This window comes from Sabethes cyaneus, chromosome 3 (genome assembly GCF_943734655.1).
Source record: "Sabethes cyaneus chromosome 3, idSabCyanKW18_F2, whole genome shotgun sequence".
In the NCBI taxonomy this organism is placed as follows: Eukaryota; Metazoa; Arthropoda; class Insecta; order Diptera; family Culicidae; genus Sabethes; species Sabethes cyaneus.
The window spans coordinates 173,187,471-173,258,684 of NC_071355.1; the positions used below are offsets into that span (position 1 = coordinate 173,187,471).

The 71,214-nt window shown below is 39.5% G+C and overlaps 6 protein-coding genes across 10 annotated transcripts in view; 4 read left to right on the forward strand and 2 right to left on the reverse strand.

Moving 5' to 3' along the window:
- The first annotated feature begins 695 nt into the window (after nt 1–695).
- On the forward strand, nt 696–2,599 carry LOC128743766 (intraflagellar transport protein 52 homolog). The gene is made up of 6 exons (XM_053840426.1): nt 696–805; nt 862–964; nt 1,320–1,434; nt 1,491–1,918; nt 1,983–2,231; nt 2,309–2,599. Exons 1-6 carry the CDS (start codon nt 696–698, stop codon nt 2,597–2,599), a joined length of 1,296 nt encoding a protein of 431 aa, XP_053696401.1.
- Nucleotides 2,600–6,270: 3,671 nt separating this feature from the next.
- Nucleotides 6,271–11,458, forward strand: LOC128742624 (cytochrome c oxidase subunit 5B, mitochondrial-like). Its single transcript, XM_053839040.1, has 4 exons — nt 6,271–6,462; nt 6,827–7,000; nt 10,940–10,983; nt 11,053–11,458. The coding sequence occupies exons 1-4, from the start codon at nt 6,384–6,386 to the stop codon at nt 11,113–11,115; spliced, it is 360 nt and encodes a 119-aa protein (XP_053695015.1). The 5' UTR covers nt 6,271–6,383; the 3' UTR covers nt 11,116–11,458.
- A 3,644-nt stretch (nt 11,459–15,102) lies between these two features.
- On the reverse strand, nt 15,103–16,313 carry LOC128743471 (uncharacterized). 2 transcript variants are annotated; one of them, XM_053840062.1, is made up of 3 exons: nt 16,129–16,313; nt 15,843–16,068; nt 15,103–15,778 (listed from the first exon to the last, which is right to left on the reverse strand). In XM_053840062.1, exons 2-3 carry the CDS (start codon nt 16,048–16,050, stop codon nt 15,396–15,398), a joined length of 591 nt encoding a protein of 196 aa, XP_053696037.1. In that variant the 5' UTR covers nt 16,051–16,068; nt 16,129–16,313; the 3' UTR covers nt 15,103–15,395. The 2 variants fall into 2 exon arrangements, with proteins under 2 accessions (XP_053696037.1, XP_053696036.1); XM_053840061.1 differs by having other exon boundaries at nt 15,103–15,784.
- An 8,050-nt stretch (nt 16,314–24,363) lies between these two features.
- Nucleotides 24,364–39,678, reverse strand: LOC128741551 (brefeldin A-inhibited guanine nucleotide-exchange protein 1). Its single transcript, XM_053837457.1, has 3 exons — nt 39,103–39,678; nt 25,990–30,929; nt 24,364–25,913 (listed from the first exon to the last, which is right to left on the reverse strand). The coding sequence occupies exons 1-3, from the start codon at nt 39,266–39,268 to the stop codon at nt 25,761–25,763; spliced, it is 5,259 nt and encodes a 1,752-aa protein (XP_053693432.1). The 5' UTR covers nt 39,269–39,678; the 3' UTR covers nt 24,364–25,760.
- Nucleotides 39,679–42,746: 3,068 nt separating this feature from the next.
- On the forward strand, nt 42,747–49,700 carry LOC128744655 (interferon-inducible double-stranded RNA-dependent protein kinase activator A homolog). 4 transcript variants are annotated; one of them, XM_053841814.1, is made up of 7 exons: nt 42,747–42,891; nt 43,203–43,513; nt 43,571–43,691; nt 43,744–44,041; nt 44,951–45,094; nt 47,775–48,036; nt 48,099–49,700. In XM_053841814.1, the coding sequence occupies exons 2-6, from the start codon at nt 43,216–43,218 to the stop codon at nt 48,021–48,023; spliced, it is 1,110 nt and encodes a 369-aa protein (XP_053697789.1). In that variant the 5' UTR covers nt 42,747–42,891; nt 43,203–43,215; the 3' UTR covers nt 48,024–48,036; nt 48,099–49,700. The 4 variants fall into 4 exon arrangements, with proteins under 4 accessions (XP_053697789.1, XP_053697788.1, XP_053697792.1 ...); XM_053841813.1 differs by having other exon boundaries at nt 43,203–43,691; XM_053841817.1 differs by lacking the exon at nt 44,951–45,094.
- A 10,879-nt stretch (nt 49,701–60,579) lies between these two features.
- The window catches only part of LOC128744457 (mothers against decapentaplegic homolog 3), a 24,227-nt gene continuing 13,592 nt past the window's right edge, over nt 60,580–71,214 (forward strand). Inside the window, exon 1 of the mRNA XM_053841486.1 lies at nt 60,580–61,157. Coding sequence (XP_053697461.1) covers nt 60,958–61,157 — 200 coding nt within the window. The 5' untranslated portion in view covers nt 60,580–60,957. The remainder of the gene's footprint in view (nt 61,158–71,214) is intronic.

Genomic DNA, 71,214 nt, shown 5'->3' on the forward strand with positions numbered 1-71,214 from the left:
CCAGGAGGTCTTGCAGTAAAAACCATCTCAGTAGAAAATACCGGAAAAAATAAAAATGTTTAATTCTCATTCACCAAATAAAATTCATTTTGAAGCTGCCATTCCGAATCAGATGCAACGGTGATGGCCGTAATTTATAATCCAGTATGGTACGAAAAGCGGTCGTATCAGTTTACAATCGTAAATTAAAAATCTAATTTAGGCGCTACTTAAATCGGCTCCGAATTTTTTTACAACCTTGTCGACGCTGTAGCAGCCAGTAACAATTCCCGCCGCCGTCGTCGTCGTCGTCTTCGTCGTCGCACTCCTTCGCCGGCTTTTACCGGTAGGTACTTAGAAAACAGAAAGCAATAGCTCGCGGATAAAATTACACAAAATTCCGGTCAGCAGCGCTTTGAACATTTTAGCACCGTGTTTTGGTTGTACAGTGCAATTCAACAAGCGGTTATTTGGGTGCTGCTCGCAACAAACGAGCGCGCATGCCACGCGACATCACCGTGGCAACGGACGACCCAAAACGTACAACACACAACAAATGATGTCCGATTTCAATATTATTCTGTGTGGATGGTAAAAAAAGTGCAATCAATTTTAATTTGTTCTGAAATTATTTTTTAACAGCTAAAAATTAGTGGAGTTTGTTATCACCGACTATAAATGGGAAACACTAACAATTCAATTATTCGAAGGAAACAATGAACAACGTAACAGTTATCTTCAACATTTCCAAAAATGAACTTTTCAAATTGCCTGACAATTACAAGACACTGCACCGGAAGCTTAAAGTTAGCTATAGGGTTGAAAGGTTTAAATAGAACGAAATGCATTAAAAAGTTTATTACATAAAGCAATTCTTTACAGTAATAAAAACGATATCACACCGGAAATTCTGAAAGGAGCGACTATTTTTGTTTTGGCAGGGCCTCAGGAAAAATTCACCGAGACAGAATTTCAATACCTGAAGGTAGGTTAATAATCAAAACACCAATGAATAGTATTTGTTTGATTTAAATGATTTAATTTGATGTAAAGAAAAAAATACCAGAAATAATCGTTCAAAATTAGAACAATAATTTGGGTAGAAGTTTTGGAAGAATCTGCGTATGAATCTAAATTTTCTATTTAGCAGCAGCAGAACGAAATATGCGAACATTTAATAAAAAAATTAAAAAATATATTTCTTTATTTCTTTACATCCTTTTTTTGGAAGATCAAAATTTATTAAATAAATATTAATTTAAATTTACTAGGTACGCTTAAACTTTAATGATAATGAAAATAGAACAGGTATGACATCCGATTTACTAATTTTGTTCTAGGATTATATTTCCGAAGGAGGTCGTCTGTTACTTCTGCTAGGTGAGGGTGGAGAAGTTAATTTCAACACTAACGTAAACTTCCTTCTGGAGGAATATGGCATGACAATCAATAACGGTTAGTAGCATCATAGCTTACAAAGCGCGGATATAAATTACACCATCTCTCCACAGATTCCGTTGTCCGTCCACAATATTACAAATATTTCCACCCGAAAGAGGCTCTTATTAGCGGAGGCATCGCAAGCGATACTTTAAACAATAATTTACTCGAATATAGTAAAAGCATTTTGACTGCGTTCGATTTCATGGATGATAGGTACAAAGTAGAGTTCGTGTACCCTTTCGGAGCTACAATGAACATAATCCAACCGTCAACTGTTCTGATGACAACCGGTCCTGCCGTGTATCCCTTCAACCGTCCTCTAGCAGGGTACTATCAAAATGAATCCAACGGAAAAATCGTCGCCATCGGGTCCGGGCACATATTTCAGGATAAGTACATTGCAAGCGAGACCAATATGGCAATCTGGGACAGCATATTGGGCATGATTCTCGCGGAAAATTTCAGCTTCAAACCGTCGGACTTTAATGATCTAGAGGTAACCGATGATTTGAAAACCCCAATTGAATAACTCGTATTTAAATTGATTAATTTTAACACAGATCAATGACTATGCGGTAATCCCAGACACGATCTTTCTATCCGAGCAACCAAAGATTTGCCTGATGGACTCTCTCGATTACGATATACCAGCGGACTTCAAGAAGCTGTTCGATATGACCCTGTACTCGATCAATAACGATTTGCTACGCGACGTTATCAATACCTACGGAAAATTGGACGTGCAATACGAAACGCTCAAGATCATCAAGCCGCAGTTCGAGATTCCCCTGCCGCCACTGCAGCTTGCGGTTAGTCCTAGTAAACTTGATATGTATTATAGTGAGCCACAGTCAAACCTTTGGCTGGAATATTCGCTTGTTTTCAGGTTTTTCAGCCTATCTTTAGCGATTTAATGGCGCCACCGTTGGAGCTGTTTGACCTGGATGAAGCATTCAGCTCGGAGAAGGCTCAAATCACCCAGCTGACTAACAAATGTCTGTCGCCGGCTTTGGAAAGTTCTCGAAAAGGTACCGATGAGAAAGAACTGGGCTATTTTATTCAAGAGTGCGGGCGAATTTTAAAGGTATGCCAGGATGACCAGAAAATGTCGGCAAAGGAGATTTTGAACGTGATCAGTGTGAAGATTGCTCATTATAAAAAACTTGACAAGGATTGAGGTATAAACTTTCAAGAAAACGAAAATTGTGTTTCAATTTGAAAAAAAGTTATGCTTGTTCCATTTACATTTATTACATTTGACAGCTCGTAGATCAAATTTAGCATCGCTAACCAAACCACTAATCCAATAACCGAAAAACTACGCAGGTAACCAATAAGGATATAAGCATTAACATAACCAGTAAATCAATCGCTTATTAACATGTCTGGCATTCTTACTGCGCGTTGCTGTATATTAGCATTTTGATAGCATAGCTATTGTAAATTGGGCATACAAAATTCTACTTCTGTCCAGCTTTTTACGAGCCATAATGGCGGACGTGTTCGTAATATTTGAACGGCATTTTTGACATTTCCCTAATACATCGCACGTTTTCTTTCCGCACATTCCTTTAGTTTTACCACAGATAACAGACATCCAAGCTAAGCTTGGACCGTGTGTAAAAACTTGCAACGGTTTTTCGCAAGTGGCAATAAGCAGTATGGTGGCACTGCGATCACCTAAAATGTTCATTCGAAGACATGAGCGCAAAAGCAATTTGAAGCCTGCTCACACTAACACAAAATCCTATATAGCTGGGGGCCCTAGTGTATATTAAAAGAAATCGACTCCCGCTCGCTCATACAGGAAACCCCATAAGGTACACATTCGCGACTACGATGCTACACCCTACACGATCTCTTGTATACCAGCGGGGTGCTATCCCTATCTTAACGAACGGTGTTTGACAGTCGACTTAACGAAGGGCGCTATTTCAAGAAATGCAAGAAATAGCGCCCGTCTGACAGGTAGATTTGCTGCCAACCTTGTCGAGATGTGCTGAGATGTTGGCAACAAAAACATGGCACCCATCGCAAGCCCCTGTTGTATACATATTCGAGACTACGAAGTTGCTGATATTTGTTTGGTTTTTGTAAGAAAAAAAGAGAAGGAAGTATTTTTGCTATTGTTTTCCCACAAGTTTTGATAATTCGGCATGGGTTTTCGTGTAAGTGCGAACAGGCTTGAAAATTTCATTCACTTTTGTAGTCACGAATTCGCGTTGAAAGCAGTAAAAGAGATTTCGTGGCTGCTCGCACTTACAGGAAACCTCGTAACGAACTGTCAACGTGTGAGTAACGAAAAAATCAAAAATATACTTCCCTCTTTTTTTCTCACGCCTGAACAATATCAGCAAAACCGCGAATCATCGATGTTTAGCTTTTTAGCGAGAAAAAAAACAGAAGGAAATATTTTACTTTTGACATCACGCACGCATTGCCAATCCACAATGAGATTTCGTGTGAGTGCGAAAAGAATTGAACATCCTTTTTTAGTTTCGCGGAAGAGCCTGCTCGCACTTGCACGAAATCTTAAACGGGAAGATAAACAAAAGGAAAAAATATTTCCTTCCTTTTTTGTCATGAACAAACCTCAAAATATCAGCAACACTTTGCAGAGCTGCCAGATATTTTTTAAAAGAATTATTCTTTATCGAATTTTAACGCCGAATCACGGAAACAATGATTTTGTGCTTTCTGTTTCATCTATTTGGAATTATATTGATTTCTAATATAAACATATCTTTTAACCATGCCGTATTTATAATATATGTGTACAATATGTGGTAAGCTGAAAAAAGCGGGATATCTGGCAGCTCTGCCCAACACCAGCTGCAGGTATCGCAAGCGGGTGCTTCAATCACTTAAGAGAATGCAAGTGGCAATAAGCAGTTAGATGTCGCTAGAGTCATTTTACACACGGTTTACGAAGCTTTTTGTTCTAGCTTGGATGTCTGTTATCTGTGGTTTTACCGTGAACGCGCCGGAAGAAAACGTGCGATATATTAGAGAAGTGTCAAAAATGCTGTTCAAATATTACGAACACGTCCGCCATTATGGCTCGTAAAAAGCTGGATTCTTCATATCGGTAATCAGCTGCAAATAAGCATTGTCAGCACTATAAGAGGGTTAGCAGTAAAGTAGCCGTATATTTTGCCAAAATAGTTTTTAGATAACTTTTAAGGCAACTTAAATGCTTATTGGCTTGCATTTAAATTGCATTGGCTATGCAAATTTGTTGCCAGGGTAGCTCGACTCTTTTAGCAATACATTTCCAAGCTGATTTGCAAGCGAATTTGCAAGCTGATTGTAAACACGCCCAGTGTCACCACTGGGCCACGCTGCACTCAAAATATTCTGCACATAACTAATGGTAAATTTCCATATGAAATTCCAGATGATTATCATGTGCCACATATAAGCACAATCCGCCCAGAAATACACATAAAAATTATACGCATATGAATAGTGCGTGCAATTATAGACCAAATCAAGGTGACGTCATCTGGCAGATACTGGCGCCCTTGTTTACAAACAGACCGCAGAGTCCAAAAAAGTTTCACCTGTTTAAACGACAAGTTTGTCGTTTGAACCGAGTTTAAACAGCATTGGGACTAAATTTAAAAGCCATTATGCCTGTAAAATGTTAAAAACCACGTTACATTCGCTATAAACGGAAAGGAAAGTTTTCTAAAACGTAAACAAGGGCGTCAGTATCTGTCAATTGACGGTATGATGATTTGGTCTATTGTGTATAGAAAAATTTGTCTAAGAATGTCGATGAGTTTAGGCTTTGCCAACATGTTCAACATGTTCGACATGACTGACAGAAATCGAACAAAAATTCGCCAGAAAAATCTGAGCAAAACCGCGTAAGGTAAAGTTTCTGCTAGAAACGGTTGTTGCCTTGCTGCTTGATTTCACGGGTACCAGCGGGAACATATTTGCCAGAAAGTCTGGAAGAAAAAAGTTTTTGCTGCTAAACATTTGGGTGGATTTCGCATAAGCGGGGTTCAGCGCTCAACTCGAATAACCCTCACCAATCAAGCTCAACATATTCATGTTGGTTACTGTCACACATATAGGGTATAAGGAACGCTGCCAGTGCCTTGGTTGGTGTCGCCTGTCAATATATGGTTTGTATAGAGTGACTATATACAGAGTGGCGACAATGTCAAAATTGGTATGATAATTATCTGTCAGTGTCATTCCAATCGAGCAGACAACCTATCCAACGCGTATGCAGGAAAGAGAAAGAAAAACCTAGGATAAACCGCATTGCATATACATTTGGGATGACTTGGCGCCACTCTGTGTATAGTCACTCTAGGTTTGTATTGAAAATTATCGATACTTATCGATAATATCGATAAAATGACGGGAAATATTGATTGTTATCGAGAACCATTTTTGGCGATAATTGCCATCCCCACAAAAACGCGAAATGCAAAAAACTGCCAGAGAGCATGCAAGTAAAATCCTTGCAAGGAGCTGTCAATTATTCATGTCAATTCATTGCGATTGACACTCGCAACAAAGTTGACATAAATATTTATTAGGTCGCTGCTGAAATTCTACTTGCAAACTATGTTTACAAGATTTCGCATTTTTGATGCAATAATTGCATTGTAATTTGCAATATCATTCTCTGCACCTCGATACAGGCTTTCGCAAGAAAAATTTTTCAAGTCTGAGTGATAACAACTCAACCTATGGCTTACATTTTGCAAGCGTGTAGAGACCGAACGGAAGCATGCTAACGTCAGTTGACGGTCAATTGAAAATTATAACATTCATTTGCTGTCATTTTGTTTTCACTGTCGCTCGCTCAGCTCGCAGTATCTCACAGCACAGCTGTCATAATCGAAGAGTGCCCTGTTAGAAACGCGATTTATTTTTTCGATTCCTCGCAGCCCGAAGTCGCAGGAGAAAGAACACCGATTTCACAAAATTTCTAAACGATGGCGTCTCTGTGCGGAAGATTAGCATTAAACGTAGCAAAGCGTAATGTTTCGTACACGTCGGTGCGATTCTGCAAAAGTAAGTACTCCAGACGTCTGGGACAGTAATGCGGTCTAGATCTCGTGGTTGCACAACCATTTTCGATATACTGACACTCGAAGATTTTCTTCCTTACACCTCCGCTTACGTAATGTAAAGTCTAGATTTTGAAAACGGACTTCGATTTCGGATTATTTCGAATGAGCGTCTAGCAAAAATGTATGAAAGAGGTATTTTTGATTTTTGCTACTAAACGATCATGGCTGGTAGTGAATTATTTTCGGAATCGATCGATAATAATGACCTCTATTTTTGCTGCCGATCATAAACCAGAAAACCTCAATCGTCAATGTTTGCGATGATCACCTATTCGAAAAAATAACGTTACGGCATTCTTTTCCAGTGATGAGCGACCCAATCGAACATGCAACCGGACTGGAAAAGCGTGAACTGCTCGCCAAGCAAGCCGGCAACTCCGACCCCTTCGATATGCGTGTGTTCAAACGCGGTCCGGGCACCAAAGATCAGCCGAACCAGATTCCATCGGCTTTCGAGTCGCGCCTTGTTGGATGCATCTGTAAGTACTCTGTAAAGTTTTTAGATTACCTGTATTAGTGTAATTTATGTTGGGTGTGGAACAAGAAAAAAATGGAAATACCTACATGTTTACATAATGCATCGTCGCAAAATGGTTAAAATTCTAGCTATCCAGCAGCAGGTAGAAAATGAAATTTACTGCCTGTATGTCTTAAAAATGCTGTTGTAATTTACGTATGCTTTACAGGGTGTGTCTTATATTTATAACCCTGTCTCATGCCGAAACAGATGATTCACGATTTCCGAGACAAATTGCAATATAAAACGGGCATTGTGTTCAAAATCATGTTTTCGAATTTGAAAACGTACTCGAAGCAAGATTGCAACATTTGTACATTATTGGTTGACGTTATTTTTATTAGCAATCAATTAACCCCAAAAGTTGTGAATTATATACCTAGCCTTGAGGCACTATTGCACTTTATCAGCCGATGAACAAATCACCTATGTGAGAGACTTTTTAATAGATATTCGATTCTAAATATGATAGGGGTCAACCCCGTTGATAATGGTTAGCATTCACGCCCGAGGACCCTGGTTTAAATCCTAATCCCGCAGAAGTCACGAATTACTCAAGCTATTAAAGTGACTATGATCAATTAAAAACTAGTTAAATACCAGGACTTGACAAATGCACATGCACGTAGTAGGAGTAGAAGTATTTTGTTTTTTTTTTTGTGTAAGGTACTTTTCTTAAATAACATTAAAATTTTAATAATTATTAATAATGCATTCAGCATTCACTGATGCTGATGCACTGATTGTAGTGATTGTTCGCGGTGTTAACACCTTTGGGGAAGTTTACCACAAAACAAAATCAAATTGATAATTTAACTATTTGTTTGTAAAGATATTAGCATCGGACTTACAAACAATAAAATATTGCAAACTAAGAATAAACCTAAATAAAAGAAAATAATCAAAGCTATCTTCCAAAGGTCTTCCAAAAGTCAGTTGTTCTGAAGCATGTATGTTTATTAGAACCAGAATAACCGGACTGTCAATGTTTTTCGTTTACAATTTAGCAACAAACACAACTGTTGAAATATTTTTTATTAGTTTTAACAGTCGACGGAGGAAACTGTAGAAAAAAAGGACAAAGGTATTGTGAAGGTATCTCAAGGGAGACAAAGCGTGGTTCACACCAAGGAAGAATCAGCAAAAGCGTTTCTGATTATTTTCAACCCAGGATAGAACACACTAAAGGGTAGTAAGGCATCCTCTGCAACTTACGTGTCAGGAATCTCCGAATCATCCGTTGTTAAACAGTGAAATTAGCGGGTTCTATGTTACATCCTTGTGGTACGATAAATACTGCGAGTAGAATTGGAAACTCGATCTCCTAGAAACCTCTGGCATTTTTATTCATGTCTAAGGGTAGCTAGATCAAAAGCAGCTGTTCGAAGAAGCAGTTTTTAAAAACTTTTTGAAAACCAAAAAACTGATGACGACTATTTAAAAAATTGAATATTTTTGCAGAATTCGGAAGAACTCAACGAAACTGAACAAAAGTGTTTGTTAAAAACAGCCTTATATTCCTCTATTTGCAATATGGCTCAAAAATTCCATATTAGACAAATACAGTTTTGGGCACCGCTAATTCGCTAACCGATCACACGTGAAGTGCCAGTTAATAAAAACTAAAATTAGTGAAAATTTCGCTAAACGCTAATTACAAATTGATTGACTCAATTTATTATAGAACTAGCAAACTTTAAAGTGTTTTAGCTGTATAGTAGGTTGAACTAATGTTTCATGATTATTATTCATGAAAAGATTTAAATCAAAATGAACTTATACGCAGGGACAAATTACTATGCAAGTTATTGCAAAAATAAACAGTGATTACTAGTAAGTATAGAGCTTGCAATTGGTGATTTACGAAATTTCCAAGATTATCGGTCAAATTGTTCGGCTTCGGTCCTGGTCAAATGCGACAACTTCTGCAACAATTCTTCTGATGACAAGGCCCCGTCACCAGCCGCATTTTTTTCATTCCGCTGCTGATTTCATATCAGAATGTATGTCTATGACTACGAACCAAAATCGGTAATTTTTTCATTGCTCTGACAGAACTTTGATGTAGAACTGGGACCTTAGTGGAAAAGTTGCAAAGGAATCCGACTGACGAGAAGATTAACTCGTAAATCGTAACCAACAGACTTGAACAACATTGAGTAAAAGCCATAGGCATGCTTTGATGTATTCTTTTGTATAGCGTCGACTTAACCTTGCTGTTAGGTAATTACAATAGCCAATGCGGCCTAGTTTGGGAAAACTTCCCAGGTAACCAATAAGCATTAAAATAAGCAGTAAATCAGTCCTTTATTAGCATCCCTGGCGTTTTATACTGCAGGTTGTTGTTTATCAGCTTTTTGACTGCATAACTGTTGCAAATTGGCATCCAAAATTCTATTTAAATTCTTCTTGTTGGTAATTAGCTGCAAATAAGCATTGTCAGCATTATAAGAGGGCTAGCAGTAAAGTAGCCGCATATTTTGCCAAAATAGCATTTAAGTAGCATTTAAGGCAACTTAAATGCTTATTGGCTTGCTTTTAAATTGCATTGGAAACGCTTATTGGTTACCTGGGTTCACAATTCGTTAGTTGCTGGAACTCACAATATGGTGTACTGTTCTTGTTAGATTTTCAACTATTGTTTGATGCTTCAATGCAACAAAGTAGCAGTGTTTTCTACCCAATAAGAGAATCAATAAAAGAATGTTCTCTATATTCGAGAGGGATGATAAACGCAGCTTTGGAAACTACTTCGCAGACTAGCATGAATTTTACCCAAAAGGTCCATACGAATCTCGCTGATTTCTTATTATTCCTGCTGCGTAACGTGACCCAACGAGTACCAATTGATGCGGCAGACGTTCACATCACGTTTTGCTTGCTGGGTTTTAGAATTCAAGAATGTTTTACCGTTCTGTAAGCAGGGATGGTTCGATCACTTTGACTCAATTTTGTTTCATTTGACGGGTCTTAACGGGGTCAAATATGGCAAAGTTATATATGGGACATTTGTAGAACAGGTTATTATCTATAATTTTGCTGAATAAAGTTTTGCTGTATCTTTTGTAGTTACGGCGCTACAATGCTAGTATCTTATTAGTGACTAAATGAACGTTCATTTTGTCACTGATGTGTTACTAGCGTTGTAGCACCGTAACTACATACATACGATGCAGCAAAACTTTGTTCAGAAAAATTATAGATTAGAACTAGTTCTACAAATGTTCCATACATAACATCATATCATATTTGTCATATTTGGCTCGGCTGAGGCGGTACTGTCAAATGAATCAAAATTGAGTCAAAGTGATCGAACCATCCCTGTCTATAAGTGTGCGTCTAACACACCGTAGACAGAGCGTAAAGTTCGGGTTCGAATATTCCGACTCATTCTGCAACATCTTCGACGTACCGCAGGGGAGTAACTTTGGACCACTGCTCTTTTTAAAATGACCTGCCAACTTCCCTCAATCGAGGTTCGAATATACGATGACTGACTTGTTAGACCAGTATCGTATCTTGAAGCTAACTGGACGGCTCAGTTTTTTATGTGGATAAAATGAACAACTCGCGCACAGAACAGAAGTGAATCGTCGAACAAGTTGTAACAAGTTGTCTTACGATGTTGCCTCTTTCTGTGAAAGAGAGGGCTCTGTGAAAATTTCCGCATAAAAATGATAAAGATTTATGTATGAACTGAACGCTTGCTATGTATGCTTTCTTTGGCAAAAATTAGTACCTCCATCGCCAGACCCTTTAGTATCTGTAGAAAAGTGTCAGACAGGTTCCGATTTTAACTTTCATTTTTGTTTTGTGACTTTTGGTAAAATAAAAACGAAAAATAAAGTTAATCTTGAAATACGGCTAGTCTAGTAAAATCACATTTTACTTCTTTTTACAGGTGAGGAAGATCAAACGTACGTACAGTGGATGTGGCTGCATCAGGTAGTTATTCTATATTTTTGAATTGTATTCACAGGCTACCAATAATTCTCTGTCTCTCCAACCTTATAGGGTCAGCCCAAGCGTTGTGAGTGTGGTCACTGGTTCAAGCTGGTTGAAAAGGCACCCATCTAAACCGGAGCGTTTACTAAAGAATTAACTGTAGAGTCAGCACACGATATGTTACGATAAAAAATAAATCCAGAAGGTTAATAAAAAGCAGAAATGTTGAACTTCTACCAAATCGATCATCGATCGTAAGCAAGAGTCCTACATACTTAATAGTATTTTACCGTGTGTTGTGCCCGTTTCATTGATTGTGCTCCCATCAGGAAGCACAGCTAAGACAAAATATTTTGCTCTGATTTTGTTCTACTCTGCTAATTGGAAGAACTACAGTGCGGTTAGTAAATTGGTTTTAGTGTCATAGCCGGATAAACAATAAAGCGAAACTTGAAAATTTTAACCCTTTCGTGTGTGGTTTAGCACGTGCCGCTCAAGGCATGTAATTGAGATGTTTGGAGTGGTTTTAGAAGCTGGTACTATTAAATGAATAGAAAGAAAACCCACTTAGATATTCACTTTTTGTTTTATCGACAAAAACAATTGTCATGTTTGCGAACAATCTACTTAGGAATACATTGTCCAGTATACGTTTAATCACCAAAAATTTGCTAAAGAAGTTTATTAAGTATAAACCAACAAGAACTCACTCTTACGAGCTAACCTGTGGTCACGACCAAACCAAATGACCATGAATTGAAGCTGCCGGCCTAGTACAGCGAAATTAACTCGGTTTGTTTACATGTTGCACTTATACTGTTTTTAATTGTTGGTCTCTAAAAAATCCAACATCATTCACATGCACATTCTAACGTGCTTTCGCTACTTGAAGTCGAAGTGACTTAAGATCGGTATTATCAAGATCTCTCATCTCTACTCCACTCGGTCCTAGGCTGTTTGTCGCCAACTCCTCGAGCGTCTCAGCACTCGCAAGTCGGTTTCGATCTGGACGTGCCATCTAGATCGTCGAGTCCTTCTATTCTCGCTACACTCACGATATCCTCGCCACTTTCACCACGTGTTTACGATGGGAACCTCTCCAAGGAGTTACTGCTACTCGTTGTTCATATTCCGCCACCACTCTCCGCATTTCGTTTGTGTTCTGCAAAAACAATAGTCCACAAAGCCGTGCGTCTTATGGAGGGCAAAGTAGCTCCGATCTTGAGCTCAAATGCATCGTAGAATCTTCTTAAGTATTGTTATCGGTAGTTACCAGAGATTCAGACAAAATCGTCAATCACTTCGAGTTTATCGCCGTCAATAGTCACTGTCCGTGGAAAGCGAACTATGCCCTCTCTTGAACCTCTGCTTTTCGTATTTTTGTTTTTCAATGGATTGCTTCTTAGTCCGATCTTGCAAACCTCCGTTATTAGCAGTGTTGGGCACCGCTAATTCGCTAACCGACTAATCGAGAAAAGCTAGTTATACTTTGTAATTTATACTCAGACTAGCCGAATTGTTGCTGGGCCATGATTCCAAATAAAGTGCCGCTGTTTATTTTAAAATTAATAAACTGTAAAGCATTTTATCCATTATAATAGGTTTTGATCTTAGGTAAATTAAGAAAAGCCATGTAATAAATGTAAATTACAAATAATTTGTACAGCGATAGATTACAATGCAAGTTATTGCGATATGTTTAAAAATAAACAGTAACTGTTAATTTGCAGTTTGCGATTAGTGATTAGCGAAATTTCCACGATTATCGAGCAAATTGTATCGGTTAGCGAATTAGCGGTGCCCAACACTGGTTATTAGTCATGTGTAGATTGCTTCCGCTGCCGCAAAGTTTCTAGCGATTACGTCGAAGCCATCCTTGAAGCCCATCGCCACCCCTGCTAAAGATCGTGCTCCTCACATCCCGTTAAGATTCACGGAATTACGCCCTTAATGGCGATGTTAAACAACGAACAGGACAGTCCATCCATTAGCAGCAGGTTAGTATGTCTGGAATTCCATTCTCGTGTCTAGAAATCCATTCTCTGCGAGACACGAGACGATCGCCAATCGCTTTTCTACATGCGATTTGAAATATTACTAAAATGGCCGTTAATGGCAGCCGATCCGGGTTGTTATTGCCCCTAAGATAAAGTGACCAAATTTCTGGATGAATGCGAGCCAATTGTTTCGTTCGAGCTGTTTTTGCATTTCGTTCGAGCCGTCCGAGCTGCAGTTTTTAAGAACGAAATCAAACTACAAAATTCGAAGTCGAACGAAACATAAATTCGTACGAAATACAATACAATCACTCCTATGATTGAATGGCTTATTTGCCTAATTAATGCTGAAGTAGGTACATACCAAAATTATCTAGAAACAACTTAATGCAAAATTTCAAAAAAAAATTTACGGATTGTACTTGTTTCGTAAATCAAGCTGACCAGACATCCCGGATTTTGCGGGTCGGTCCCGAAATTCGGTCCGGTCAGCCTACACTCAAGCTGTGACTCAAGTACATTTTTCACACGGTTTGTTTGTTCGGTTATTAAGAACGGGGGAACTTGGGGACCATTAATTTATTTCTCAATACATCTGGGAGACGCAGACGTTCTTGAGTTATCGATAAAAACAAACCGTGTAAAAAAAGACTAGTGTAGCCTAAACTGAGTTACCAATAAACCGAGCATATCACTAACATTAGATAGGTAAAGTTTTTACGAAATTAGTTCTAATAACTAGAATAACTACCAACATAGGTAAAAAACACGAATGTACGGTTGATAATTTCAATTTCTCTAATTCCATTTTGATTGTGTGGCCCATACTTACTTTCAGAGTGGGAGTGACTCTTGTTTCAGCACTTCTCTCCATTGTACTCGGTCCTTGGATAGTCGTTGCCAATTCGTTAAGTATCTCGGCACACGCGTGTCGGCTTCAACCTGGTCTAGCCATCTAGCATTTCGAGCCCTTCTATTGCTTCTATAAAGGAGCCCTATTCCTGTTGCCGGAGAGTTTCTTAAAGAGAACACATTTTACTGCACAGTCGTGCGACATTTTGCGACACGGCTGACCCACCGTAGCCTCCTGACTTTCGCCTGGTGCACGCTGAGTATCCTACGTGGTTCATACGCATCCGCCACCCGGTTTGAACTCCACCACAAATACTCCGCAATACTTTTCGTCCAAAAACGGCAAGTGTAACGTACGTCTTTCGTAAGTAAAGTTACAGTTTCAATCGCGTATAGGACTACCGATCTGATTAGCGTTCTGTACACCATCAGCTTTGTGCAGTGGTGTATGCTCCTTGATCGAAGCGCCTTGCGAAGGGAAAAATAGGCCCGACTTCCAGTTTGCATGAGTCGTTGAATCTCCTTCCTCGTATTGTTATCGGTAGTGCCCAGAGATCCCAAATATATATACTCATCAACCACTTACAGTTCATCGCCGTCAATAGTCACGGTCCGCGGGAGACGATCGTAGCCAATACGATAGGTGAATTCTCGAGCGTCGGCTCGGAGCAACAGATATTCTGGACATAATTGCCTAACTGGGCAATGGATCCCAATTGCGACGTGACTTTCGAAACAACATGCCCTTGGTCTTTGAATGTCAGTGAGGAATCTAGAAGTACATAATGTTCTCACGTTCTAAAGCGGTCCCATCAAGAACGTTGTCGTGAAACGTTAGTGGTCGCCAACGTCCAATAATACAACATTAAACAAGCTGCAAAAGTAACTAGTTATTGTTGCACTTAACATGTTGATGACGTAAAAACAGCTTCATGATCCTCAGCGCAAAATTTTTTGTAATAATTCAAGTTGTGATTTGCGTCATTTATTAAATAGACCAAGGTGGCTGCCTTGTGGAACCAACACTCGAATTGATTTGCACCCACATATAAGATCTTAAACTGATGTTTTCTTGCTTCTGTTATTAAGTCATATATTCACAACTGAAGCTAAAAATTGTTAAAATTGCATGCGAGGGTCCGCAATATTGAATGGATTGAATTTGGATAAGACTATGTAAAGATTACTAACATTGTAACTTGTAGCCCACTGGGAAGTTAAGTCATCATAATAAAGGACAATTAATAGTTTCATTTTATAAATTGGTTGTAATGGAAAAATTCTTCAAACAATGATAAATAAAACAAAATACAGGGGAACATATACAAGTACAGAAGAAAAAACTTGACGATAGATGATAAGGGAAAACAAATTACATTTAGAGTACAGATTTGTTTGTTCATTACTTGGTTTGCGTGCGCTAATAACCGAGCTAATTGTGTCTCATTCGATATTGCGATAGACGCTGCAGCTTCTACTGCAAAGCAAGACCATGGAAACTTACTGGAGTAATTTTAGGGTTACAGTCTGTTTGTCTGTCTAATATGTCGTACGGGCCTAATATTAAAAACCAGAATTACTCGAACCCGCTAAGCTAGAGCCCGCCGAAGATGAAGCCGACGAGCCGAAACTTTGCTGTTGTTGCTGTTGCAATAGCTGCTGCCGCTCTCGATCTTTTTTTGCTAGTCTTTCCTTTGCTTCGGCCAAATATTTCATTATTTCTCTCTTAGTTATTTCGGCTGCCTCGTCGCTCATCCGGCTCAGCACTAGCTCTAGATCATCGAAAAATTCTGCATTTTCCGATCGGAATTTAATATCCTGCGTTAGTTTATCGGAAATCATAGCCAAACGGTTGTAAAATATCATTTTGACAGCCCCGCGAGTACGTGGCCGGGATCGAATATCTTTAATAATAGAATTGATGGAACCGTCTTCCTCGTCGGGATCTGTATCTACAATGCGTCGGAATGTGATCAGAAAGAACTACTGCTTATTTTTTGCTCCACTTACCGTTACTAGTGTCCTCCGGAGTATCCTCAATTGGCTCATTTGGCTCCCGTAGACAATATATTAGCTCATCATTTTCGTCGTTAGCAGCACACAGGTGATCCATCAAAGTACGAATGCGAGCTAGACGGACAGTCGTTTCCCAGATTTGAAAAGTATTTGTCGAAATATTGTTAATGCGTTCTCCGGTTCGGAATCGCTGCTGGTCCATCCTCACGTTTTAATAAAGCTATGTCAAACTTCAGTTGAGCATAATCAAAAACACATTAAACAAAAGAAAACCATCCACCTTATTAATGTTTCCCTGTGATCACCTTACAGCAGGAGCAAGGCCGAGGAAAGTTTACTACTGTAGGGCAGATCCTGGTGAAAATTTCGCCTATGTTCAACACGGAAAAATAGTCTAATGCAGTGCAAATTGTTTCTATCACAGTGATAACTAAAACGATATTAAAACTAATTACGCTAAATGCAATTATAATGATTATATTTTGGATATTCTGAGATTATTGAGTGTTCGCAAATCTCAGAAACCAAAAAGTAAACAGTTTATCCAAACGATAACTATGGAACATATCGTGACACATATCTGACATTTTAAAAAAGATCGTTTTCTAGCCATAGATGAACGCAGCCATTTTTTCTATTAAATCACCTCATGAATCGCCCCTTGGATTCATACACGATTGAATGTTTATGCTGAATTATCAGCATGAAATTTCCTATAGAATAAACCCATCAGTGAAAACCTTGGTGAAAACAAAAGGATATTTTAATACGGAAACATGCAATCAAATAAGTAATAGTTGTTAAGATAGTTGAGTTTTTTCACATTCATATCCCCAATCACAGCCGTCTCTGGTGAGGACGTTACTGCGTTCCTTTGACCAGTACACTTAACCACAAACTACTTAACTATACCGTATACCCCCGCTGGAATGACCTTCCTTAATCTGAACATTTTTAATCTGAACCCCGTTGGTATGAATGCGTTCACATTAAAAACTGATCAAGTGTCTGTCGTGTCCGTCGGTTATTTCCAACCGAGCCCTCCGGAATACGGAACAACGTCCGTCAAAGTCTACGTTCGTCCAAAAACTGACTTGTTTAGAGCATGCTATATCATGCCACAGTATGCGTAAGTCTCATATTGAACGATTCATTTCTCTCCTTGTCTCTCATCGTTCGTATGACGGTATTCTTCCTATGCAAGGGGTTTCAGTTACACTCAAGTAAATAATTCAGTTTCATTAGATTTGTTTTACGCTGATTCATCTAACTCGGCTCGTTCCCTACATTTACCCCCTCCTCTACTCTTCTGATTAATTGACCAAAAAAAATCTTATGACCATCATCATTTTTGACATCCGCATCGTTTTAATCATTACCACTATCAATTTCGTCATTACCATTATAATTACCATTACCATCATCATAATTAAAATCGTTAACATAATTAAAATCGTTAACATAATTAAAATCATCAACATCATCAAAACGTTCAAAATCATCATTCACGCCATCGAAATAATTAAAATCAACATCTATATCAACATCTTCATCAAATAGTCATCATTATCTAAACCGTCAACATTATCCACGACTTCAAAATCATCAGCATCATCAAAATGATCAAAATGATTATCATCCAGGTCAACAAAACTAACATCATTGAAATAACCAAATCGTCAATATCGTCTACATATTTTTCGACATTACCATCATCATTTACGTCATTATCACTATCATTTTTATCGTCATCATTTTCTACCCAGATAACACAAAATCGTAATAGAAAGTTTACATTAAATCGTTTTCATGTCAATTTCACATTGGAATTGTATAATGATTAGAGTATGTCAAATTGAAGTGAACAATAAGTTGTTTTGCAGTCGTGTGTGTCTTCATATACAATTCATGACTGTGAATTATAAAGCAGGATAGACAATTGCAATATTTGATTATATCTTAATCATATATTCAGGAGTATTTAGTTGCGTGTTATAAAAACTGCGCAAAATAGAATTACAAATAGTTGTCAAAATTTTCGCACGTATATCGCCTCCACTTTGGTACATATATGTTGTTATATGGCGTGAAATATAACTTTTTCGTTCAGATATGATTTCGTATACCTCAGTTGCAATCGAGATATACAAACCAAATGGTTTACTGGGCTATCATCAATACTATCATTGTCGTCATTACCATTATCATTTTCGTTATTACCCTCATCATTTTCGTCATTACCATTGCTATTTTGGCATTACCATCGTCATTTTCGTTATTAGCATCATCGCTTTCGTTTCGTCTTTACAATCATCTCTTTCATCAGATTCGTCATTGCCATCAACATTTACTTCATTTCTATCTTTATATTCGTCATTACAGCCATCACATACGTCAGATTCGATATTACCATAATCATTTACCTCATTTTCATCATCACTTTAGTCATTATTATAATTATTTTCTTCATTGCAATCCTTACTTTCAATATCACCAGAATCAGTTTTGTCATTACCATAATTATTTCCGTCATTGCAATCATCATTTTCATCATCAGCTCTCAGGGAAACCTTCGCACACAAGCGATTTTCTACAGGCCAGATCAAACTACGTATATCAGCGTGTTTCAGTAAACTATTCTATTTCTACCTTCCTAGAGGCACGCGAATCACACACGAAGCATATGCAAAAAGTAGCCCTCACAGAGGCAGCTAAAAGATATCAGGATCAGATTCGTGTTTTTCGACGAAGCATATGCAAAAAGTAGCCCTCACAGAGGCAGCTAAAAAAATAACCAGATGCATACAAGCATCTTATCAACTTTCTCCGATGAACGTTTACCAGACACCGCTAATACGCCCATACCACCGTATTCTGAAAAGGCAGGCGCACACAAGCGAGTTACTAAAAGTCCCTCTCAGGGGAGCAATCGCATACAAACAAATTTGCACTGTCTTCCCAGAGGCGATCAAACTACGCATACCAGCGTGTTTCAGCACACGAATCACACACAAAGCATATACAAAAAGTCGCTCTTACAGAGGCAGCTAAAAAATAATCAGATGCGCACAAGCATCTTTTCAACTTTCTCAGATGAACTTTGCCAGACGCTACTAATACGCGCACACCAGCGTATTCCAATAAAGTCTGGCGCACACAAGCGAGTTACTAAAAGTCCCTCTCAGGGGAGCTATCGTACACAAATGATTTCGCACAGCCTTCTCAGAGGCGATCAAACAACGCATACCAGCGTGTTTCAGCACGCGAATCACACACAAAGCATATGCAAAAAGTCGCCCTTACAGAGGCAGTTCAAAAACCAGCCAGATGCACACAAGCATCTTTTCAATTTTCTCAAATAGACCTTTGCCAGACGCCACTAATTCGCGCACACCAGCGTATTCCAATAATAGTAAGACGCACACAAGCGAGTTACTAAAAATCCCTCTCAGGGGAGCTATCATACACAAACGATTTCGCACAGCCTTCCGAGAGGCGTTCAAACTACGCATACCAGCGTGTTTCAGTAAACCATTCTGCCTTCCCGGAGGCACGCGAATCATAATCGCAAATCACACGCAAAAAATACGCATGTGCAAAAAGTCGCCCTCACAGCGGCAGTTCAAAAACCAGCCAGATGCGCACAAGCATCTTTTCAATTTTCTCAAATAGACCTTTGCCAGACGCCACTAATTCGCGCACACCAGCGTATTCCAATAATAGTAAGACGCACACAAGCGAGTTACTAAAAATCCCTCTCAGGGGAGCTATCGTACACAAACGATTTCGCACAGCCTTCCCAGAGGCGATCAAACTACGCATACCAGCGTGTTTCAGTAAACCATTCTGCCTTCCCGGAGGCACGCGAATCATAATCGCAAATCACACGCAAAAAATACGCATGTGCAAAAAACAGCCCTCACAGAGGCAGTTCAAAAACCAGCCAGATGCGCACAAGCATCTTTTCAATTTTCTCGAATAGGCGTTTGCCAGACGCCACTATTTGTATTCAACTTAACATACTCACCACTTGGGAGCACTACGCCAATGTCGTGTCCGTCGGTTATTTCCAACCGAGCCCTCCGGAATACGGAACAACGTCCGTCAAAGTCTACGTTCGTCCAAAAACTGACTTGTTTAGAGCATGCTATATCATGCCACAGTATGCGTAAGTCTCATATTGAACGATTCATTTCTCTCCTTGTCTCTCATCGTTCGTATGACGGTATTCTTCCTATGCAAGGGGTTTCAGTTACACTCAAGTAAATAATTCAGTTTCATTAGATTTGTTTTACGCTGATTCATCTAACTCGGCTCGTTCCCTACAGTGTCGTACTCAGTTGACGGTTCCCAAGTAAGATTTTTGTTATATAATAGCTTATTAAACTATTGTACAGCTGATTTCCGTGGAACAAGTGCTTGATAAGTTATTGTAAAACAAAAATGTTACTTGTGTTAAGTTGACCGGGCAAATTGAAAAAAAAAGCAAAAAAAATTATACGTTTCCTCTTGCTCCACAGTTTTGGCTATATCCCAGGTAACCAATAAGCAATAAATCAGTCGTTTATTAGCATCCCTGGCGTTTTAAACTGCAGGTTGCTGTTTATCAGCCTTTCAACTGCATAACTGTTGTAAATGGGCATCCACAATTCTATTTAAATTCTTCTTGTCGGTAACTACTTAGGAGGTGAGCAACGGAATGAAGAAATAGCAGAGCAAAGCCTGGTGCTACATTCCGTTATCGAAACTTGAACTTCTGTTTTTGTACGACAGACTTCGCAGCCAGCTGTTAGAATACAGGACAATTGCAGGGCTAGTTGCTACGATCCTATTGATTCCAACAGCCTCTCCCAGCCGAGATTCGAACATATGACGACTGGCTTATTAGGCCAGCATCATACCTCGAGGCCAACTGGGAGGAAAAGGCGAATGAAAAAATATCAATCATAAGTAGGCTGCGAAGGGGCATTAAAGTCAATAGGATCGTAGAACCCAACCAGACAGAATCACAAATCAACCACGTTCTGATAGATGGTCGGCACTTTTCAGACATTATCGACGTCAGAACCTACCCAGGCGCTAACATTGATTCGAATCACTACCTAGTGATGGTAAGGCTACGTCAAAAACTATCTGTTGTAAACAACATACGATACCGGCGCCCGCCACGGTATAATTTAGCGCAACTGAAGCAACCAAAACTACGCGTTATCTCTCGAAACCGCGCTGCCGGAAGAGGGTGAGCTGGATGAAACCCCTCTTGAGGACTGTTGGAATGCCGTGAAAACAGCTATTAACAGCGTAGCGGAGAACGTCCCAGGCCGTGTGGCACCGAATCGACGTAACGAATGATTTGACGAGGAATGCCAGCAGATATTGGCTGAGAAGAACGCAGCGCGGGTACAAATACTACGTAGAGCCACCCATCAGAATGTGAAGCGATACAAACAAAAGCGGAGGCAGCAAACCCGACTCTTCAAGGAGAAGAAGCGCCACCAAGATGAGAAGGAGTGCGAAGAACTCGAACAGCTGTACCGCTTTCACGACACACGGAAGTTCTATCAGAGACTCAACGGATCTCGCAAAGGTTTCGTCCCGCGGGCCAAAATGTGCAGAGATAAAGATGGAGGTATCTTGACTGACGACCGTGTGGTGATCGAAAGGTGGAAGCAGCACTACGATGAACACCTGAATGGCGTGCAGGCGGAAGACCATGATAGCGGAGGAAGTGACAACATTGGTGTAGCAAGCAACGAAGATGTGCCACTCCCTTCGATAATGGAAGTTAAAGAAACCATCCAGCGTCTGAAGAACAACAAAGCAGCAGGAAAGGATGGCATTGGAGCGGAACTTATCAAAATGGGCCCGGACAAGTTGACCGGCTATTTGCATCAACTGATTGTCAAAATTTGGGATACGAAACGACTACCAGAGGAGTGGAAAGACGGGGTTATCTGCCCTATCTACAAGAAAGATGATAAGCTAGATTGTGAGAACTACCGAGCAATCACTATCCTGAATGCCGCCTACAAAGTGCTGTCCCAAGTCATCTTTCATCGACTATCGTCAATAGCCAATAGATTTGTGGGAAGTTACCAGGTCGGCTTCATGGAGGGTCGGTCTACAACGGACCAAATTTTCACCCTGCGGCAGATCATCCAGAAGTGCCGCGAATTCCGAGTCCCCACGCACCACCTGTTCATTGATTTAAAAGCCGCATATGATAGCGTAAACCGACAAGAAAATTTTGGATGAAAACGGCTTTCCGGGTAAGCTTACTAGACTTATCATGGCTACGATGGATGGGATCCAGTGCTGTGTGAGAATCTCGGGTGGATTGTCGGACCCATTCAAATCTCGCAGGGGACTTCGATAAGGAGATGGTCTTTCCTGCCTGCTATTCAACATTGCGCTTGAAGGTGTTATAAGACGAGCGGCGATCGAAATGCGGGGCACGATTTTCAATAAATCCAGTCAATTTATCTGCTTTGCTGACGACGTGGATGCTGTCGGCAGATCATTTGAGGCGGTAAAAGATCAGTACACCAGACTAAAACGCGAAGCAGAGAAGATTGGATTGAAGATAAATACCTCTAAAACGATGTATATGCTGGCGGGCGGGACCGAGTGCGACGGGGCCCGCTTGCGCAGTACCGTGGTAATCGACGGGGATGAGTTCGAGGTAGTCGACGAGTTCGTATTCCTTGGCTCACTGGCAACTGAGGACGACAATACCATCCGTGAGATTAAAAGACGTATTTTCGGCGGAAGTCGGGCCTACTACGGACTCCACAAACACCTGAGGTCAAACAATTTGAGCCCCCGTACAAAGTGCACACTGTACAAAACGCTAATTAGACCGGTTGTCCTCTACGGGCACGAAACGTGGACACTGCTGGAAGAGGACCTACGAGCACTCGGAGTTTTCGAACGGCGGATGCTAAGAATTATCTTTGGCGGAGTGCAAGAGAACGGTGTATGGAGGCGAAAAATGAACCACGAGCTCGCGCGTCTCTACGGCTAACCAAGAAAGCATTGCACGCAGATGTCAGTGCGTTTTTTTTTCAAACCAGGTTTGACAGTGTTGTGGGGTTTGTTTTGATTACTTATTCGCAAGACCCAGAAGCAAAAAACTGCAAAAATGGCAAAAATATATGTTGTGCAGAACTGCTATCGTTTTTCTACTTCGGAAAAGTCGGACATTTCCGGTTTCCGCAAACAAGTGGTACGAATTACAAATAATAAACCCACTAGCAATAAAATTAGGTTATAAAGGGAATCAAAACAAAACACACAAAAACGTCAAACCAGAGTTGAGGTTAGGCACCGTGCAAAGGTTTAGTATTCAGAAAGTGGTTAAAGCTGGACGGATACGTTGGGCAGGACATGTTGCTAGAATGCCGGACAACTATCTTGCAAAAATGGTTTTCGCACCAAATCCGGTAGGAACAAGACGAAGAGGGGCACAGCGAGCGAGGTGGCAAGACCAGGTGGAGCGAGATCTGGCGAGCACTGGGTGCCCGCGGAACTGGAGATCAGTTGCCATGGACTGAAACAGCTGGAGAAATTATAATGCGCAGGAGCGCAGGCCTTGTCATAAGACGTTAGGCCAATTAAGTAAGTAAGTAAGTAAGGATCGTAGAATAGCCCCGCGATTGTCTTGTACTCTAACAGCTGACTGCGAAGTCCATAAGGAAATCTATTTTATATATAAGATAAAAGTAACGCAAATAACGCTAGTGCTCTGCGGGATTCCAATATTTCATACCTGCTTCGATTGCTGTTTCAACTTCAGCTAAAGACGGAACTTTAGGGTTGAGACAATTGTTGCGACATATTATTGTTGCAGTTGAAAACCGTAATAATCGACTCGCGACATTCGGTTTTATTCTTGTTCTGTGTGTCGCAACTACGTCGCACGTGGTGCGCTGTATAGCGCATCTGTGATACTGGAGCCTCGGATAGTAAAATAAGTCTGTACGATTCGTTAGTAACTAACCAGCTCTGTCCTCGTACGGTATTTTCACATTGGTTCTTACACCACTAAGGTGGTGAGCAATGTCATACAATAAACGGATATCTCCTTTGGCGGTGGCCTTTCTCCCTCGTCAGCTCGACAGTTGATTCAGACTTTCTTGTCTCGAATACATGGCGTTTTAACAGTTACCCTTGCCTTCGTGGCGTACAAGACTGTGCATAGTCAGGCAAATAAAACATGGAAAGCTATACAGTGCGCTGCACGTGCAATGAGAATGCCGGATGAGCAAATATTATTGTTCGACTACGTACAGATCCTGGATTTGTTTTTTTTTCTATTGGCGTGGATACCAGCGTGACGTATGTCAGAGACACGGTGAGTAGCAGTACAAAACCAAGTAGCCAGGAGGTGTGAGCTGAATTCGGTATTGGATCGAAAATCGGTGTTTTGTCGTGAAAGTAAGTAAAGCACACTTCCACCTAGCTGTATAAATAATTCCCGGTGACGTAGTGATACGGCAGACATTAAAACTTCCCATTATTTTTGCCAGCTTTTTATTTCATGATATCTAATATGCATGTAAATGTATAATATACTGTATAATCGCCATTGTGTGCTTCATAGCAAAAAAGTTTTAGATTTTCCTACATACTTTTTCAATTGTATGTTAAGGTGATCGACTCATTTTGTCTTTTTGCTGTTTTTACCAAACAAACTGAAAAATAAAGGGATAAACTCTGGCTAACGGTGCAGTTTTCTCATACGTCTGTTACATGTTAGCTTATCTGTCTTCTCTATCAGTAACACATCCTGACTATAAATATGGTATTTTATTAGTAATAATAATCATCATTATTACTCTATTGCATCTACTTTATCTTGTATGAATAGTGTTTGAATCTGTGTTGGTTTTTATTATCTAGAGTCTATAGGGCATATAAGAAAACTTCATTATGACCTACCGAATTACTTCAGCACTTTTCATCTTCTTTTGCTGTTACTATTTCAGCAGTACCTATGTATGAAGCAACTACCCTATGTTTCTTTCTCATTTTCTTTATTTATTGATACTACAGATCAGATTTGATCAGTTCAGTAGGTCTTTTAGTAATAGATTTTTCAGCTAATCTACTAAATACTATTCAACGACCTGTGTAAGTTTGAAATCAATCGCTAGTACCTACTATTGGACACATGTGACTACAGCAGTGTTTGTGAAACAACAGGATTTATTACAGCAAAACAAATAGTGTTTAGTACGAATTTAACTTTGATTTGTTTTTTGCCGGTTCAGGTTTATTGACTTAGTCGAAAGAAGTAAAAACTAGAAACTTTTCCTACAGAACATAGAAAATAACACAACGGGCTGGAGTTAAACCCAACTCAGCTTTATTATTGTTTCAAACGAAAATGGTCCACTGAAAAGAATTTTTTAGCTTTATTAAAAGCGACACATCGTACAGCAATTGGGATCGAGTTGCCGATTTGCTCACAGCAGCCTCACATTCAAAGTTTTTAATAATCTAATATTAAATAAAAGCCTTTTAAGGTAAAATTAACATATGCACAACAATTACAAAAAAAATAGTGAAAATCCCAGTACGAAATGACTACAACCATATTTTTAAAGGTATATTTTTTCATCGCTACTGTTGCTGATAAGCACAATCAACATCTGAGCAGAGGTGCCTTCTATCTTCCCGTTTTCCAACAACGGTCGTACTTGTGTTAAACTGATAATGACAACTATTACAAACATTAGAACTATTATTGACCCAGTCTCTTTTCACAGAATTTCGTCGGCCATGGAAGGCTGACAAAAGCTGATGCTGATGAACCCGGGGATAGGGTCGCTGAAGTTCTCGCTCCCAATAGCGTTGGCTATGTGTAGCCGGTGGAAAAGTCCGCACAGGCGCACCACTTATTCGCTGATACTAGGTAGCTGTGCTGCTGCCCGGGCCGGAGATACCGAAGACGGGGCTGATACGTAGGAATACTCGCCGCAGCACCGTTCGCAGTTCCGGTTTCAAATCGAAGCACATTAAATCGCACATAAGCACGTAATAGCTGGAGATGTGTGCAGCGAACTGGTGAGGATATAAAAATTAAGGCCATTATTAAAAAAAGGTAGTAGCTACAAATTCGTTGTGAAACTACACTTACCCTCGAATCCGGCATCTTCAGCAATCGAGTCAGTACCAACAGCAGCAACGATGTCCACGCATCACGATGCGGTTCACTTTGCAACGACAGAAAGTAGTCGAACGCTTCCGTACACACGGCTATCAAGCGTTTTTCAATGTCCTGCCAGTCCCGCCGTCGGCTCTCATCACTGTACATCTTGAATAGTATTCGCAGCACGCAAGCCAGCGACTGAGTTTCCTGCTTCAGCAAATTCGGCTTCAGTGAACCCTTGAATCCAGCCTTCCAGAGTACATTGCGCTGATCGTGGTTGGAATTGAACTTCTTCGCAAACCGGTGGCTTTGCAGCAAACAGTCGATTAGCTGCAACAAATGGGGCGTATTCAGGTAGCTGTACATTCCTTGCTCTTCCCGTTGGCATTCTTCAGTTGAAAGCGACTGGTTGAGTGTAGAACTGCTGCCAATAGTGGTTCCAGAGCTGTAAGACAATTCGGCGGCCGCCTGGGCAAGCGTTTCTGCATCCTCTTTCCGGGATGTAGCGGGAAAGAATATTATGTTGTCAATCGTCTGTATCAACTCTAACTGTACTACACATTTGATTAACAGATTAGAGAACAGGACGGAAGTTTGATTAAAATCTGTTACTTTCGAAGGGTGATCCTGCAGCTCCGATTGACTATAAACAGAATGTTGCGAAGGGGAACGTTTCAATATGCCATGACGGGGGATGTCCCCGTTCTGCTGTACAGAATATGACGTGTTCTGATAATTTTGAGGGTTCGGATCAGGCTTCCAGTAGAGCAGCTCATTAGGAAGTGTGCTATTGAAAATGTCCAACATGCACTGGCATGTTTTATCCCAAGTTTCCTCATTGAATTTTAATCCGTTCGAAATAACCAAATTCTCCAGACAATTTGTTCCAGACCGGGCCAGCTGTTCATTATTTTGTTGAACGCACCAATGCAACTGACAGTACAAATCGGCCAGCAGCATCGGACCGAGAATGTCGAAATACTGCGTGAATACGTCGATGATGGCGTACAAGGCATGATTACAGGTAGTTGTCATCCACTCGGCCTTCTCCGTATGATGTTCGGGCAATTTCATGTTATCAAAAATCCGAAACAGGATGTTGAACAAATCCCGCCACCAATTTGGCTTAAAGGCATCGCCATGAGTTTTGACAATCTCAAAAAGCACGGTAAGACCTCGCGTCCGGACATCCAGTTTACAGCGATTGACAACGCAAGACAACGAGAAGAGCATTGGAAACCAACCTCGAACCCACACACGATCTTCTTCCGAGACGGAAATGTCATTTTCCATACCAGCGTGCTCAGCGAATAAATTAGGCGCATCGTTCACACAAAGAGCACAAGTTCTCACGAGTCGTATAGCTTCCATGCTGGTATCAGGAAATTTGGCATTGCAGGCAAACTCCGACAAACACTTAACTGCGTCCTGGAACGAATCTATCATAATTGGGAATTGTGATTGGTACAAATCTGTAATGATTTTTCCCGTCGTTAAGAAAGCTAGCTCTACAATCGCTTCATCGTGGTCTCCGGCCGCTAAATGGAACACCGAAAAGATGTTCTTCCATCCAGACTTTATGTTGTGAGCTTGAGAGTTGACCATCTGAGCTACACAACGCACTACCATATCGCGAATGGCCGGTGAACAGTTCTTCTTCATAATATGCTCGAATGGTCGCAGGAAATCTTTCTGGAAACGGAAATTTGTAAACTCTCCCTTTTCGATGAATTTCATCGAAAGTTGGCGCAGTGAATCCAATGCAAAGAACGCTATTTCTTCGTTACTGTTGCATCCGACGGCGTTGAAGTGTTCTCCCAAAATCTGCCAGATTCGAGACCATTGCAGACGAATACGGCCCATATTGTAGTAAGAAATTTCCACAATCTTCTGCAGTGAGAACATTCGTGGCTGCGGTCGGGTGAGCTCATCTAGTGATACTTGGCACAAAGCCTTGACAAAATCTACAATTGCGTCACCGTCCAGCCGAATCGATCCGGTAAAAATTCGATCCACAGCGACAACGATGCTCTGCGAGCTGGTCTCCCCGATGTGTTCCTTTGCTGATGGATCCAATGTATCACGATGCGATGCAGGCCCAGAAAGGAATTCCGGTCTTACACCGGTACCGATTAGCTGAGCTAGTTCTAGGTGAGAAATACATTTTACAATGTCCAACCAGCTTGAACCCAGATAATTCCCATCGGTATGTGCAACCATAATTAGTGTCTTTATTGTATCGATATTCTTAGCCTTCATCTCATTAATCGGGGAGTTTGCGGTCAGTAAAGTGAAGCGAGCAAGTGCCTGCACGTAAGCATCACGCTCCAGAGTCATATGGAAGATGCAGGCGATCCGCACAGCACAACGGATTCCATCCAAGCAGAGGCTGGCTATTTCAGGGTCATCACAGTCCTGCAAACCAACGGAAAATGCCGCCAAAAACGACGTCCAAGCCATTTTGAACATAGGTCTAACGTGTTCTAGATGTTTGGCAGAGGTGAATGGAGCCTTCACGTGCGAAACAGATTCCATAAGATTCTTTGCTGTCGTCGATAGTGCTTCCATTTCGACGTTCCATAATAGCTTCCGCTTCTTTTCGTTTACGATAATCTGTTTACCAGGCTTACTGGCCACCGTGTTCTTCATTTTGATTTCATGTCCGGATATTTCATCGTAGATCTGAGAGAGATACTCTTCCGGTAGATCTTTGTTATCACTTATACCGCGATTCAACTTGATATACTGCTCTTTAGTCATCTTATGTTTCACCTGTGGCGAATGTAGATCCGTTGTTAGCATGATTACCGAAAAAGCCAGTACATACACGGTGTCGGCCGAAGCGAACAATGTGTTGTTTGGATTACAGTCGCAATATCTACTAGCGAATTTCTCCATCAGACGATCAATCTTTTGCGCCTCACCCGGAAGACGGAAACCTTCCAAAAAGTATCGCAATGCTGCCACGATATCCAAATCGGCGAAGTTCATGGCATCGATATAGGCGCACATCACAGCCTTGCTTTGTTCGTCATTTTCTCCCAAATAGTCGCCAACCTGTGTTTTATCTAATCGTTCCTCTTCGTGTAACCATTTGGCAACGTCTTCTACTGTTACTCCTAGCAAACCTCGTTCCTGCAAGAACTGTATTCCCTTTTTCGGTTTTCTGTGGAACATTTCGATTCCAGTTTCCATCACCTCTTTTCGTTGCTTCCGTTCTTCCAGTTCCTCCGGAAGATCCAAGACTTCTCGATTTCCACCTGATGTGTTCGTACTGCCAACTGAATTGATACTCAAGCTTGATCCTCCGTGAGATTTAAAGGGATCTGGCCCATCGTCTGAATTTTTAACCGGTACGGCCGACGATGAAGTCGGTGGTGGTGGATCTCCCAAAGAAGTTTGCGAATTCGGATTTACATACAAATCTTTACTCCATTCTACCATACACTTGAGAATCGAAACCAGACATTCCAAGCCTCGGATACGCATTGATTTTTCCTGATTTACTGAAGTTCCCAGTTCCAGTGCTTGCCGACCTTGAGCTATTTTGGATAGATCATTAACGAGACGTTCGAACAGATTGGCAGCAGAGAAATCGCAATCATAGTTTACATAAATATCCACAACACTTTGGGCGTCGGCACAGATTCGAGTTAGAGCTTGAATGACCATCCATTTGTGCTCAAAGGATGAACTGGATGCTTCCAAGATGTTAAGAAAAATCTCCTTGAAGAAGACTTCGATTTGCTTTTTCAGATGTGTTTTGAAGTTGGACAGCAGAGCAACAAAAATCGACAAGGATAGTTCAAATACTTCTGGAACCGAACTGCCGCCGTTTTTAGAAAGAGCAACGCACAAGTACTGCTTGATGGCCATAATAAACATCTCATTCGAGCGGAACACCGGCCCGGCATTCTGCAGGATTGATAGTAGCAAATGTAACGATAGGATTTTTGATCGCAGTTCATGCGATTTCGGGTCCGGATGTCCTTCGGGCAGGGGTTTCATCGAAAGTTTGCACAATGCTCGAAATACCAGAAAAGCATCCTTTTGTAGAATGTGTGTGAATTTGGCTGTTACGATACTATCATTCTCACTGGTTACTTCCATGCTTTCCTGCGACGGTACTCTTGCCATAGAGGTACTATCCGTACCTCCATTGGAGATTCCTCCAATGCTACTCGTTTCAACCACATCGCCTTCCATGTTCACTGGAACAGTTTTACCAGTTTCTTCTGCCGCAGCGGCAATCACATTGTCTACGATCTCTTCCACAATTGAACGCACCATGTCGTAATCTGGGTGTTTTTCCTCTGTCGCCGGTACTTCTTCCGACCCCGCAGGTGCAGCTGGCGACACTGCAGCTGAGGCGGATACCATGCTACCGTTAGCTAAGTATTCATAAGCTTGATTTTCCATTCGGGTGAAAATTACATTCAACATCTGCGTCAAAGTGGCTCTTGCAGTAGTTTGATTGATCAGATTTTTGCTAGAAAGATAAATGTCGTAGCAAGTCCGTACTCCCTGCAGCACTGTACCCTCATGAACCTCAACATACTGGGAGGTTACAACCGTAAGTAATGCCTTAATGATCTGCAGCTGTACGCCCTCATCTGTTTGCGGTCCCATGAAGCAGTTGCAGATCGTCGTCACGATACGATCGATTAAAAACTTGCCCGGATTCGCCGAATCCGGAATGTTGCCAGTAAGATGACCGTAGGCAATAAGTTTTTGCAAGCAATCTAGTGCCGTTACCACAATGCGGGGTGTTTTGCTCTGGCAGGCCAACTCGAACGGTAGAAAGTACTTCTCGGCGTTGATGATATTTGCCGAGTCGTTTTTCGGCAACGGCAACGCAGCCGACGGAACCGGAACTTCACCATTGTGTTCGCTCTGGCCGGCTTCCTTCAGTTCCTCTCTGATGTCCTCTGCAAAGGGAAACCGATTGGAGAAATGTTATAATGACATGGGGAAAACAGAAAATTAATAGATATTCTGTTGATAGAAAGATGATACAAATGCTGACAAGCTGAGGTTCATTAAGATTTATTAATATTATTCAATAATTTAATAATACACTCAAGTCTTTTTTTACACAGGAGATACGCGGCGTGTAAAATAAAACCGTTTAAAAAACCGCGCTAATTTGAAAAATGTTGTAAAAATAAACCGCGTTAATTCAACAATCGTCATAAAATAAACCGTGTTCATTCGAAGATCGACGTAAAAAACCGTGTTAATTCAAAATCATCGAAAAAACCGCTCGAATTTTGAAAATCGCTGAAAAATACCGCGTTAATTCGAAAAATGATGTAAAAAAACCGCGTTAATTTAATAATCGCCATAAAAAACATGTTAATTCAAAAATCGTTAAAAAAAACCGTGTTAATTCAAAAATTGTAAAAATAAACCGTGTAAAAAAAGACTTGAGTGTATTCGGCTGATTTACTACCAGAACGTGCGTGGACTCCAAATCAAAATTACTGGTATGGCGCTGTCAAACTTCGATATAATCGTCGAAACGAGAACATGCCTATAAATCTACTCGCAAAAGCTCGGAAAAAGAGGCACTTTTTTTCTCCGCAAAGATATCCACAAGGCCACCTGAACTGCAAGCCAAATCGACCACGTTTTCATCGATACTCGGTTTTTCTTGATCGTCACCAAAATACACTCCCTAACTCGGACTCATAACCATTGACGATACACCATTCGCGAGAAAGGTGCCCTCCTTGGCTAAACATTCGATAACTACGTGCGCCTGATGCTGGATGAGGCTTTCCGGATAGAACAGGATATGATCTGGCTTGGAAGAGGCGGCAACCGCGGTGCTGGCTAAAGATACCCCCAGTGCACGAAATAACTAGCTCGACTAGTTCTCGGATAGCAGTTTCGATAACGTTATCGGTAATAAAAACTTTGTTAAGAATGCTTCTAACAGCAGAAGTAACTTGTTCTATGGTTGCAGAAAAACAGCTGAAGGCTCGAAGTATGTTGCAGCATAGGATTTTAAATCGCGTGTATCTCAAAAATACCAGAAATGCTCCACGGGTAAGTCTTTTTTATTTATTAGAGTTAATCAGAACTTTTTTGGATTCCTGCGATTCGTCTTGTACGTCCTTGGCAGCTTAGAACCAACGTGGTACGTGCCATGTCAAGAACTCGTCATTGCTTTACACTCAAGTCTTTTTTTACACGGTTTATTTTTTTCGATTACTCGAAAACGGTGTAGCTAAGGAACTATTTACAATCTACGTGAGGAATGTCGAGCTACTCCCAAATGTATTGAGAAATAAATGAATGGTCTCTAAGTTACCCCGTTCTTAATACTCAAAAAACTAAACCGTGTAAAAAAGTACTTGAGTGTATTCGATATCGAGCTACTTCCTCGCCAATTCCTTGAGAGTCTCGACACTTGCCATTCATTCATTCAGCGCGTTGAACTCTACTATTGTTACTGCCGGTGAGGTCGTTGAACAAAACAGATTTCACAGCATTGTCGTCAGGCATTGCTGCCACGTGGCCGGTTTACCGTAACCTGTACATTTTGCAATTTTCCAATTTTATTCCTCAGTTCGCTACAGCTTTCATTCGATTGGCAAAGTGCACGTGCAGCGGCATCGTCCGAAAGTTGCTTATAATAAGTCGTCTGCCAAGCCTAGCAATTGGCTAATCTTGTTGAAAATCGTGCCTCTTAATTCTTAATGTCCGCTTGCCAGATTACACTCTCACTTTGCCGCAGCCCTTTGCACGATCCGAGGGATCTCGAGTGACACATCACTTGTTCTAGATTAACTTTGATCAGTCGTGTCAGTTTATTGGGAGATCTCTTGCGTCATCTGCCATAACTGTTGCAGTTTGACCGCACTGTATGCTAACTGAAAATTGACGAAAATATGTGTAGGCACGATATGCTTTCGACATTTCTAAATGAATTGCTGGAGTGTTAAAATCTGACCACTGCGTGAGCCTCATAAAGCCCGCCTAGTAATGTTTACGAAAACGAAAGGTTACTATCATTTGTGAGCATTACTGTCATTACCACATTGAGATGATTAATAACGCCATTGAGGTGATCAATGATGGACTACTTCCATCTGTCGACCACCTCGGGATCGTTTGTTATCGTTTCTCAATCCTCGTCCTTACAATATTGATACCCCTTCTGTGAAGATGAAGGAGCTAAACCATTACCAAGTATTCTAGCGTCTACTATCGAACCGTGTTATGGTGGCAAATCAGGACTTGGCCTAGAATGCACGTGCTAGTATTAGGAATTTAGTTTTCATTACCTCGGGGCTAACGTTGAAGTCGAAGCTGGATTTAAAACGATTAAAGTGGCGTTGAAGATCGGTGATCGTACTAAAGCTGTTGTATTAGATAGGCAATTCACTCTTGAGGTCACGATATCGGCGACAGCTAATACTTTGATCCCATCGTGACGTAGTAAGGCAGGTGAAAGCGATCATTCCAGGGCAACCTCCGAAGAGCAAAACGAGAAACGAAAGCACTGACTCTATTCGGTCAACTTTATTTTGGTAGTAGGGACTTTACCCTGGAGCGCAGTGTTCAACATTGGAGCGAACTAATGCACAGTATAGAGCTTTGTGACACTAGATGTCGTTGAAGTTCTTGGCGATGCACAAGACAAATTCCAATTTCCGGCAGGCCTTGTCGACAATAGATGCGTTGTGTTCTTTGAAATCGGGCTTAGAATCGAGCAGTATTCTCAAGTCCATGAAACAGTTTTCCCAACGTAAAGGCAAGTCCGATAGCGTGTGGTCGGAGACAAGAAGGTTTGATTTCCTGGAAACTGTAATAATTTCGTATTTGTCGGAATTCAGCAGCATGCGGTTATCTAAGCACCATTTCGAAAATCGTTAGCTGGTCCTTTAGAATAGCGGCATCGGACGGATTGTCTACTTTTGCAGACAGCTGAAAATTGTCAGCAGGCACGAACAGTCGCGGAAATTTAGGCAAAAGATTGAAGAATCGTAGAAGTAGACGAGGAAGACCAAAGCTCCAAGATGGCTGCCTTGTGGGATTCCAGAGTATACAGTGAATGCTCTTGAGATAAAACTGTCAATGTATACTTCTAGAATGCGATTCGGGAGATATGAATTAAACCGTCGTAGCAATGAGCCTCCGATTCCGAGCTTATCTAATTTAGCGACTGCGATTTGATGATTCAATTTATTGAAGGCAACATATAGGTCCATGTAAGTAACATTCATCTGCGAAGCTTACGTACGTGTTAATCGTCTACGACGTACTGTTCTCTACATTAATTCATTCTCGACAATAGTGAATGAAATCAAATGTGAATCATTCATACATTTTGAATTACTTTCCTTCAACCAGGTTTTGGTTGATTTTAAAAAGCAGGTAGTTTGAAAAACTAAACTTTGAGACCTAAAATATCAGTCAAGGTTAGCAAGAAAAATGACTGAAAAGTTAGACGAGTAATCATTCAGCACTGCAATTCATGACTGAATTGTATTAGAGCGTGGAATGCGTTTTATATTCGCTTTCATGATGCAGGGCTGTCATTTTTTTCGAGGACTGGCAGAGATACCCCGATAGTTATTCACATTTCTCCTATTCTCCTTATTATAAGCAGGAAACATGTATGCCGATTTCCATACTGTTGGTAAAATACCTGTACTGATTGATAGACTGAACGGATGGGCCATCAGAGTAACCAGGACGTTGATACAATGTATAGCGGAATAGACGGGGCCATTGCTCGTTGACATGGAGGTGAGTCAGACAGTTGATAAGTACCGGAATACACTAGACGGTTACGGAAACTTCTATTCTTGCCTATATTTCGTTAATAAATACACTGGAGAATTTCTGCGTAAACAGTTGGAAAATCTGTTCTTTGTTGCTTACACTTTCGCTATACAGAAACTTGACCAAGAGAAGGCCGCTGTCTTTTCGCTGTTCGCTTCTCAGGTAGCTCCAGATGCAGGAACAACTCAAGCGTTTATAAGGCGAGTTTACCGGCAGATGGCAAAGTGGTTACGGAGTTGCAAAGTTCTATATTTCAAGAATTTCTTGAAAGCAGCTTTCTCCTTGGATTGCACACGTCGTCACGCAGCGTTTAGCTAGGCTACCGGCTTCTGAACGGGCATGGCTCTTTTTGGAACAGGTCTAGTGCCGGTGGCCGGTTTATTTGAAGTCTCCGAAATACCGCGGCGGTGTTGTGAAAGACGATCGCAAACAGGTATCTGCATCGGGGTTTTGGACGGTTGAATTTTGCTACCTGATGGTTATTCCTGGCAATTTTCGTTCTTCAGCTCGAAAATTTCATGTACTTGGCCCTCGTTGACGGTGGAAACCATAGTTCCGAGAGACGGGATAACACTTTTGAAGCGGACGAACTTTATCAGCTTTAAACAATCATCATACCTCCAGAACAGGTTGGGTGTTACGAATAAATAATATTAGATAATAAATAAACATAACAATATGATTGGTCCAAATGAAATCTTTGCGGGACTCCGAAAAGTAATCTTTAGTGGATCGGAAAAAGTATCATCGAGTTTTGAGTTAATATTTGCTTGTTCTATTATTTGCCAATAATTAGAAATAAACAGGTTATAACTAATCTCATGTTTTTAGTCTTGACCTTGAAATGCGGTCATACACATACATTAATATTTTTTTTTTTTTGAAAAACAGTGGTTTTACAATTGATGAAGGGACGTTAGTGAAAATTTTTTGGAGGAGGGGACAGAACGGAAAGGTGAGGAGAGGGGGAGGGGGGTATTGGTACAGCTTAACAAGTAGTGTCGTTTTGACTCCTACCTTTTTCCAATGCTACCCCCTCCTCCTCACCTCCGCTTTTTCCCCTCCTTCACAAAAAATTTACATTTCTTTCCCCTACCGTCCGGTCCCTTCATCAATTGTAGAACTCCCGTTTCAAAAAAAACAAGCAGGTTTCCGCAAATTAGCAGACTTCAAAGCAGCTAACTCAATAGAATTTATGTTGATTGACTGTAATTATGTTTGAAATTAATTAAAATGAAGTATGGGTTAATAATGGTAATTCTGTTTCTGTTTCTGTTTCTGTTTGCAGCACAAGGTGGGGCAGTTAGAGCCAAGTCTGTCCAGGGCTGAGATAAGGTGGTTGTGATAATGTTAAAAGAATCCGTGCGGATTACGCTAGCTCCATAATGTATTGGTGATTATGGATTAATGGGCGGAAGAAGAGTGACAGAACTTGGCTTGATATAATTGTGTGCTTGGTCAATATAGCATAAGATGGCTTGTACTTATCTTGTTTTCTCCTTCCTTTGTTTGTTTCCTCGTCTTGTTCGTAGTCAATCTTAATTAAACCTGAAGCAGGCTCCACGCCGGTCGTCCTCTTCATCGTTGTCACCAGTGTGGTCATCTGTGGCTGGTCTCTTGCCTCCCCTCACGGCAACATTATTGTTGCCGTGAGAAGAAGCGATAGAGATCAGGCAGAAAAGAAAAGAAAAGAAAAGAGGAATTTTTTAGTCAACATGTTGATTGCAATTTTCAAGTTAGTAATATCACGAGAATTCTATGTCTGTCCATCACCTATGCTACTACCGACTAACTACTCGCTAGGCTGGACGCTACTCATCTCCCAAATACCCATGTCATCACGATTGACCCAGCGCTGTTCCACAACCTATGCTCATTAAAAGCCACAGCCGCCTCTTTATCTACCATCTTTGCAGTATTGTAGCTGATGGCGTAAATTTTCGAATATTTTGTGCGGAATATTATTCAAGAGCAATATTATCGCTCAGAACTATCGAAAAACTACTTGAACTTCCGAAAAATAGAGCAGATGCGATGTAATGGGGACTGGTACTCGCTCGTATTATTCCCGGTGGCATTAATTGCATATTTGTGGCGGTAGTCAACCGATTTGTCGGTATGCTCTTCAGACCGTGGTCAATTGAAATGATTCTGTAACTAAGAAGGGATGAGGTGGATCAAAAAGAACTTCACTTGGAGATATGTATATATGCCGTGTTAGGTCTTAAGTGCAAGCTGTCACTAAAGCAAGACTTAATATGATGTTAACGACGTTGATAATTCTGTGAGGATGGTATTGAATCGAAAAATAAATCCTCATACCACGGCCATATATTATGTACTATGACCCCATTTTAGGAAGTGGAAATGATTTTGGACAGCCCTTCGCTATCGCTTGAATCAGCCAGAGAATCGAATACCTGTTTTTACTTGAAGAAGTTTTAACTCTAAAAAGATTTAGTTAGAAATGGAATTTCAGTTGAAGTCTGCCAGCATTGGGCAATGGACAGAACAAGATATATATCGAGGCTATAGATCTTTTCGAGTGATCCACTAAGTCCGACCGCGACGACAGCCGCAAGAATGGAGAGGAGCAGGCCGCCGGTGAGTTGCCACCGTTCGACTTGATGGACTCTCCGACAGAGGCTCATCAGCATTAGGAAGGCCCTTGGGAGACAAACAGCGTCATACATGATCATTTTATGTTGTTAGTTGAATACCGTTAACGCGGTTAGTCACAAGACATGCAAATCATTCTAATAAAGGAGGGAAATAAGAAAAAAAATAATTACATCCAAAACAATACAATAGAGGTGACAGTAACAGCAACGATAGCAATATTAGTAATAATAGTAATAGCATAGGAAACTGATACAGGAAACACAGCTACTGACTCTAACTTCCTGCCCATTAATAATTGTAATTTGGCAGCATAGGTATAAGAAGAATTTCCGACTCATCATAGAACACTCAAACATATATTCATTCGTACCTATACACCCATGCACACTCATACATGCATACACATGTATACATGTACGTGTGTGTATATTTTTCAGTGCTGTGCTGTCCATAATCGCATAACAGCCACAAATTCTATGGCAATCTCATAGAAAATGTCTCGATTACGCAAATAAAGACATCACATCATTTTTGAACACTCGTTCGTTCTAACTAGCGATACATTTTAATTTTCATGAGTAAGTCAAAATCTCATGAATGGTGGGTAGGATTTGGTTTCAGTTTTCTAGAGAAATTTCTGTGCATACCAGCAATTCATCTAGGGAACCGAGTAAGCCCTCCCGGTGCTTCGGCCCAAACGGATTGAATTTAAAATCAAATCCGTTCGATTTCGCTCCATTCCGCTTTACGAGACACATGCTACACATAAGGCTAAATTATGCAATACTACATACTACACATATATCCAACTTAAACTATAAACATTCTACATGCGGAACTAAGAATTTTTAGGTCGTTTGGCCGAAGTACGCGTCAAACTACCTACCCATGGGAGGGATGGGTTAATAATGGTAATTCTACCTATTTATTGAACAGCTAAAAGGCGGTTTAACAAAAACAGGTGCTAAATTTGTAAATCGTAAAGTTAGCTTGATTCATTTCGAAATAGTCGAAGACTTTGCATTGAACAGCTAAAAAAGACGATGAGCTAATGACAAATCGAAAAAGCAGCGGAACTGACATTCCGAATTTTAACCGTTAAAATAAAATTCTGTTCAGAATGTCTAAGTAAAATTTATTTTCATGTGATTTAAAAGAGAAAAAAACTATGAAATCCTATAGTTTTACTTTCAGCAGTAATAGTAAACGATGCACATAATGTAATCAAAATGCGTGGTCGAAATTCAACTTTTTTTAAACAATGAAAAAATTTAAAATACCTACTTTGAAAATTGTCGTTTGAGTCGAGTGTTGGAAACCGTGCACATACCTATTTGTTGTTTTAAGCGTGTTTATTGACAAACAACTAATTTACATTTCTTATGAGTAAATGCCACATCATTTGTGAGATTGATCGTATAGCAGAGAGGCTTACCAATTCCTCTAAATTCCAATGCAATGTTAACTATGTTTAAACTTTCTAAAAACCCGATATAAAACATATGGTAGAAATGCTATCAATTCCTTTACGTCATACTTGCAGAAAGGGCTGTCCAGTATGTTCCGCAGACATTCTCAATTGATAGAGAAAAATCAATAATCCTTCGTCTCAATTATACAGGAAACTATATTCACTGCAATCGTTATATACTGCCTCCATGGTACCGTGGCTACAACACTTACCGAGAGCCGTGTCGCAAGCACGCTTCAGCTGCGAGTGATGGGACCGTTTGATGTCCTTATCACCCAGAATCTTCTCCAAAGCACGGACGATAAACATTTCTTTCGTTTTGGTACTGCAACTGCTGCCACTGCTGGTTTTACTGGTACTATTACTAGGTGTTGGCATAGTTTTACACCGCAGATCTCTGAATGGTGATGAGTCAGCCAATCTTTAATGCTTTACCAATAGCTCTCGTTAGTTTTTCACAACTGTAATCGTTCACGAAAAATCATATTTGAGGTGAGTTCATATTTATGCCAAGAAAAACGCATTTTAATCACTGCTCACTAACGCCATTACATATTAACAATGGTTAAGTGATAATACACAAACCCGAAATTCGGCAATGGTATTTGGTGTCCCTACTTTGTTGAAGATTGCACTATGTAGGACTTCAAATAGAATCTCGCAGGTGCAGTTTGCCGATTACAATGGTTGAAAAAATTTATTATCACAAGTCTAGAATTGCTTTAGATTGCAAACTGTTCACTTTTACGACGAAGAAAAGTAACTTAGTTGCAAATATAATAATTTTATTCTCGTTGCAGATAATTTTCATACGTTCTTTTTCTCTGTATTTTTTTCCTTTGATTGAGCACGTAATGAAAAAATGTCAAACTGACATTATTTAGAACACGTCCAGGGATGCCATAAATAATGTTTTTCACTATCATCAAGTCTCGGGTATACTTTTTCATTTCGACGTATAGCGGGGTCGATTTAGCGGGGTACCCTGCTGAAAAGTAATGGGTAAAAAATAGAGAGCCTTCAGGGCTTGTTCGTTCATTTTGACTCACTTTTGGTTCATTTGACACTACCGTCTCAGTCGCACAAAATTTGACAAAGTTATATCCAGCTTTCGGCTGGTAAACGGCTTGGTAATGCGTACCATCGGTGCCTTGTGCACTGGGCATAAAATAGACCCCACAGTGGTTCACAGCCTCTTACCTAGCAACTGCTACCCCTACCTCCTCGTGGTACCAGCCGAGATACGAGCAATCTCGGTGGAGATCGGGTAACCAACCCCGGTGGAAACCAAGGTCGTATGCTGACAGGGGAGGATGGCCGTCCGGCGATACTGTGAGGTTGGTTTCGGGCTTTGCAAGCCTGAACCACTAAAAAAAACCAAAGCAATGGACTCCGTAAGTAATAATAATAACTCTAATCGGAACAATCGGCAAAGACCCAGGCGACGAAAACGGACTAACGATTGGAAATTAGGAACATGGAACTGTCGGTCTCTAAATTTCCTCGGAAGTACCCACGTGCTTTCTAAAGAAGTGAAGAGCCGCAAGTTCGACATCGTAGCGCTGCAGGAGGTATGCTGGAAAGGAACGATGGTACGTACCTATTGAGATGGTCATACCATCTACCAGAGCTGCGGCAATACACACGAGCAGGGCACAGCTTTTATAGTGATGGGCGAGATGCAGAAGCGGGTGATCGGGTGGTGACCGATCAACCCCCGAATGTGCAGATTAAGAATCAAGGGCCGATTCTTCAATATAAGCATAATTAACGTGCACAGCCCTCGCCTCGGAAGTACCGATGATGACAAAGACGAATTCTACGCGAAGTTGGAGCGTGAATACGACCGCTGCCCAAGACATGATGTCAAAATTATCAATGCTCAGGTTGGTCTGGAGAAGGAATTCAAACCGGTGATTGGACGGTTCAGCGCCCACCCGCAAACGAACGAAAACGGCCTAAGTCTTGTCGACTTCGCTGCCTCCAAGAACATGGCCGTACGTAGTACCTTCTTCCAGCATAACCTCTACCATCGATACACCTGGAGATCACTCAACCAGACAGAATCACAAATCGACCACGTTCTGATAGATAGTCGGCACTTTTCAGACATTATCGACGTCAGAACCTTTCCGGGCGCTAACATTGATTCGGATCACTACCTAGTGATGGTGAGGATCCGTCAAAAACTATCTGTTGTGAACAACATACGATACCGCCGCCCGCCACGGTATAATCTAGCGCGACTGAAGCAACCGGAGGTCGCCGAAAACTACGCGGTATCTCTCGAAACCGCGCTGCCGGAAGAGGGTGAGCTGGATGAAACCCCTCTTGAGGACTGTTGGAATGCCGTGAAAACAGCCATTAACAGCTGTGGTGATTTTGCGAATAAACGGACATTTTCTCAACTGCGAACTTCACTTTAATAAAACACGTCTTTACGCGGCACAATCAATCACAAGACTGAGTTGGTTTATTTCTCCCTTTCTTCTTTCCATTTCTGTAACGACTCCGCTCTCTCGGTGCGGAGGGTATACGACCCTATCGCTGCTGCTTCTAATTTTTCACAATACATAATATTTTTCTCTGTTCACCCCGCTCGATCCCTACAACAGCGTAGCGGAGAACGTCCTAGGCAGTGTGGCACCGAATCAACGTAACGAATGGTTTGGCGAGGAATGCCAGCAGATATTGGCTGAGAAGAACGCAGCGCGGGTACAAATGCTGCGTAGAGCCACCCGTCAGAATGTGGAGCGATACAAACAGAAGCGGAGGCAGCAAACCCGACTTTTCAAGGAGAAGAAGCGCCACCAAGAGGAGAAGGAGTGCGAAGAACTCGAACAGTGACAACTGCAATGTTGCTGTTTTGTTTTGTCATATACATTGGCATTAGAGAAAATAATCTGGATTAATCCAGGTACAGCTGCAAAGCACAATACTTCTCCCGTACTATTTACGTGATTTCAACGTAGTTTGCGTTAGTATGCATGCATTTACATGGAAATCAGATAGATGGTATTGTATTTTCCAATAATGTTCAACTGAAAGTCACGTATAGCTCCCCGTAGAGAAATTTACGTGATTTTTCACGAGGAAAGGACCGAAAATGTTTGTTTACTCAGTGGTCGGATTGGAACAAACCCAGGTTAAAAAACGAAAACGGTAGTAGAGACACAGTTAGAGAGTCATCATCTTAAACAGAAAATTTCAATCGAACAGAATCAGCCGTCAAAAGTATATCCACCTTTTTGCGTGCGTAATGTCGGCTAATGGATACAATTTCGGGAAAACGTTAGCATGCCTTTGGCAACTTTATTCACGTCAAGTTGATATTTCCACCCTTGATTGTTGTTGTAGAACTTTCAAGCGTACGTGAGCGGAGTTCCAAAAAGCAAATAAACATTTTCTAAAAGTGTTCCCACTAGCCGCCATTAAGCACGCGAAAAGGTATGTATACGGTTATTTGCTGGTTGAGTGGAAAAATGTAAACTTTGTTTAGTTTTCGCAGACCAGCCGAAGTTGAAGGGAAGTGAATTTTTTTGCTTTCTTAGCTATTTATTATTTTGTGAAAATTATCGCAAATATTTAACTTTAAAGAATGGGTTGTGTAATTTGAATTTTTGAGCAACCCTAATGAGTACTAAAAGCAAGTACATGATGGTTCTTTGTAAGAGAAAGAAAAACAGCAATATTTTTGTTGTTGTTACCGCTCACCTGACAGTTCGGTATGAGATTTTATGTAAGTGCGAGCAGGCTTCGGGATGTCAATTCCACCGTTTACCGAAACCATTTACCGCATCAGGGCATTCTTGTCATTGTCCTACGTCCGAGTCGGCAGAAAATTTCTATCACTTGCAACTCGCATCGATAGTCGTTTTTGTGTCTAGCCGTAGGTATTAATTTAGTGATTTCGTGCATAAGTGTTTATCAAATTGTGTTGATTGTAAGTTTAATTGTTATAAAATTGCGTTGAAGAGAAGAGTTCACTACGTTCTGCTGAGGTAAATACTTGAAATGGTTTTGAAAATTCGAATGAAAATTCACATCATGGCGGAGCATATTTTTTCAAGACTCTGATATTGATTTGTGCAACATACGTTTCGTCTAATTTTTATTTTTATATTAGACTTATTGTTTATAAATTGCTTCAACCAACAACAAATTGGTTGAATTAAGATGAATGATTCAGTTTGAATAAAATACTGGGAGTCACGCCTTATGCAAATGGCAGTATTGATTAATTACAATGGAATAGAATAACTTTGAAAAAAAAAGTGAAATAAAATAAAAAAAATATTGAAATTACTTTTAGGAAACACTGAACAATGGAGTTACCGCCTCCTGAAGATCTGAATGGAATCGTGGCTGATCCGCCGGTTGGCCTTCCGAAACGACAAGCTCGTGGATCGAAGAAAGGGTCTGGTGGCAAGCAAGATGCGTTGCCTATCGAGGAAGCGCTTAAAACGGAATTAACCGGTGCCAATAATATGAAGACACCGATTTCACTGTTGCAGGAGCTGCTCAGTCGTCGGGGCATAACGCCACAGTATGATTTAATGCAAGTAGAGGGAGCGGTTCACGAACCGACATTTCGCTATCGTGTATCTTATCAGGATAAAGACGGTATGTGTTATAAAATCAAATTTTATTGTTCAAAAATGAGAACATGTTCCATTATAGCTATGGGCACCGGAAAGTCAAAGAAAGAAGCAAAGCATGCAGCCGCTAAGGCTCTAATCGACAAGCTAACGGGAATTTCACTCAGTGATCCTCCAACCGGGACGTTAAACGTTAAGCCAGAGTAAGATGATTTTTTGTCTCGCTTAGAATTTTAATGACTCAAAATCCTACAGGCAAGTTGGCGAGGGCGAAGATGAACCAACGGGTAACCCTATTGGTTGGCTGCAAGAGATGTGCATGGCACGTCGCTGGCCACCGCCAACCTATGAAACTGAGATGGAAGTTGGATTACCGCACGAGCGCCAATTTACAATTGCGTGCTCGGTTTTGAAATATCATGAGGTAGGCAAGGGTAAAAGTAAAAAGATTGCCAAACGTCAGGCAGCGCAGCGTATGTGGCAAAGATTGCAGGAACAACCACTGGAGCCGAATCAAATTGTGCAGATGCTTGACGAAGAGGGCAACGAAGAGGTAAGTTTTAGATTTGATTACAAAGTTCTGCAATGTGTAAAATTCAGTCGGTTTGCATCGTGGTTTGCACAAATACCTACCAGATGCGGCTGAAGTGCCCAGATAACCAATAAGCATTAGTATAAGCAGTAAATCAGTCGTTTATAAGCATCCCTGGCATTTTATACTGCAGGTTACTGTTTATCACTTTTGACTGCATAACTGTTGTAAATTGGCATCCACAATTCTATTTAAATTCTTGCTTAAATTCTACTTTAATGCTTATTGGCTTGCATTTAAATTGCATTGGAAATGCTTTTTGGTTACCTGGGTGCTCCTTTAAAATTTTTAATTTAAAGGTGCGAGTTCAGTAATGTGTTGGAAGCAGTACATACTGAATAATACGAAAAATAGGAGTTACAACTGTCATAAAATCGCAATATAACGAATTTTGTTCATATCCTATCTGATTCTAGAAAAGATAATTGGGATACTATGACTAGAATTCGTGGCTAAAAATTCTATGTTAGTTCTACTAAATTGAAAAATTACAAGTACTTCTGGGCTAAATATTGCTGAGTTTATTTATTGTTAAGAAACTTGTTTCAAGATTTTTCTCAAATTTTTAAAATTTGACTGCGTTTTTGCATCATAGTACCACAAATCTTCGGTAAATAAATTTGCAGTCTTTCCTAATATTGCATTTGTGTTGTATTTTCGTTAAAATTCTTTTGAAGTGCCCATTACATTGAACGTCTAAAGCCAAGCAGTTAGAATATAGCGAGAGTCACACAATTTGTAATATTAGCGAAAGATTGCAAAATTTCTGCAACAAAACAACCAGAGAATATCATGATAGTTCAAACCCAAAATAACAACCCGTTAGTAGAAAAATTGTAAACAAATTGTGTGCTTTCTTCTGTATTCTAGCTGAAAGCGGCCACCATCACTGGACGATATACCGGTCTTAAGGATGCTCGCATTGCTAGCTTGACCACTGGCCATGGTCAAAAGGTTTCCCAGTTCCATAAGAGCTTAAAGGCGCGAACCGGCAAAACTTTAAGCAAATTGCAGGTATGTGTGCCTTCTCTCAGCCTATCAATTGTGTTTGTTGTTCTGCATTAGCTTATATTCATCTATTGTGTCATTATTTGTTACACAGGATGAAAGACATGATTTGATCGAAGCAACTAGGAAGCGACTGCAAGAAAATTTTGCGCAACCTATCCCGTCACTTAAAATTCTAAAGAAAATTTAAATTTTTTGTTGTACACGTTTCAGAATAAAGATTGCTTACTATTCAAACTAAACATTTCGAGTAACGAGGCACTTTACGAGCTGCTATTAAGCTATAAGTCTCGTTTTGCGGCGTTTATTTTGCTCCGCTGCCTATAATAAAAATAGAGCAGCCTCCAGATCGTTCCTGCACAATGTGCTTCGATCTGTTACATTGCCAGCCAGTTTTCGCCTAGGAGGCAGATTATAAATCTTAGAATTCTGGTTTTGCAGTTGAACGGTCGGGTTGTAGAGACCCCAAGTATGCTTTTCCTCGGGCAATTTATTTGCAGGGTCTCTCCCCTCGCTTACTTAAAAATGGCAATTGTAGCAGATTTTTCAGCATACAGTAGAGATTGGTGTAGTGCAGTTTACAGAGACCGTTTTCTAGGAAGCACGAATATAACACAAAGCATTTGTCCTGTCGAACCTCTTTCAGCCCCATTTAAAACTACTACCTTTATTTGCCATCCCAGGAAAACATTAATATTGAAAATCCTGGGTCTCCGCAAACTGTAATATACAAATCTCTATTGTATAACAGGTTTCTGCATAGATTTATAAATATATGCCAGAGGAAGGTAGCTTCAATATCCGTGAGTATTCCAGTCATTCTAGTAATCGAGTAAAGAGAGTATTACAGAGAAACTGATTTTTAAATTATAATACTTTATAAAATAAATTTATAAATTATAATAATTGACATACAGTGGGATTTCGAATTTGGCATGGTTCGGTTTTGGCATGGTTCGATTTTGGCATGCATCGAATTTTGCAACAAAAGATCCGTTTTTGGCAACACAAAATATTTTACTTCCAAAAATATTATCAATCAGTTTTCGCATACATACTTTAAATGACGAAAAAATATTGCTCTAAGTGTATTCATGAAAAAAGTTTGCGGTTATAGAATGTTTCGAACAATAATATTTTTATTGCCGTAGGACTACGTCTTACCGCAGGTCTCCAAAAACTTAAGGCCCAGACACAATGCATACGGATTTTACTACGTTGCGGAAATTTGACAGAAAACCCATGGAAAAACTGTCAAATTGCCGCAACGTAGTAAAATCCGTATGCATTGTGTCTGGGCCTTTACTTGCATCGCACGGATAGCTCTTGGCGGATTTTGTGAACATAAAAAGGTTGCAATTGTTGATTAATAACATTTAGTCAATTTCTAACGCATTTACATTCAATTTTTTCATATCAAAAAAGGGTCTCGATTTTGGCATGGTTTCGATTTTTGACACGTATTTGTTGCCAAATTCGAAATCCAACTGTATTGGTTGATTTATAACAATTCTCAAAACATCTAGTCGAGCAAATGTTTGTTCTTTAATTTTCGGTTAAATGATCTGATAAGGTTTGCGTTGGATTGATAAAGACAATTTGATGAGACAATTTTCATCTTGATACAAGACAAATTCCTTTGACATAGTTGGTATACCTTTAAAGACACCAGAGCTAGTTTTCCATTCCAAAAGCGGCGCCACAAAGATGTTCAATATTTCAAAATAATCCTAAATAATAATAGCTCAAACCATAATAAATAGTTCAAAAAACGTGAACATACAACACAAAGCAAAATTACCGACTGCTCTTACTAATGCAATTTCTTTTTGAAAAAATCATGTTTCGATACCGTGGACCCCCGTTCGTTTGACCGCTTTTAATCTGAACACTTTAATTTGAACTCCGTTGGTTTGCACGACGTGCAAATTAAAAATGGTTCAAATGTCATTCTCAACATGACAACATTTGCTTATGCAGACAATGCACATAAACACGATTTGTTTGTACTGAACTAGCGTGTTTAATCTGTTTCACATTGCGTTTTCTCTACGATTATGATAGAAATCCGATCGGAGAATGGAATATTCGCTGCTTGCAACTGCCAACTGAATCAAACCACTAAAACAATAACAAAGAGCAGAGCGATCAGATCACACAAGTTCCAGCATATGTAGAGTTGTTAGTTGTTCAAATTAAAAGCCAACCCCGTAAGTTTGCATGAGGAATCGTTCAAACGAACGGGGTCCACTGTATAAGACAACTTTTTTACATAATAAATTGACTTCCATCGAGGTATCCCTGTAACTGAACTTTGTTTTTCCTAAGAAAATATAGTATTCGGTGACCTTGTTTATCCAGGAAAATGGCTTTGAGGAATAAATGCTATTTGGGAAATTGATGTTTACGGGAAATTGTTATACAGCCACAACTTAGCACAAATTGAGAAATAGATAGGGATCAAATTCCAGCAGTAAAATAACTTTCGATGATTTTGTGGATTAAAATTAGTTATTAGTGACAATATTATCAAGTTAATTTACTTCATCCATCCGCGATGGTTAATCAACTAACAACTCTCGTCCAGGTTAAGATTTAGAACATTAACCATTTTCCGTTACGAAAAGACAACACAGCTTTAAATACATGCAGGTTTCACTTATATCATTTCCTCTTCTATTACCAGGTTACTTGCCTTAATAATCATAATGTCGATTTTGTCCAAATGCTTCATGAAATTGCTACCGAGCAACGATTTGAGGTAACATACGTAGATATCGACGAAAAGACGATTCGCGGTCACTTCCAGTGTTTGGTGCAGTTATCAACGCTACCGGTCGCGGTGTGTCATGGAAGTGGAAGTTCGGCTAAAAACGCTCAAGCAAATGCGGCACGCAATTCGTTGGAGTATCTCAAAATAATGACCAAAACCTAAACGCGGATAAAAGGTAATTTAAAAGGCTTTCCTGCTTCTTTTTCATCATTAAAAAGTCGTCTATTTGTAAAACAGAATGTTTGACTAGTCGATGATGTTTTGTAAAAAACGGCCACCAAATACATCGGCAGCAAGCTGTGCAGCTGCATGTGCTGTTTAAAGTTCTAAATTTGAACTCTATATGGACGCTCGAACATGTCATCATCGACGTGCGTTTGTTATTGAGAACCATTTCTCAGGCGTCTGGCGGAAACAATCTTTCAACATCGTCTCTTGATGAATACGTCGGAGAGTTAGGCCTGCAGATACGCCTTCTAATGGCGTCAATATATCCTAAACACATTTTTACTTTATGTATTTGTCGAAATAACCGCTTCGAACTATTTCGAGTTTTAATTATTATTTTTCATTCTCACTGAGAATTGAAACTAAAGTGAACATTCTAAATATATTTTCTACAGAATTTTTGTTTGTTTGGACGAAGTTTTTTTAATTCTATCAAAGTATAATTTTTCTGTGTTTCAATTGATCATGTTTATTGTATAATACTGTCTTGAAGTTATAGTCTTATTAAAATTAACTAAATACATAAATAACTAGTATCGCTATGGAGTAATAAAATAATAATGGCAATTATAAAATACTACTCTAAGCTACACACAAATTCATTGCAAGAGGATTGCAAACATATTTTCATGAATTTAGACTCTTTGATCGACAGCAAGTGATTAAATTTATATCCGACAATTGTGAACAGTCCGAAACATTCAAGTTATTTATGTGTATAGTATAATAAATCGATGCGAATAGAAACGATATGGTAATATGGCCAAACAAAGAAAAATAATTAGAAAACATCATCAGCTACTATGGTTAAATAATAATTTTATTGCAAATATCGGAAGCAAAAATGTGTGCGTATTGAAGCCGACAATTGAAATCGTCCTCTGCTGATTACAGTGGGAGCAATGTTCGGGCGCAACTCTCGCAAGAATCATCAAATACAAGCTATACTTTGCATAGAATTAGTGGGTTTTATTTTCCAAAAAATATAATAACATTAAAGGAAAACCAGTTGCCCAACTAGTAGTAAGTAACTGAGTTTTAGGTAACACAAGTTCTGTTTTGTTCGTATTGAATTTTCCATTACACGTATATCTACTTTTCATTAGTCTTTAAAATCTGCTTCTTACTCAAAATAGAAAGAAAAATCATAAGTGTATTTAATGTCCCTACCGATATGAATTGGAGAATTGTGCTGAAATTATCGAATAAATATATTATTACATCATAATACTGCTTACATGCAAACAAAGTATATTGAAATACAATTAGTGGGATTTTGTCATGAATCTAATCGAAACAAAGAAAAACAAATAAGAAAGAAAACTTGCGAGCAAGAAGGATCCAAGTCCCATATTTGTAGGAAAATGGGCATTATTTTAATGCAAAGTATAGAGGTTGTAATCAGTGAATATCTAATAATTATACTCATACGAAAACCGAACAAACAGAATGGCACGGAAGTGTACAAAAACGCTTTTTTCAGCAGGACAATTGGCAACACAAGCATTTGCGAGTCAGATTGATGATCGGCTTGTGCGTCTAATCTTTAAAAAGCGTATTGGGTGCATAAATTTCCGTTTTAATGTTTTTTCATGTATTTCAAATAAATTTAGCATCAATAATACTCAAAAGACCAGTGCTTTAGATGACAATTCCTTTGATAGTGTGTTGCGCTTTCGAACATTCAATGAAGCATTTTTAAACACGATATTTGTTTTTCTCATGTTTCAGATGTTCACTGCCAATGATCATGCACCATTGCTTTTTCGTCAACAGCTCATATGTCATTGTTTAAGCTGTGTCGCCATATACCTCAGGGTCTGCCGGGGTCTGCCTATTCGATTTCCTTGCGAATTCTAGTTAAGTGCTTTATCTGTGTAGAGATGCATCCGATCCACTTCCACCTAAAGCTCGATTCATTTAATATCTGGACGTATATGGTCGAATCTAGAATGTTCCCAGAACATCGTAATAGAAAGTTCACATTAACCGTTATGTTTGCAACAGGGTACCCGGGTACCTTTTCAGTTTTAAAATAGTTATAACTCATTCAATTTAAAACATACGTCATTGAAATTTTGCGACATTGTAAAACTCGTTGATCTTAAGTTATTGCGGTTTTTTGGTGCATATCTATAAAGGGGATTAGCAATGAGAGGCACTTGAATTTTTTTATTACGTAGGAGGGCGACAAGGGTACCCGGGTACCCATGATTTGCTATGTTCATAACTTTGGCTATCTTGAACCGATTTGGATGAAACCAGTGGCATTTGATTCGTACATTTATCTAGTTTTGATTAGATCCCAGTAAACCATTTGGTTTGTATATCTCGATTGCAACTGAGATATATGAAATCATATCTGAACGAAAAAGTTATATTTCACGCCATATAAGAACATATATGCACCAAAGTGGAGGCGATATACGTGCGAAAACTTTGACAATTATTTGTAATTCTATTTTGCGTAGTTTTTATAACACGCAACTAAATACTCCTGAATATATGATTAAGATATAATCAAATATTGCAATCGTCTATACTGCTTTATAATTCACAGTCATTAATTGTATATGAAGACACGCACGACTACAAAACAATTTATTGTTCACTTCGATTTAACATACTCTAATCATTATACAATTCCAATGTGAAATTGACATGAAAACGATTTAATGTGAACTTTCTATTACGATTTTGTGTTATCTGGGATAAAGCATTAGGCCATCAAATGATATGTAGTTCCCGGGAATCGATAATTCCGGAGCAACGTCCGGCAAAACGTAGGAAGCCGCTTGTTTTGAAAGAATATCAGCTTTCAGCGTATCTATAAGCTTTGAACTTGGCATTGTGGACCCTTTTTTCATCTTATTATATAAATTGGTGACTTTAGATCGCATTGGCCATTCCAGAATTGGGTTCCTGTAGGGTTATAGATGGCCAGTTGGGTACATAACCCAATACTAGAATTGGTTTAGCGGATCTCTTAGATGTTTTGAACTGATATGGCCAGTTTAGTACTTATTAATAATTTCGGAATTGATTCCAAATGTATAACGGATGGTTCTACGTTTTGAACTGATCTGATAATGCTAAGCATTATCTTGAATCCTGCGGTATCATCTGTGACCCCGTAGAAACCATTTTCGAAATAACCAATCAAAATACAACGAAATGTAAAAAATATCACCTACCGAACTAATTCCAAGAACTTTGATACCCATATTGCTAGGTTTTACCTTCAATTCTGGACTGGCCACCCATGACCCCACAGGAACCTACTCCGGAATGGCCAACCTGATTCATCTCATTACATGAAATAGTTCATTGTATGAATTTTTAGAGTTTTTAAATTCGCATGACTGATTTTCCTGCAATACAATCAGTTCTCTATCCCACAGCGGACACTCTGTCGGAATTCCGGATTTTCGGGCCCCGTATGTCTTTTAATGGCCAAACGGCCGAATGATTCAAGACTAGATAAATTAACGAATCAAATGACACCTATTTCATCAAAATCGGTTTAAAATTGTTGATGTTATAACAATATCAATTGTGGGTACCCGGGTACCCTTGTCGCCCTGCTAAAGGTGTTTTTTTTTGTCGCACACATAACGGTTAAATCGATACCGGTGTTTGCCGATGCCGATACGATGATGCACCAAACCGTTCATGCTGTACGTTGCGACGATAGCTCAGCGTACTGCTACCGAGAGTGTGTTGCGTGATGTATGTTCTGATACTGGAATCGACCTTTTCGCGTGCGTAATGGCGGCTATTGGGTACAATTTTCGGAGAACGTTAGCATGGCTTTGGCAACTTTATTCACGTCGAGTTGATATTTCTAGCCTTAATTGTTGTAGAACTTTCAAGCGGAGTTACCCATTGTCGAAAACTGTATCCACTAGCCGCCATTAAGCGCGCGAAAAGTTGGATAGGGAAATGTAATATTCTGTTCCATGGGAGCTCAACCCCCACAGAATAGTATAATGATTAGAGTCTATCAAAACGAACTGAACATTAAGTTGTTTTGCAGTCGTGCATGTTTTCATATACAACTCATGTCTGTGAATTATTAAGCAATATAGATGATTGCAACCCAAGTAACAATTTAGGTTTTATTGCACTTTTATGATGGCATTTGAGACCAAAATTGGTCTTGAAGAACAGCATAAGAGTACAATAAAACTCATATTGTTGCTTGGGAATGTTAAGTTACATCTTGATCATATATTCAGAAGTATTAAGTTGCGAGTTATAAAAACCGCTGTATAAAATGCAAGTTAGAATGACACATAATTGTCATAATTTTCGCACGTAAATTGTCTCCACTTTGGTACTTATATCCCAAGTAACAATAACAAGTAACTTATATCCTAAGTAGTGAATTGCAAGAACAATGGCTGTTTACGGGTTGGTTAAGGGCGATCAAAGCTGCATAAAGTAACCACTTAAATTGTGTTTAAATAAGCGATGGTTAGGCTATTTTAAGTTTTTGAAACCAGTTCTCTCCCAAAAGCTGATAAACAAGCTTAATAGCGGATTTTTCTGCTAAACAATCTGCTTTTAAACAGCATTAACATCAAACCATTTTATGGCTGCTTAAGGGTGTTGAAATGTAGAGTGGAAGCTTTCATTACACTCACAGCTTTCAAACTACTTTAAGTCTGCTTAAGGGTGTTAAAGTGGCTTTATAAACTTCTACCAAGTTTTCTTTCGGCTTACAGCACACATACTGTCAGATCATAGAATTTCGCAATTCGGCTGACAGCAAAAGTTTGTCAGTTATCGACATTATCGACTGCTTCACGCTAGGCGTGCCCCAGTAAACCATTTGGTTTGTATATCTCGATTGCAACTGAGATATACGAAATGATATCTGAACGAAAAAGTTATATATCACACTGTATAAGAATGTATACGTACCAAAGTGGAGGCAATATACGTCCGAAATTTTTTACAATTATTTGTAATTCTGTCTTGCATTTTATACAGCGGTTTTTATAACACGCAACTAAATACTCCTGAATATATGATTAAGATATAATCAAATATTGCAATCGTCTATACTGCTTTATAATTCACAGTCATTAATTGTATATGAAGACACGCACGACTACAAAACAATTTATTGTTCACTTCGATTTAACATACTCTAATCATTATACAATTCCAATGTGAAATTGACATGAAAACGATTTAATGTGAACTTTCTATTACGATTTTGTGTTATCTGGGATAAAGCATTAGGCCATCAAATGATATGTAGTTCCCGGGAATCGATAATTCCGGAGCAACGTCCGGCAAAACGTAGGAAGCCGCTTGTTTTGAAAGAATATCAGCTTTCAGCGTATCTATAAGCTTTGAACTTGGCATTGTGGACCCTTTTTTCATCTTATTATATAAATTGGTGACTTTAGATCGCATTGGCCATTCCAGAATTGGGTTCCTGTAGGGTTATAGATGGCCAGTTGGGTACATAACCCAATACTAGAATTGGTTTAGCGGATCTCTTAGATGTTTTGAACTGATATGGCCAGTTTAGTACTTATTAATAATTTCGGAATTGATTCCAAATGTATAACGGATGGTTCTACGTTTTGAACTGATCTGATAATGCTAAGCATTATCTTGAATCCTGCGGTATCATCTGTGACCCCGTAGAAACCATTTTCGAAATAACCAATCAAAATACAACGAAATGTAAAAAATATCACCTACCGAACTAATTCCAAGAACTTTGATACCCATATTGCTAGGTTTTACCTTCAATTCTGGACTGGCCACCCATGACCCCACAGGAACCTACTCCGGAATGGCCAACCTGATTCATCTCATTACATGAAATAGTTCATTGTATGAATTTTTAGAGTTTTTAAATTCGCATGACTGATTTTCCTGCAATACAATCAGTTCTCTATCCCACAGCGGACACTCTGTCGGAATTCCGGATTTTCGGGCCCCGTATGTCTTTTAATGGCCAAACGGCCGAATGATTCAAGACTAGATAAATTAACGAATCAAATGACACCTATTTCATCAAAATCGGTTTAAAATTGTTGATGTTATAACAATATCAATTGTGGGTACCCGGGTACCCTTGTCGCCCTGCTAAAGGTGTTTTTTTTTGTCGCACACATAACGGTTAAATCGATACCGGTGTTTGCCGATGCCGATACGATGATGCACCAAACCGTTCATGCTGTACGTTGCGACGATAGCTCAGCGTACTGCTACCGAGAGTGTGTTGCGTGATGTATGTTCGACCTCGACCGTCGACCTTTTCGCGTGCGTAATGGCGGCTATTGGGTACAATTTTCGGAGAACGTTAGCATGGCTTTGGCAACTTTATTCACGTCGAGTTGATATTTCTAGCCTTAATTGTTGTAGAACTTTCAAGCGGAGTTACCCATTGTCGAAAACTGTATCCACTAGCCGCCATTAAGCGCGCGAAAAGTTGGATAGGGAAATGTAATATTCTGTTCCATGGGAGCTCAACCCCCACAGAATAGTATAATGATTAGAGTCTATCAAAACGAACTGAACATTAAGTTGTTTTGCAGTCGTGCATGTTTTCATATACAACTCATGTCTGTGAATTATTAAGCAATATAGATGATTGCAACCCAAGTAACAATTTAGGTTTTATTGCACTTTTATGATGGCATTTGAGACCAAAATTGGTCTTGAAGAACAGCATAAGAGTACAATAAAACTCATATTGTTGCTTGGGAATGTTAAGTTACATCTTGATCATATATTCAGAAGTATTAAGTTGCGAGTTATAAAAACCGCTGTATAAAATGCAAGTTAGAATGACACATAATTGTCATAATTTTCGCACGTAAATTGTCTCCACTTTGGTACTTATATCCCAAGTAACAATAACAAGTAACTTATATCCTAAGTAGTGAATTGCAAGAACAATGGCTGTTTACGGGTTGGTTAAGGGCGATCAAAGCTGCATAAAGTAACCACTTAAATTGTGTTTAAATAAGCGATGGTTAGGCTATTTTAAGTTTTTGAAACCAGTTCTCTCCCAAAAGCTGATAAACAAGCTTAATAGCGGATTTTTCTGCTAAACAATCTGCTTTTAAACAGCATTAACATCAAACCATTTTATGGCTGCTTAAGGGTGTTGAAATGTAGAGTGGAAGCTTTCATTACACTCACAGCTTTCAAACTACTTTAAGTCTGCTTAAGGGTGTTAAAGTGGCTTTATAAACTTCTACCAAGTTTTCTTTCGGCTTACAGCACACATACTGTCAGATCATAGAATTTCGCAATTCGGCTGACAGCAAAAGTTTGTCAGTTATCGACATTATCGACTGCTTCACGCTAGGCGTGCCCCAGTAAACCATTTGGTTTGTATATCTCGATTGCAACTGAGATATACGAAATGATATCTGAACGAAAAAGTTATATATCACACTGTATAAGAATGTATACGTACCAAAGTGGAGGCAATATACGTCCGAAATTTTTTACAATTATTTGTAATTCTGTCTTGCATTTTATACAGCGGTTTTTATAACACGCAACTTAATACTCCTGAATATATGGTTAAGATATAACTTAATATTGCAATCATCTGTACTGCTTTATAATTAACTGTCATGGGTTTGAATATGAGGACACGCACGACTGCAAAGCAATTTTTTGTTCACTTTGTTTTGACATACTCTAATCAATATGCAATTCCAATGTAAAATTGACATGCATACAATTTAATGTGAACTTTCTATTACGATCTTATGTTATCTGGGGCTAGGCTTCAGGTGTAAAGATATTCTCACTGTCTGTTCTGCAGATGCAAATGGAGCGGATCATACGGTGAGTGCTTATGGATCGAAAGATGGCGGGTTCAATTCCCGGAAAAAAGACATGCATTTTTAATTAGCTAGCTAACTTGTACGAATTAAAGTTATTCGAAACTAAAAATATCGCGTTGACGGCGAAATTAAAAATGACGCGTTCTATTTTTTTAAATTTAAAAATTGTTTTTTTTGGCTGCATGAAGATTGATAAAGCGTTGATTAAGCGACTGGAGAAGCAGATTGCAAAACTATTTCTTGTTCTAAAATTAGAATTGACAGCATTGCGCAAATTGGCTATTTAAAAGTGCAAAAAAGTTTCTATTAAGCTTCATTGCAGCTTCGAAAGCAGCTATTAATTAGCCTGAAGCTTGATAAAATCACCAGATTTAGATGCATAACAGCTGAAAAAAGGTTTTCATTTCTAAACCTAAGCCATAGATCAGCCACAGGTTGAATAAAATCAGCTATAAAAGCGTTTGATCAGCCTGAAATTGTTACTTGGGTACCCTTTCGTACGCGATGAATTATAACCGTCGCGGGTGAAACCGTCGCCAGAATCATCGCAGGGACAAATATCGTTTATTTTGTCAAGTAAATCAATAGCTTACGAGCTAGTCAAGCATGATATATACTTATAACTTACATACAGCCAAGTAGATTCTTTCTGCGATGATTTCAAGCTATCAAAAGCTATTGCTGCGTTAGTGTGAGATTAGATTAGATTAGATGAAAGTGTAGAACAAATTTTCTTCTGGGAATTGGTTTAATCCCCAACCCTCTCCGTCGCTACACCCATGCCTCATTGTCATACTTTATATTATAAAGCAATTCGGTTTGTCATTTTGAATTTCTTAATGACATTCGATATTCATTTTTACTCTACCAGTATCATTCAGCACATAAAATCGGCTACTCTATAAACATACTCACTGGTTTGGTATAGCACTATGACGGACCATTTACAAATTACGTAAGGAACTTTGGTGGAAGAGAGGGAGGGTATGCACCGGTATGTTACAAACCGGCGACCTACATTTGCGTTATGAAATTTTTGAATAGTGACTAAGGCTGTTTGGAACAGCGCCACATTAAGTTCTATAAAGTTTACTTTTTGTTGACATTTTTGTTTCAGATATATTCAAGATAATATTGTCAATTGCAAGGAAAATTGTACCAACCAAAGTGCGATATCGCTCATAAAAGTGCTATTTTAGCTTAAATCGTTCCGGTATCTTCGGCGCACTTTTTCGTTATCTTCCAAGCAATAAGTGCACCGAAGAGACCGAAACGATTTAAGCTAAAATAGCACTTTTATGAGCGATATCGCACTTTGGATGGTACAATTTTCCTTGCAATTGACAATATTTGACTGATCATTTTACCCGTTAATACTAGCTGTGATTGTTTTAGAACATGCTTCCTAAAAACGGCCAGCACTAATTTCAAGGAGAGAATTCAATACCTAGCTAAAGCTGCGTTAAAACGCCCAACGGACTTCGCAGCCAATCGTCAAAACACAGGAAAATTGCGGAGCTAGCCCTAAATTCTTCCAGTCCAGATTCGAATATGCGACGACTGATTTGTTGGACCAGCGTCATGCATTTAGTCCAACCGGAAAGCTATGTTTACGACTAGTAGGACGCAAATCTGAATCGCAACAGAAGTGACGAGAATTGGGATAATCTGGAAACTATAACAAAGCTCGATGAAGGTAAGTGTTCGAAACAATATCTGGCAAATTTTGGTACGTTCTAAATAATTTAGTTTGTTTCAGTTAGATTACAAAACAAATCCAGCTTGTTAAAAGTGGACGGCAAAATAAAGCTCATAACAGGGAAGACATCCACACCGATTTCGCTCCTTGGTGGAAGATTTGGTGCAATAGCTGTGTAATCAGTCAGACGATTTTTCGAAAATCTGATAATGATTGCATGATATTAATTTAATCAATGAAACATACTCTATTGGAGAATTTGAGATGATGCGCAGCTATTATATAAAGTCCCTATTACCGTTCGACTGGATTTCATTGCCGAGGATTGTTTGGCAAAGTTTACTCGAAAAATAATTTAAACAAAATTTAGACGATCAAAATATATCGTTCAGACATATGGCTGCGGTGGAAATACTGACTCTCGAAACATGACAAGTGATGGGTTCAATGGAAAAATGGAGTTTGCAGGTAGGTTAAATTGGTTTATTATTAAATTCAGTTTTACACTACACTCAAAATAATCCGCACATATCTAATGGAAAATTTCCATATGAAAATCCTTATGATTATTATGTGCCACATATAAACACAATCCGCTCAGAAGTACACATGAAAATTATATGCACATGAATAGTATGTTCAAATTTTAAAGGTAAATTTTAAAAACACATAAAAGGTAACTGTTTGGCACATAAAGTTCATTTACTGGGCACATGGAAAAAATCTATGTGTGAAACATATAAAAACTATACGAAAAGTTTTTTCAGTGTAGCAGTTTCTTTTACAGTTGTAATCGCATTGTGGAGAAGCCTCGTTATATGGCACGTCCAAGTGTTAGAACGATACAGATGAGGATACCCATGAAGTCCCATCCCATCCATATCCTGACTATGTTGTGACATTTTACACTGCAAGAATACTACCAACTTGCTGGACTGCGTTTACAAGAATTTCATCTGAACTTGGGTTGTAAATTACTGAGACACTTTGAAAGGAGTTTAGCACCGGTCACCAAGGTGTCGCGTGTTTGGCATCTCTCAAGACACAGCTGGAATGGATTGGCAAACGAACTGTAGACGAGTGTGTATAGTTACTTAGCCCGTACGAATCAGGAGGAAGTTACGGGAAATGCCACTTAGACCGTGTATTATCCACCGGACAGTCTGTCCCTAATAAATCCCAATTTAAATAAACAACGTTTTTAGATAAATCCCGTATTTTTGCCTTCTTTTTGTAAAAATAATCAAAATTTGGTCTGGGTAAGTTGAACTTTATTTTGGGTATTCTGAATTGAGTTTTTGGGTATATTTTACTACAAACCGACAACTTACCTTTGGGTACTTTTGATGCATTTTATTGCTGACGCGCGATTATCTAGTTTTGGGTACTTTTGGCGCAGTTTATTGTTCAGGTGCTATTACTTATTTTTGGGTCCTTTTTACGCAATTTATTGTTCGGGTACGATTACTTTCTTTTGGGTCCTTTTTACGCAAATTATGGTTCAGGTTCGATTTCTTACTTTTGGGTCCTTTTTACGCAATTTATGGTTCAGATTCGATTACTTACTTTTGGGTGCCTTTTACGCAATTTATGGTTCAGGTTCGATAACTTACTTTTGGTTGCTTTTTATGCAATTTATTGTTCAGGTTCGATTACCAATTTTTTGGTACGATGCACTTTACCTAATTTCGACATGTTTCAGTTAGAGTGACTATATACAGAGTGGCGACAATGTCAAAATTGGAATGATAATTATCTGTCAGTGTCATTCCAATCGAGCAGACGACCTATTCAACGCGTATGCAGGAAAGAGAAAGAAAAACCTTGGAAAACCCGCATTGCATACATTTGGGATGACTTATCGCCTCTCTGTATATAGTCACTCTAGTTTCAGTGTTAGTCCGAATTGAGTAAAACGAACTCAAATTTGGTTTGTTTTATTTTTCAGTGTAAGCATGTACGTTATGGCAAGATTCACTGGTTTTTACACCAAGTTTGTACTTGCTGTGTCCAATCGTGTAGACACATGTCATTTATGACATTCAGTTCGTGTGTGGTTGTGTGTATGTGGTATAATAAAGTTTACCAACACACGTTTTCAGATGACTCGTTTTGTGATTCCTTCGTGACGAAAGGAAAGCAGCTAGTGGAACAGTACACGGTAAAAAAATAACACGTTGAAGCAAAGTGATTTACCGTTGGATTCGCACTACTTGCCTATCATTACGATTCGAAATGAAAATCCATTGAAAATGAATCAACACAAAGCAAAATGAAATCAATAGAAAATCACTTCAATTTCCAATGCACTATGTTTTAAACTTTTGAGCTGTCAAATGAATTGAATGTATTCGATTTAAAATCAATGATATGTTTGATTTTTTTTATTATTTGATTTAAACAAAATACAAATAAAAAAAAATTAACCTCAGTTGTTACAAATAAAGTGGATTGTTGTTTTAATGCTGGCATGTCCAAATATGGTTGATTGTTGTTGTCGTAGTGGTGTAATGAATCCAACCTGAAACCAGAAACAACCTGAAAACAGATAAAAGTTTATTAATTTTAACGACATACATAATTTAGCTATACTCACACTCCAGAATAGCATTAATTTCAGTCGAAAACATATTTTCACCTTCTGGGTTCATGATTTTTTTTCGATTACCTACTAAAGGATACTTTGTTTTTCGATTACTGAAGTAGACTTCGCGAGTTTTTGACAGTTGTGAAATGCGGAAAATAATTAGTTGCAAATTCAATAGATATGCATTATGATTCGATGGTGATTTCCATTGAATAGTATTCGATGGAAGATCTCTTCTTCGAAAAATTGAAATCTCTCGAAAATCAACACTAAATCACTTCAATATGCAATGCTGCGTAACAGATTGATTCAAATGCAAGAACACTTGATTTGGGCGTGACGATTTTTTACCGTGTAATTTTGCATTTTTTAGTGGATTTTCTTCCTGTTGTGGCGGTGTGTGTGTTTCTGAACAGCAAAATTAGTTGGAAAATTTGGTGAAAACTTATTGCCACAAATCGGTCTTGCGTGAAATACTGCATCACATCTCGAAGCGATCGAAAAAGCTCATTTGTCTAACCGGATATTTCAGCGTTAGTAAATCTTTGTTATCTTTTGACTCTTCGAAAGGAAAGATCCTAGACTAATCGATTTTCTTAACCGTGTTTGCCGTGTGCTGCGAAATCGAGTGTTGCGTAGTTTTCTTGCTTAATCGAGTGCTTTGTATAGTAGAAGAGTTATAATTTGGACCGGTTTCTCCGGATTCGACGGAAGATAGCCTTTCGGGCTCTGCCGAGAGCGTCTGGTACGATGTTGCCCTTTAGTCCTCCGATCGTAAAACGCCTACTCGGCTGGAAGAAAGCATCGGCCGATGATTCCGTGGAAGGCAAATGGTGCGAGAAAGCAGTGAAAAGTTTGGTGAAAAAGCTTAAAAAGTCCGTCGCCTTGGAGGAACTAGAACGGGCCATTACGACTCAAAACTGCAATACAAAATGTGTTACGATTCCAAGGTGAGCATTTTCTAGAATTAAATATTGTAAAAGCGCATTACAGTAGATGTTTACGGTTATTCAATGATGTTAAATATATGAATCAGCTGGTAGAAAAGTTTTGTTTGATAAATTTCAACATTTTGAAAAGGTGCAAACACTCATTTCATATGCAATTGAACGCTATGAAATAATGAAAGTGCATTACTAGAAATAATATTAGAATAATTGTCAAGTCGAGTTTGTCCAGTTGTATAAAATATGTTCCAATGTACATACTTATATTCTGCCTTTACTGCGTATTATATGCAAAATAGATGCGATTTCTAAATTATGTCATGTTGAACATTGTAGCTCCTGAAATTGATGATAATGTGAATTGTCAAACTATTCATTTAATCATTGAAAACAAATGATAAAAAGTAATATTACTGTTAGCCCGTTACCGTCAATCCATGAAAAACAGAATACTGTTCAAATTATCATTATGATGATTTATATTTCAAAAATGTTGATATTCTTGGTCAGAAGCATTTGGAGTAGCATAAATTCAAGTTTTATTTGTGTTCTATATCTATGCTATTTATTCTCCTGCTCCTTGCGCGTTACGTTATACCAGACATCGATTTTTCGAGGAGTAAATCAATAGCCAGGATTCATTGCTCTTTACTCAACACACAAGCACAAGGTCGACAACATTTGTGTGCATGCACACAAGCAGGAAATGGTAACTGATGACAGGGGTTGCTTTTTGGACTTCTCGTGTGTTTGATTGTTACCATACAATCAGAGACAGAAGGTGTATCATAACATAGTTTTCAGTGCTTATCAGAAACAGAGATAATCAGTATAATGCGACGGAAGGTTGAGTTGGTATGAGACTTTATTATATGAAAAACTTGCCCTTGAGAACATTAGGTAGTAGGTGTTTTTGTAACCATTCTGTCGACGTATTTATTAAACCATAACTTATACGCAACGTGAATTCCTTTTGGCTTTAACTACGTCTTTATTCGATAGTATTCGGCAAGCTTTTATAGCGGCCAGAGTTTTGTTTTTGAATAGATAAAAACTTCTATCTTTGATGCAAATTCAACATATATACTTAGATATTCTCATTTGAAAATGGTACGTTCAGTGAATTTGTGAAAAACTGATTTCCGGATACTTCGTTTGAAAATTGTTCCATAAAAAGGGCACGTTTTCTTTTTCTACATAGTGACAAAATAAAGTGTTTTCCGTTTTTAATCCACGTGGTGTCGGTAATCATTTTATGATATCCACTATAAATCATGGCTATAGATATTGGAAATAAGCTACAAAAAGATATCGGGATGTCGGTATTTTAAATTCTGTATCTGCAGTCTTGAGTGTTTTTAAATTCGACAACCAAATTACGAGAAAAGAAATTTTAAAATTATAGCCTTTCCTAATTTATCTTACGAGATTGGTTCATTTTTTCATAGAACTTACGGGCAACTTTAGTCACGGAATAGTTGTTCTAATTCTTTATGATGTGTGTCTCCTTTCTGGCGCTTTTTTGTCTTCAGGATCGTGTCCAACACATTTAATGCTCGTTGATACTCGGTTAAATTGTTTAGATAGTTTTTCCAGACTCCATTATTCCTCCCCATCATTTTCTTGCATTCTCCGCCATAATAATCATTTAGTGCGTTCGGGATTACTTCACCTAGCACTGCCTCTCATACAGCCATAACCGTCATCCATATCGTATTTGAGAGTAAAAGCAGCTAGATCCATAGAGAAAGGTATTTAAATTTAAAATGGCTATCCAATGTTCAAAACCATGGTATAGGTCACGACTAAAATATACGTATATCTAAGTCGTGGTATAGATCATTTATAGAGAAAATTTCTGAAATCCTAAATTTGGCAGTTTTATTGTCTTGGACAACAATCGACGTATTGAAGAAAGCCGATCCGATCTATTTTTGTGATGTTTTCAATTCTCAATATCCACATTATTTTCGTCTTATAATTCCAAGACATTTTCAGAATATATTGTCGGGACAGCACAGTATTGCTATTAGCTAATTACCGGGAATCACATTAGAACGAAGCATATAGTACAATAGGTTGTATTTTTAAAAATTTAGGTATATCCAATGTATACCTACATCTTTTATTTAGGTACATAAAGCTGTATTTGCTTCCGTTTGTAGAGGACAGGCAATGAAACTAGAGTATCGCCCATCGAACAAATGATGTCCGGTGCCAGCCGAAGAGTCATCATCATCGTTAACCATAAAGATGAGATGGTCCTTCTTCAGTCGTCTTAACAGTCGAGTTGGTCAAGTCATCTCGTACATTGGGTCCGTCTATTTCTTGTGCCGGTGGCTTTGTTGAAGAGTATCTTCCCGATTTTCGCCAGGTGTACGACGGAGCTGTCGCTATGCATTGCCAGAACTCTTGCCTGCACTTCACCATAGTTCCTCCGTCCCACCTTCCACTCGAATGTCCTCCGTGAGTAGAACTACCGGCCTATGAAAAGGTTTTGTATATTGTCAGCTTTGTACGACAGCCCCTGAAACGCACACGGAACGCGTCACTTGATCCAGTTTGTCCGGAAATCCATATTCGTATGTTTTCTGCTAAAACCTGTTTATTGACTATTGTATGCCGCTTACTTACTTACTTACTTACTTACTTACTTACTTACTTACTTACTCAAATGGCTTGCCGTCCTATGACAAAGCCTGTTGAACCAGGTTTCTCCATATAACTCGGTTGCGGGCTACCGCGCTCCAATTTCTTGGACACCGAGTACTCTCCGGCAGATCTCGCTCCACTTAGTTTAACAATCTTGCTCGTTGCGCTCCTGGTCGTCTTGTCCCTACCGAATTTGAGGCAAGCACCATCTTTGCAGGGTAGTTGTCCGGCATTCTTGCAACATGCCCTTTCCATGGTACCGTCCAGCTTTAGCCACTTTTTGGATAGTGGGTTCGCCATAGAGCTGTGCGATTTGATGGTTCATCCTCCGCCGTAATACTCTGTTCTCCTGTGCGCCGCCGAAGATCGTTCTTAGCACTCGTTGTTCGAAAACTCCAAGCACTCGCAGCTCCTCCTCGGGCATTGTCCATGTCCATTGGACATTGAGAACGGTGATCGCTCGATAGTTCTCACAGTCCAACTTGTTGTCCTTTTTATAGATCATCCCATCTTTCCACTCCTCCGGTAGCTGCTCTGTATCCCAAATTCTAACAATTAGCCAGTGCATGCAAACGGCCAGCTTTTCTGGTCCCATTTTAATAAGCTCCGCTCCGTTGCCATCTTTTCCAGCTGACTTGTTGTTCTTTAGATCGTATGCTGCTATGAAGTCGATGAATACATAAAATGTGGGCAAAGGCTGACGATCAGCCATATAAGAACGGAACCAACGGAGGAGAGTTCCGCCAAGCCTTTCGAGTTTAGTGATTGCGATTAAGTAGCTGAGATTAGCAACGGCAGTTGACAGATCGGTATATATGACGTCGCTTTGCGATTTGGAAGGAATCCATGCTGATCCGCTCTCAAATATTGTTTGCAATGTGAAAAAAGTTGCTCCAAGACAATTAGTTCAAACATTTTCGAGACGGCACTTAACGAGTTAGTTCCACGGTAATTATCCACATTTCGCTTGTGGTCTTTTTTGTGCACAGGAAACAAATGAGACGGCAAAATGTCACTGGAGATGGACTCCTGGCATACAAGCTGCCGAGCTCTAAGCAAACAAGAGATGTGTTTCTTCTGGCTTGACCTACGATGGGACGTTACTTGCGTACCCTTCGGCTTCATCGCTGGTTAAACTTTCTTCTTGTTATCAGTTCAACCCTTTTCTTCTCGTCATCAGGTTAACTTTCATACGGGCAGTAAACGTTTACAATGCCGTAAATAAGGAACTATACGCAACTTCTTGTTGATCGCCTTCCAGTCCATAACACTATCCTGCATTCTACTTAACAATACAACACCCGTTCCAATTTCGCTGGAAGCTCTACGGCTCTTGTTAAATTAGACCTTATCCTTAAGTATTTTCGACACTTTTTCGCTTTTACAACAGCGGTCTTGCACTTCCTTGATGCTGAATATTCGTTTTTTCGTCTGCGAACAACTGGTCGGTCAGCGGATCCCAGACCTTGGGTAAAGAGGAATGGTACACATACTTAAGCTAATCTTCAATGACCGACCCTCTCTTACTCATTTTCCGCTTTTTTCCCTTCACGTCTTGTCCCACTCTGTTTCGATATGTTACTTACTTATTTACTTTACCAGCCGAGAGCCGGGGTGGCTCTTGCCGTATCAAGAAATCCTCCCCATTGTACCTGATCCTGGGCTACTCGTCGCCAATTCGTGGCGAGTCTCGGTTCTACTCCTGGTGCCGATGGGGTTCTTGAAAAGAACGGATTTCATTGCATAGTCGTCCGGCATCTTTGCGACGTGGGCGGCCCACCGTAGTCTCCCAACTTTCGCCGGCTACCTACGCCACTCGCCGCTATCCGTTTATACTTCGCTAAAAATAGTCAGGAACACCTTTCGTTCCGTTACGGCAAGTGCACGTATGTATGTTTTCCGTAAGCAAAGTTGCTGTCTCAAGTCCGTAGACGACTACCGGTCTGATTAGCGTTTTGTACACCGTCGGTTTTGTGCGGTGGCGAATGCTCCTCAATCGAAGTAGTGTTCGACATCGGAACGAAAATTGAAGTCCGGGTTCCGGTCCGGTCCGGTCCGGTAAAAAATCGGAACGAACTTTTTAGGTCCGATTTCGTTCCGGTCCGATTTAGCTCTGTTCCGGTTCCTGTCCGATTCCGGTCCGGAAGTCCGAAATTGTCCGGATGGAAAATTTACCAATTTTAAAAAAGTAGGTAAACGTCAAAGGCTTTGAATGTGTGGAACCTGTAATTTGTAACTTCTAAACGCCATACGGCTCCTTGAAACGGATTATATAAAAAATTGCGGCACCATTGACTGGTGCTTGGCAGCTTACCCGTCATGGAAAATTTCTAAACTAAGTTATTTTCTGTTTGACCTGCCCTTTTTTCGAAAATTTAAACGCATTCCAAAATGGTGCACATTCAGATATAAAGGTCAGTTTTTTAATCAAAAAAATTGTCTTTAAACGCCTCTAAAAATTCAATAAATGCAATACCGATGCTAAAACGATGGGTCAAAAAGATGGTAATTTTATCCGCTTTATAAAAATTAAAGTTTGTGAAATAATAGCGTACCGAAGTTAGAAATATGATTTCGATAAAAACACAATTAAAGTTTTTATGCACTCAGGACACGTTTGATACAAACAGCTGTAACTTTAGAAGTAACCATCAAAATGTTTTCCATTCAATTGTGCTGATGGGGTCAGTCCCGGCGTAGTGGTTAGCATTCACCACTCTCACGCCGAGGACCCGAGTTCAAATCCCAACCCCGCAGAAGTCATGAATGACCCAAGCTGATTAAAGTGACTATAATCGAACAAAAATTGCTATGATTAGCAATTGAGTGGATCAGAAGAAAAGGGGTGTAAATGACAAAAAATAAATTTCGAGAAAATCAGCTCCAAAATTAACATCATCTAGAAAATTCGTCAGGTCATATAATACAAAACTAATGACGCACTATGGTTATGTTAACATTTCTTTATTAAATTCTATTGATGTCTTGGAAAAGCACTTTGATTTTCGGGACTTAGAAGACATTTTTGAAAATGTAATTTGCACTTACACCTCTTTCCTTCTAAGTTATGCACTTGTACCCCTTTCATTCCAAGCGATTATAAGAAATTACTTACTTAGAGAGAAAAAGGTGCAAGTGTATATCTTGAAGCCATAGCACTTCATGAAAATCTGATACTCTTCCGCCCAAACCTATACGATAATTTAGAAAAATCCGTTGAAACTATTGTAGTTATGTTTTAAATTGGACCATAAGCGTGAAATTCGGTTACCTATGGCATTACCGAGAAGATGAATTGCCATAATTACATAACTTTTAAAATGAATTCTTTGAAATTAAATTTTGAGAGATCGAAATGTACGAGCCGATACTGTGAAGCGTTCGGTTTCAAGAGATATTTGCTAATTTTTCAAAAATAAATCGATTGGCTGGACTTGTTTGGGAGCCTTAAGCAGAAAGTGGATTATTGCTAGCGAAATTATTGCCATTCCTCAATACTGAGGAAGTTAAAAGAAATTAGTTTTAAACATATAAAGCAAGTCCTAGTCATGCTTATGTATGACGGTGTTAACCGAAGTGCTGTGAAAGAAACGCACGCATCTTAAGGGAGAAGCTGAGAGGACAGGGTTTATCATAAATTCTACCCAAACAAAGTATATGGTGGCTGGTAGAGAGCGTGGTAGTCCTTCGGGTGTAGGAACTGCGGTGGTCATAGCTGGAGATACTTTTAAAGTGGTCGACGAATTTGTTTACCTTGGTACGTTAGTAACATGTGACAACGAGCCGATTGAGCCGTGAAGTAAAAAGGCGGATAGCGGCTGTCAACAGGGTCTTCTACGGATTACGTAGCCAGTTGAGGTCCAGTAGCCTACAACTCCGTACAAAACTAGCGCTTTTTAAGACGCAAATTCTCCCGGTGGTACAGTATGGCCACGAAGCGTGGACATTGAAAGAGAGCGATCGACGAGCTCTTGGCGTTTTTGAGCATAAGATCCTGCGATCAATTCTTGGCGGCATATTAGACGAGGGAGTGTTGCACAAACGCATGAATCATGAAATATACCAAGTATACAAAGACGCAGATATTGTGAAGCGATTAAAACACGGCAGGCTACAATGGGTGGGCCTCGTAGCAAGGATGCCGGATGAGAGACCAGCGAAAATAATATTTAGCAGAGAACCCGATAGAGGCCGACGATTTCGAGGCAGACCCCGTACCCGTTGGATGAGCACCGTTGACGATGATGCTAGAGCAGCGGGTGTTAGGGGCGACTGGAGAGAGGTAGGCCAAGATCGAGAAATGTGGAGACGGCTCCTGAATTCGGCATGGATTCGATAAACAGATTGTCGCCGAAGTAAAGTGAAGCAAAGTAAAACCTAGCTGCTAACTAGGTACCGTTCTGATTCAAACTTCGAACACTTAAGCCATGCTGATACTTTCTTCAAAGTAAAATGTTCGAAACTTTTGTTAATGCTATCAGAGATAAGGTCCTAGATCTTACTCTGTGCAACACTTCTATAGCTGAGAAGGTCAAAAACTGGCATGTCTCTGACGAACTAAGTTTATCAGATCACAGGCATATCGTTTTTGATATTGAGGCAAACTCTCTCAGGAGAGAACAATGCGGAAATCCGAAAAAAACCAACTGGAGTTCATTCAGAGAACATCTGGGAAACTCTCGGAATTCCTGTCATATTAATATACGCACATCAGCTGTGCTGGACGTTGAAGCCAATGACCTACAAAGTAGGATTATTGATGCTTATACTGCAAACTGTCCGTTAATCACGCGGATAGTCTACCGTGACGTATCCTGGTGGAATGAATCGCTCAGCAACCTTATTCGGGAGGCTAGGCGTTTATTCAACAGGACAAAGATCACGTTTAATTGGGAGGCCTACAGGGCATCTCTCACCAAATACAACGCAGAGCTTCGCAAAGCCAAAAGAAAGTCCAGAGTCAAGTTTTGCGAAAGCATCCAGACTCTGCCTGTGACGGCGCGACTCTGAAAAGCGTTAGTCAAAGACCATAATAATGGCCTAGGGCAATTGTAAAAAGAAGATGGCAGTCTCACTGTTAATACTAGGGAAACGTTGGAGATTCTTATGAACACGCATTTCCCTGGTTCGACAGTGCGACAGTTTCCACTGCGGTCAGTTTTACTATCAAAAGTGCACCGGACTTTTCCGGACTTTCAACGGAATTCCTGGTCCGGTCCGGTTCCGGAACGCTTCGTTCCGGTTCCGGTCCGATAAAAAATCGGACTCTAAAATTTCGTTCCGATCGGACTTCGGACCGGGCTTTCCGGACTTTACCCGGTCCGATGTCGATCACTAAATCGAAGCGTCTTGCGGAGAGAAACGGAGGCTCGATTTCCAGTTTGAATGCGTCGTTGAATCTCCTTATTCGTATTATTGTCGGTGGTGACTAGAGATTCTAAATATACGAATAGTTTGGATACGATAAACTACACCTTTATTTAATTTTTTTCTTCAACCGTCCCCTCCGTCGATGGTAGAAACTATCGTGATAAAAATTAATTTGATACCTGACCTCATTATAAAGGTCAAGACAGAACCACGAGGTTGGTCTAAGGTAGAGCGGTCAGTGATTCGCTTAGATTGCTCTAATGAGGTTCATAATAATAGAAATTATTTTGTTTCTGAACCTGAAATTAAATAAAAAAGAAAACTTTTCCAATTAAATTCTACTATTTTTATTTATTCGCGACAGATACGTATTTCGCCTACGATTTGCAGGCTTTATCAGTATCTGTTCGCAAACAGAATAAACATAAATAGTAGAATTTAAGTGGAAAAGTTTTCTTTTTTATTTATTTTCAGGTTTCGTATTCTACTAAGACGCTCCAAAAACTTCAGAAAATAATACAAACCGGGACTTATCCGAATATCCCCAAAATCGCAAAAATCTCACCTGTATTTAAATCTTCTTCTAACTTCTGACCCCTCTATTTCAATCCCGCCCTATCTCACTACTATCAGTTTTGAACAAAATCATGGAAAATCTGCTAACAAACCAGCTTGTAACCTTTTTTTGTGCTAATAATGTTCTGTACAAGTTTCAATATTTTTTCCGGAAGAGCTGTGGAACATCAACCGCTATTATACAGGGTGTTCAATAAGTTCGAATACACTTTGAAATGTATTTAAAAAATGAAAATACAAGATATTCTTTTATGAGTCAATTTTTATTGAAGCAGTGTTCATTGAGAACTTTTACGACATATTTCCTCAAAAATCCAGAACTAAGAAGCAAATGGAACCAAATTTAGCATGTGGGTGTTTTTGTAGGCAAATTTTTTTTTCTATGGGGAATTGAGATCGCTTACCTCTTTAGTAGGGAAATTATGACCCCTCTCCCCTTTAATAGGGGGAGGGGGGCTTCCATACAAATGAAATACAAATTTCTTCATAACTCGAGAACTAATCAACCAAATGGAACCAAATTTGGCATGTGAAGGTTTTTGGAGGCAAGAATTTTTTCTATGGTGAATTAGAAACCCTCCCCACTTTAGGAGAGGGGGCAATACGAAGTTTGTCGGGTCAGCTAGTACTATATATTTATATAGTACAAAGGCAAAAAGGTGGAAACTTAATGGTAAGGCATAACGTCGCCAGAAGTTCAAGGACATCAATTTCAAATTTCAAGAGCTGGGCAATAAAGATGGCTTTGGATACATCTCTTCTTTTGCTTAAGGTCTCGATGTTCAGTAACTTACAGAGGTTACAAGGGTCAGATCAGGCCAGAAATCTTAGCTGACCAAATATTTATATACCGGCACCGCACTACAGGACGCAAAAAATATGATAAAACCCAAGATGCAATTCGCTTTAGATATAATGTTCGAATGATGGCTGCGAAAGGTTAGTTTAGCATATAGTTCAACTTCTAGGTCTAGATTAGACCCATTGATTTGATAAGTAAAGTATACACGATCAGAGTTTTGCTGCGAGTGATGGTGATAATTGGACATTTAGTAATGCTGATGAAAAGGTTGTTGAAGCGGCACCATTCAGTAAACTTGTCGATAAGATCCTGCAGTTGTTTGCCAGTCTACAGCGGATTGCGCAGCGATGAATTTTAAGATCGTGAGTGTATAACAACTTGCGGACAAGCGGTATCACAAAACAGAGGTCATTAAAATATATAAGGAAGAGTAACGGTGCTAAGTTACTTCCCTGTGAAACTCCAGATTGATTGCAGAGACTGTAAGATTCAACGCAGTCTAACTTAGCTGGAAACTGACGATTTGTAAGATACGTCTGAAGCCAGGAGACGACGCCTTCAGTTGCACCTAAATGACTCAGTTTCCGAAACAATATTTGGTGTTGCGGTCAAATGCAGCTTTTAGGTCTGTTGTATACCGTTATCTACTTGAGCTGTATT

What these genes read in the sequence shown, in the direction of transcription:
- LOC128741551 (XM_053837457.1), bottom strand. Translation starts at nt 39,268, where the DNA reads ATGCCAACACCTAGTAATAGTACCAGTAAAACCAGCAGTGGCAGCAGT. An exon ending in TGCTTGCGACACGGCTCTCG is followed by an intron (nt 30,930 to 39,102) that starts GTAAGTGTTGTA and finishes TTCCCTTTGCAG; the next exon opens with AGGACATCAGAGAGGAACTG. An exon ending in TGAAGATGCCGGATTCGAGG is followed by an intron (nt 25,914 to 25,989) that starts GTAAGTGTAGTT and finishes TATCCTCACCAG; the next exon opens with TTCGCTGCACACATCTCCAG.
- LOC128743471 (XM_053840061.1), bottom strand. Translation starts at nt 16,050, where the DNA reads ATGGACCAGCAGCGATTCCGAACCGGAGAACGCATTAACAATATTTCG. An exon ending in TCCGGAGGACACTAGTAACG is followed by an intron (nt 15,785 to 15,842) that starts GTAAGTGGAGCA and finishes GACGCATTGTAG; the next exon opens with ATACAGATCCCGACGAGGAA.
- LOC128743766 (XM_053840426.1), top strand. Translation starts at nt 696, where the DNA reads ATGAACAACGTAACAGTTATCTTCAACATTTCCAAAAATGAACTTTTC. An exon ending in GTTAGCTATAGGGTTGAAAG is followed by an intron (nt 806 to 861) that starts GTTTAAATAGAA and finishes AATTCTTTACAG; the next exon opens with TAATAAAAACGATATCACAC. An exon ending in TGCCGCCACTGCAGCTTGCG is followed by an intron (nt 2,232 to 2,308) that starts GTTAGTCCTAGT and finishes GCTTGTTTTCAG; the next exon opens with GTTTTTCAGCCTATCTTTAG.
- LOC128742624 (XM_053839040.1), top strand. Translation starts at nt 6,384, where the DNA reads ATGGCGTCTCTGTGCGGAAGATTAGCATTAAACGTAGCAAAGCGTAAT. An exon ending in GCGCCTTGTTGGATGCATCT is followed by an intron (nt 7,001 to 10,939) that starts GTAAGTACTCTG and finishes TTCTTTTTACAG; the next exon opens with GTGAGGAAGATCAAACGTAC. An exon ending in AGTGGATGTGGCTGCATCAG is followed by an intron (nt 10,984 to 11,052) that starts GTAGTTATTCTA and finishes CCAACCTTATAG; the next exon opens with GGTCAGCCCAAGCGTTGTGA.
- LOC128744655 (XM_053841813.1), top strand. Translation starts at nt 43,216, where the DNA reads ATGGAGTTACCGCCTCCTGAAGATCTGAATGGAATCGTGGCTGATCCG. An exon ending in ACGTTAAACGTTAAGCCAGA is followed by an intron (nt 43,692 to 43,743) that starts GTAAGATGATTT and finishes AAAATCCTACAG; the next exon opens with GCAAGTTGGCGAGGGCGAAG. An exon ending in ACGAAGAGGGCAACGAAGAG is followed by an intron (nt 44,042 to 44,950) that starts GTAAGTTTTAGA and finishes TCTGTATTCTAG; the next exon opens with CTGAAAGCGGCCACCATCAC.